Raw genomic sequence first — 72,089 nt, 5'->3', positions numbered from 1 at the left:
TGCTCTTTGAAAGTTGTTCACACTTCAACAGCTAGGACTTTCTCAAAGGCCCATGTAGTAAACATATAGGAATTTACACTCTCTGTGAGAACTGATTTAAACTCCTAGTTTTCCCAGGTAACTTGAGGTCTCTACTCTCCTGCCAGGGAAGCTTTGTAGTCCTCTGAGGAGAAAGCATTCAGGAAGTAAAATAATCCTTTCACAGTCACCTATCAACATATAAGCATATTTGACTTGTAATTATAAAGTCATGAAACTTTATGGACTATGTAGTCACAAATTTTGGTTGAAAGATAAATTTTAAAATGTTGTATATTTTAAGAGATTTCTATCCTCCAAAATCTTGGACTAGCTGAGTTTTGCTTGCCTTAAGTTGTGTTGGGTATGGGATTCTGTATATAGGCTTCTCAGCAAAATACTGCTCATGTGTGGATCAGTCCTGCCACATTCCTCGGACCTCCAGTGGCACAGATGACACTTCTCCCTGTACAGGGCTGTCAGTCAATTCAGGACTTTCCTTCCCCCTCCCTCCCATATCCCTCTCCCCTCCTTGGCTGTCCCATCTTGAGCCAGTGCATATCCACTCAGGTCCCATGTTGCTTGGTTCTTCCTTTCATGGTGGTCTTAGTTTAGGTTCCCCAGAAAGCAAGGCTGAGGCAGTGGATTTATGTGTTACTAGCGATTACAATCCCAGGAAGCAGGAATGAAAGATAAGGGAAGTGAGAACAAGGAGGAAGAGCCAGGGCAAGGCTGTGGCACAGAACTGGCTGCTATGAAATGTAAATGATTGCTTGATGTTCAGGGCTGTTCCCTGAACAACTGTGTGAACAGCTTCTCAGGACTCTCCATTGGAGGACGGAAAGGACAGAAAGGGGCACTGTTGGTGCCCCACCAGATGCTCTTTACTGGGCCTGTTCATCCATCTTTAGCTGCTGTGCTGGCTCATTGCTGCTCTCTGCTCTGCAGTGGCCAGTACCCAGAAAGTCACTGTAGCATAGAGTTATGTCTCCTGAGCCCACAGCCATTGGCTGACTGATAGGAAGTTCAAAGGACTTTCTCTCTGCCTCGATTCATGTTCCAGAGTGGCCTGCATGTTCAGACAGAAGCTAGTCATCTTCTGAGGTCAAATCTTTGATTGGCCCCTTCTCCTATCTTGATCTGATTTCCTCACTCACCTTCTCCTGAGAGCTTTCCTTTCATAAATCACTTGAACATAGATTTTTGCCTCCAATTCTGATTCCTGAGTTCAAATGGGGCTCACTTCTCCACTGGCTTCTATTTCCCTTGGTCCTGAGTCAGTATCAAAGGGCAGAGGGGCAAGAAAGGCACTTAGCTCAGGCCTGTGGTGATGTGCTTGCTGTGAGGTGCACCAGTGTGAGGTCAGTAAGAGCCCCTATGGAGTGGGCTTGCTGTGGCAGCAGCTGAAATGATGGGCAGAGAAGGCCAAGAGCGTCTGAAATGGATGTACAAGAAATCTGATACAATCCTCCCCTTGGACCACTCACATCATTTCATGATCTCGCTTCTTCCCCTGGCACAACATGGGACCTCTAGTATTGTGACAATACTATGCCCTTACTTTCTCCCTGGGGGCAGGTACAAGTTGCAGTATTTCAGAGTGGTAGCTAGCTATATTCTCTGAGGCAAGAAGGAAAGGAAAACAAATTATAGTCCCAAATTCTGCAGCTGATCCTGATGCCTTATTTATTAAATATTTTTTAATTTCTTCACCTGATATTCTTGGTTTCCCTTACTCTCTATCAACCCTTGGCTGATCTGAATTGCTTGTCTGGTACCATGATCTAGGCTCTTTTCCCAAGGAGTCTGAGTCCTTGGTTGCTTTGTCCTTACTCAGCTGTGGTTGCTGCAATTAACTGGTTACTGTAATACTGGGTATTGAAGCACTTGAGATGCCCTGGGTTCCAGGTGTGCGGCTTTCTGCCCCATTGTTTAGCAGACACATTGGCTCATCTTGGCAGTCAGGGCCAGTGATCTTGGTCAGCATGACCACTCCATTTTCTTCCTAATTCCATGAAATGGAAAATCCAAAGTGACAGGAGGTAGGATGTTGTGGCTGTTGTTCAGTTGTTAAGTCATATCCAACTCTTTGTGACCCCATGGACTGCAGCATGCCAGGGCTTCCCTGTCCTTCACTATCTCCCAGAATTTGCTCAGACTCGCACCGATTGAGTTGGTGATGCTATCTGAACATCTCTTCCTGTGATGCCCCCTTCTCCTTCTGCCCTCAGTATTTCCCAGTATCAGGGTCTTTTCCAATGAGTCAACAAGAGATAGGATGGTGAGCATGGGTGTGGCCCTTGGCAGAAACTCCCTATATTCCACCCCTACACTCACCCTCCCACACATGTGCATGTGAACACACACTCACACACACACCCAAACCTTGGCATGAAGACTTCTAACCAGTTAGTGACTATCATTGCAGGAGTAGTAAGCACATATCCTGCAAGTGGGGTCCAAAGACCTGTTGGGCCAAATATCAGATCCACTTGAGGCAAAACTTCATTGATCATTTGGTTTCCATAAGCTTCCATCTCTAAACAGAGGACCATAATTTTAGTAGCATTGAAGGATTCTTCCTTGGGGGACCTGGCTTCCTCATCAATCAGGGGTCTCTATGAACTGACTTAGATTTGGAAAGTACCCAAGGGAACCACATTTTTCTTCTCTTTGTTGTAGTTGTTGATGTCATCCTTTTACCAGCCAGTTCTCAATTTCTTGTGTGTTATGCAAGTTAAGATATATTACAGACCTGGTCTAGTGTCTATCTATTTGACCAGAAACTCCATGATATATTAACTATTGCCTGAAATAATGTATAAAAAGTATGTAACACAACTAATATCGTCCCTATATATACATTCCTAGGTTTGTCAATTACCTTGGTTGATGGTGCCATTTACTTAGGGACCATGAGAGGAGGAAACTAAAGCAATCCCATTGCTGGGCATACACACTGAGGAAACCAGAAGGGAAAGAGACACGTGTACCCCAATGTTCATCGCAGCACTGTTTATAATAGTTAGGACATGGAAGCAACCTAGATGTCCATCAGCAGATGAATGGATAAGAAAGCTGTGGTACATATACACAATGGAGTATTACTCAGCCATTAAAAAGAATACATTTGAATCAGTTCTAATGAGGTGGATGAAACTGGAGCCTATTATACAGAGTAAAGTAAGCCAGAAAGAAAAACACCAATACAGTATACTAACACATATATATGGAATTTAGAAAGATGGTAACAATAACCCTGTGTACGAGACAGCAAAAGAGACACTGATGTATAGAACAGTCTTATGGACTCTGTGGGAAAGGGAGAGGGTGGGAAGATTTGGGAGAATGGCATTGAAGCATGTATAATATCATGTATGAAACGAGTTGCCAGTCCAGGTTCGATGCACGATACTGGATGCTTGGGGCTGGTGCACTGGGACGACCCAGAGGGATGGTATGGGGAGGAGAGAGGAGGGTTTAGGATGGGGAACACATGTATACCTGTGGTGGATTCATTTCGATATTTGGCAAAACTAATACAATTTTGTAAAGTTTAAAAATAAAATAAAATTAAAAAAAAAAGAGTAGACGGTGAGTTTAGTTTTATTCATTTTGAAGACATGCAGAAGCTGACTATCTCTGGATCTGATATTAGGGAAGGGGTCTGTGCTTAAGGCAAAGATTTGAGAGCCATTTGGATATAGGAAGTAGTTGATATAATGGAGGTAAAGGCTATCATTCAGATAAACATTGAGCTCTAACAAAAGATCCTCCCCCCCAAAAAATTGCTTGTAGATAGCTCTCATTGCATTCTCAGTCACTTCACAGAACCTCTTTTTCACCTTAATTAAAAGTCAACTGTCCCCAAAGAATAGTGCTTTCCAGCAAAACCTTCAGGCCTGTGCTGTTTTTCACCATGTTTTCTCATACCACAGATTCCAGGACATTCTCTAAGAGCTCCATGACTGATTTCTTCTTTGGCTGGATCACCTTCTAGAGATCCTTATTGTTGCTACTTTCTGACCATCTTTCATGGAAGAGATTGTTCTTTTAGACCTCAACCCTGGCATCAGCACATGGTCATATGAGTCATGCCACAACATAGCCTCTATGATCAATTATATTACCATTCACTCATATTTGGTGCCGATCCTGCTGGTGATCCTCACTGGGGAAGAATTGCATGTCACTGATCTGTGGAACTGAGGCACAGACATATGGCTTGATTTGGCCAGAATAGTGTGAAAAGAATTAAGGAGTGTGGTTTTTGAGGAGAAACGTTGATAGTTAAGTCAAGACCTACCTTGCTCTTTTCGTCCTGTCATAAAGACTGGTAATGTGCCAGATGGAGGTTGCTTGGTCAGCATGGATCACAGTGTAATAGAACAGAGCTTTTTCAGATCTGAGATGCATATGTCATCTGAATAAGAAATGTAGCATTATTGTTATAAATTAGAGATTTGGGGGCATTTGTTTACAATCTACCTGTCAGTTCAGTTCAGTTCAGTCGCTCAGTCGTGTCCGACTCTTTGCGACCCCATGAACTGCAGCACGCCAGGCCTCCCTGTCCATCACCAACTCCCGGAGTTCACTCAGACTCATGTCCATCGAGTCAGTGATGCCATCCAGCCATCTCATCCTTTGTCGTCCCCTTCTCCTCCTGCCCCCAATCCCTCCCAGCATCAGAGTCTTTGCCAATGAGTCAACTCTTCGCATGAGGTGGCCAAAGTACTGGAGTTTCAGCTTTAGCATCATTCCTTCCAAAGAAATCCCAGGGCTCATCTCCTTCAGAATGGACTGGTTGGATCTCCTTGCAGTCCAAGGGACTCTCAAGAGTCTTCTCCAACACCACGGTTCAAAAGCATCAATTCTTTGGTGCTCAGCCTTCTTCACAGTCCAACTCTCACATCCATACATGACCACTGGAAAAACCATAGCCTTGACTAGACGGACCTTTGCCTTCTCAGAATTCCAGATTACCTCAATTCTAGTAATTTACTGTCAAAGCTACATCCAGATGTTTATGAATCTCTAGATAATTCTAGCGCTAAGATAGTAAATGTTGATGTAGACATCTGGAGTCACTAACCTTTCATTCTTGAAGCTCTCTTGCTTCCTTACTTTACACTTGATCTTAGGTCTTGTACCACTTTATAAACATTCACACTCACCTCTCTAGTCAACGGCTATAGTAAGATATTGGTTAGGATTTGGCAAAATTTCTGAAGGTACAACCTTCCAACATTTCATCATATGTCCTGCTTCCTTTCCTGAGACTTTTCTGAGGCTGCGGCATGGGATGCTTCAGGAAAATTTGGCAGTCACATATGTGCAAATTGGAAATGTGATGCAGTTAATGCCAATGGAATCACCTTCACCAATGATGTCTGAAAGTGCTTGGAAAATACTTTATTATTTTTTAAAATTAATTAAAAAATTGGCTGTGATACACAGCATACCTGATCTTAGGTCATTGACCAAGGATCAAGCCTTTGCCCCCTACTGTGGAAGCACAGAGTCTTAACCACTCGACTGCCAAGGAAGTCCCAATACTTTATTCTTTTGTACCCTAGGTGAACAGTTATGGACACATTTCACAGTTCTCAGAAGACCAAATGAGAGATCAAACACTAGTTACATGTATCCATGACTAACTTGATAACATATGCTTATATTGACTTCCCTTTCCTGTTTAAATCTCTCTGATCCTTATTCTGGTTCCTTAGACTTCCTCAAATTGTCCCTCAACAAACCTTTGTCTGGGGTTCTGCTTCCAGGAAACACACACTATGACAGTTTTTCTCAAGTTCCCTAGTTATGCATCCCTCAATTTTCTCCTTAGTGCACTGTCCACTCATGGCTTCATTTCTTCTAAATATTACCACAAGCTTGTTATATATTACTTCAACCATTTTCTTATGAGCACTCTTAATAGAGTTTCCCTGTGTTTCCTCTCTTAACCAGATCCATTCTGTTAACCCTGACTTGGATCAAGCCTTTTTCACTCCTGTATTTTAGGTGCTGAAAGATGCTGGATAAAATCAGAGTCGAGGGAACTGACACCAAGCTGATGGGCTCCACTGTGACTTGCCACCTCAATACTGCCCTTAATCAGCTCCTCTTCTATGTCTCCAGATCACTTTTCCTAAACATCGATCACCCTCTTCAAAATACCCACTCACTACTATTGCCCTTTTTCTCTGGAGATACTTTCTTTTCCATACAGGAAAAAAAAAAAAAAAACGTGCTTGTCGAGACAGGTGTACCCCTTGTTGAATTATATCTCCATCCATGCCAATGTATCTGTCTCTGTTCTACCACCTACTTTCCTTTAAAGCTTGAGATATCTCTTCTTATATCTCCTTGGTGGTCTTGATTTCATCAGTGCTGGTTCTTGTTCAACTGTTCTCTGTATTCTCTGTTTACCACACTTCAAAGTATAGATATGGCTGAGTGCTTCATCCAGAGAGACCCTCGTAGACCCTGTCCCTCCCTTTGTTATTATTTTCCTCACTACTAGGGTTTTCAAAGGATGTCACATAATTGATCTCTTGTTATTATAAGGACCTTTCTCTGCAGCCCATTATAATCTGGTTCCAGCCGTACTGTCCCACTGAGTCTGTTACGAATTTCTTTCTAAAAGACAAACCCCAAAGACTTTGTATTTTTATTTTTGGTTTGTTTGCTTATACTTTACCTGTCACAGTGCCTACCAATGCTAATCTCTATCTTCTTGAAAATCCTTTTTCTCAAGCCTTCAGAGATAGCACTGGCTTTCTCTCTGAGTTTCCTTCTCAGTATCTTTTCTTTCTCAAGTCCACATCATCTTTAATCCTCACCTCTTTTGGACCAGATTTCTTATTTGCTAAACCAGCTTCTGATTTTAATTTGATTTTTTAAGTATGTTTGCCTGTAGGGTAGAATTCATTGGTTGAGGGATTTCTTTCTTTCTTAAAAATTTATTTTTAATTGGAGGATGATAACTTTAGGCTTCCCTGGTGGCTCAGGTGGTAAAGAACCTGCCTGCTAAGGCGGGAGACATAACAGATGTGGGTTTGACCCCTGGTCTGGGAAGATCCCCTGGTGAAGGAAATGGTGACCTGCTGTGGTATGCTTGCCTGGGAAATCCCATGGATAGAGGAGCCTGATGAGCTACATTCCATGGAGTTGCAAAGAATCGGAAACTACTTATGTATATGCTGTGTATGTGCTTAGTCTCTCAGTTGTGTCCTGCTCTTTGTGACCCTTTGGACTGTAGCTCGCCAGGCTTCTCAGTCCATGGGATCCCTCAGGCAAGAATACTGGAATGGGTTGCCATGCCCTCCTCGAGGGGATCTTCCCACCCCAGGGATAGAACCCATGTCTCCTGTGTCTCCTGCTTTGCAGGCAGATTCTTTAGCACTAGCACCACCTGGGCAGAGAAGGCAATGGCACCCCACTCCAGTACTCTTGCCTGGAAAATCCCATGGATGGAGGAGCCTGGTGGGCTGCAGTCCATGGGGTCGCTAAGAGTTGGACATGACTGAACGACTTCACTTTCACTTTTCACTTTCATGCATTGGAGAAGGAAATGGCAACCCACTCCAGTGTTCTTGCCTGAAGAATCCCAGGGATGGGCTGCCGTCTATGGGGTCGCACAGAGTCGAATACGACTGAAGCGACTTAGCAGCAGCAGCAGCACCACCACCTGGGAAGCCCAGACTCAACTCATAATTGCTTTACAGAGTTGTGTTAGCTTCTCCTGTGCAATAACATGAAGCAAATCAGAGAAAAGCAAATATTGTATATTAACACATATATATGGAATCTAGAAAAAGGGATTTCAAGTAGAGTTTGAAGGCTTATTTTCATAATGCTTTTAATTGGCATGCTAATTTATTTATCAGTCTCTCATCTGACTCTTAAGAATGACTCATCCTCTGTGAGACTGCTAATCTCTGTGAATCTTCCTGGAAGAGAGCAGATGCTGAGATGTGGTGACTGTAGCTCCGCAGTGTCACTCCATGAAGCGCAGTTAACCAGCTAATTACTGCCTACTGTGGGGAACATGGGTACCTCATTTCTCTGTAACCAGAGTAGCCTTATGAGAGAAGTAAACGGGAAATTTTAAGGGTCCATGTGTGAGTAAAAGGACGAATTATCAAAATAAGCATCTTGTGGGGCTAAGGGGATTCTTTGAAAAAAAAAAAAAAAACACAGATATGAGTGAAGTGTAAAAATTTCTGTTTCATGGGCCCTAAGGTTACCTTCGTTAAAAGATGGGGCCTAGGATAATGCTGGTTTTAGAAGATACCTTATGAAGATTTGTTGACTGAATAATGGCAGATCTCTGTTTAGAAATTTAAACTTTTATCTGAATGTCGACTCCTTTAAAATTAAGGCTACAGTATTCACATTGGAATTCAGTGGATGGTTTAATAACTGCCAAAAAGCATATATCATATATTAATATTTAAATGCTTCCATGAGTTGCCGTTATAATACATGCAATTTTTAGTCTTTCTAACAGACTCCAAGGATCTCTTTCCCCACTCAGTTTTAGGAAGAAAGATGCTTTTGTTTCTTTGGGTTTTGATATTGGTGTCTAGGGTACTTCACAGGATTTGAAAATATCTAGCTAGACTTGTAGAGAATATTGTGTTCTTGGGATTTTGAAAAAAGAGATTACTTTGACATGTTGTAATAATAGTGAAAAGTAAAGCTATATCTATTAAAGGCTTAAATGATAAATTCTAGCTAGGGTGTCTGATTTTGCACACTACAGAATAACATATAGGCAAGTTTGAAAACAAGTACAATAATTGTCTTCTATAGATGTTATATCCACGTGTTTCTGGCAGATCCCATATTGGCTATAAAAAGAAAGTAATAGTATAGTAGCAAGGCAAGTTGAGAGTTTTCCTTTGAGAATCCTGATGACTCATCTTTTTTTATTGCTAGATTTAAGGTGATGAACACTTGTTTTGAAAAATGTGATTTTTCTCTATTGCTGTTTAATTAAATGCAAAAATCCTAGAGTGGATCAACCTTTAAGACTGCAAATTTCAACTCATAAAAGTCAAATAATGGAAAAGTGAAGGTTGTGATAGCAATGTTAACTCATCCATTGCATATAGGTTGCATTTTGCATGACTAATTAGGCGATTTAAGCAAGGGTGATGCCAGAGGTATCTTTCCTCTCTCCTCTTAAATCTGGGACTATTTTAAACTGGTCTTTCTATATGCATCATTTAGTAAGAGCCAAAAATACTTTTAGCATAATTTAGTGTTAGTATTTCTTTCTGAGAAGTTGTATTAGCTTTGAGAATAACTCCAGTGGCCTGGATCAGCACTACAGTGGCCAATTTCTTTCTAGTATATTTTTTCTGAGTAATGTTTTAAACTTTAATATATGGAATACTAAAATAATAAAGCAACTGAGAGGATTCTATAGTAACTTTACTGGAATATTTTCCAAGAGACCACAATTTACTTAATTTTTCTGATTTTGTTGGCTTAACTCTAAAAAGGGGGATAAAATTGACCATGCAGGATGGTTGTGAGGATCAAAGACATAAAAAGGTCATGAGTTATTATGTCCTTATTATTTTACTGTTATTTCACAGAGAATAGTTATAACGATGTTCCAACAACATTTGAAATATTTCTATCTTGTCAGCCAAGTAGAACTTGCTGCAAAATTAGTCTGACATGTTTCCTGATGTCATGGACATCTGATACATTTTGTAGATTTCTGGGTCCGTAATTCTCTTCCTGCTTCTCCCAAGGCCCTTCTCTGATGCATTTTCCACACTGCTGCCCTAGTGGTTTTCATGGAGCATGTGTATGATCAGTTCACTTTCTTGTTTAAAATGCTTCCAAGGACTCCACTGCCTTGTGGATAAAGTTCCACATTTGCCCCGGATGCTCCCTGTTAGTCTGTGTCTTCACTTCTCTGAATATTCAGTTGTGTTGCTTCATATGCCTTTACCCATCTCAACCACATGCTTCAAATTCTCCTTTATTTCTCATGACTTACTGTGGTGTGAATTCTTCTAGAAAAATTTCTGTGATTGTTTCAGCTACATTTAGGTGCCCTTTCTGGGGCTGGGAGGCGCTTGGTTCTCTTATTGTTTAGTCATTAAGTTGTGTCCAACTCTTTGTGGCCCCATGGACTGTAGCCCACCAGGCTCCTCTGTCAATGAGATTTCCTGGGCAAGTATACTGCAGTGGGTTGCCATTTCTTTCTCCATGGGATCTACCTGGATCAGGGATCAAACCCACCTCTTCTGCATTGGCAGGCAGATTTGTTTAGTGCTAAGCCAGCAGGGAAGCCCAGAGTTCTCTTAGCATTGTCTTATGGTTTTTATTATTTGTCTTGGAACTGCCCATCTCCTTAGTAGACATCCTTGGATTAGACATCTCTGAGGCTAGTGTCAGCATTTTATTCATCTCATCTCACTGTCTCAAGGGCTGACAAAATACCTGATAAATAGTCAATGCTCAATAACTGTTCAACTGAAATGCAGATTATGTGTAGTGAATACCTTTGGGATTTTGGCAGTCCCTTGGCAGTTGCTTCTAGTAACCTCTTGGAAGCATGTTGAACTCATCTCAAAATCCCTCCTAAACAAAACCTCCCTACCAATGTATAATAGTTTTGGAGGGGTGGGGTGAGGAATGAAAGTAAGGCAACGGTGTTTATGTATGGAGTAATTTCTACCATAATTCAACTCATTTTAACAACTATAAATGACAGCAGTATACTTAATGTGTTGCCTGTAGGTGGCCAGAACCCCAAAGTGAAGTATTTCTTTTGGGTTCTCTCCTAAGGAAGATGGATCAAGTTACATCATTCATCATTCTATGGCAATATCATAAGAGATACTATTAGTTTTCTTTTGTTTTTAACATCTGCATCTGCAAATGCATAAAAGCAGCTGTGATCTCTGCATCTAGTTGAAGAGCGGAGAAAGTCAGACATATAAGCCACCTGTCAACCTGGTGTCAGAATTTGACACAAGCAGTAGGAGAGCTAGTGAGGTGGTCTACTGACGTTAGGGTATTTCTCTTTTAGATATGGACTCCCTACCTTTAAGTTACCATATAAATGCCATGGACAAGTTTCCTTACTTTAGGTCCACTGGTGGGCTAGGGAAGCTACTAATTAATTTTGAGGGAAGTGGGGTGGGTAGGGTGGATTTTTCTTTAAACTGCTGTTCATTTTAAAAAACAAACTTGCAAGTACTAATTTCCATTAGGCACTTTAAATGAGTCCAGGACCCTTTAGGGTAAGGACCCTTGCTCATTAATTGATCAGGCTCTTATTGATGAAACTGCAAAGGTGAATTAAATGTAGGACCAAGATTTTAGGACGGTGATGGGTAGGAATGAAGGAAACTGATTTGGAATGACAGTTTCCTCTATCTAGGCAAGGAAGAAGGCTTTCATTCCTAATAATGCTTGAGCCTATGAAAAAATTTATTGATTTAAGAGTTTGCTTCTCAGTAAAGATTGAATTAATTCATTTGCACCTTCTAAGTGCACCCTTGTAAAAGAGGTAGAGTGAAAGATGTCCTTAAAGAGAGAATGTGAGCTTTCTTTATAACATATACAAATTAGTTCAAGATAAATTTTAATTTTTAGGAGAAAACTATTAATTATATATGTAAGATTTAATATCAAAAGAAGAGTTAATGAAGAGCCTAAAAACCAGCAGTTCTATTTTATCCAGAAGAAAAAAAGCTTTGTCATTTTCTAATAATTTTTGTAGCCAATATGAAATAGTTCAAGACATCCAACTTTATGGATTTTTAATAATTATGTTAAAACTTGAGTTTACAGACTGAAGTAAGACCTGAAATCATGACTCCTAGAAGAAAACATAGGTTTCATGCTCTTGGACATTGGTCTTAGCACATTCTTTCCTTCTTGGATTTGTTTTCTCAGACAAGGGAAACAAAAACAAAAACAGACATATGAGATGACATTAAACCAAGAAATTTTGCACAAATAAAGAATGCTATTAACAAAGCAAAAAGGCAGCCTACTGAATGGCAGAACATATTTGCAAATGATATATTTAATAAGGGATTAATGTCCAAAATATATAAAGAACTCACATGACACAGTATCAAAAAATAAACAATTTGATTAAAAATGGACAGATGCTCTAAATAGAAATTTTTCCAAGGAAGGCACACAGATGACCAACAGGCACATGAAAAGATGCTGAGCATCACTAATCATCAGGGAAATGCAAATCAAAACCATAATGAGATATCACTTCATATCTGGGAGAATTGGAGAATTGGTTATCATCAAAGAAGACAACAAATAACAAAACTGGTGAGAATAAATGGCAATCCACTCCAGTACTATTGCCTGGAAAATCCCATGGACAGAGGAGCTTGGTAGGCTATAGTCCATGGGGTCGCAAAGAGTCGGACATGACTGAGCGACTTCACTTCACTCACTGTGCACTGTTAGTGGGATTTATAAATTGATATAGCCACTATGGAAAACAGTATGGTCCTCAAAAAATTAAAACTAGAACTATCATACAATCCAGCAACTTCAATTTGAGGTATTTATCTAAAGAAAACAAAAACATTATTTCAGAAAGCTATATGCACCTCAGTGTTTATTTCAGCATTATTTGTGATAGCCAAGATATGGAGGTAACCTAAGTATCTGATAGATGAATGGGTAGAAATGATGTGGTATATCAATAGATTGTATTACTCAGCCATAAAATAATGAAATGTTGCCATTTATGACAACATAGATGGTCCTAGAGGGTATTATGCTAAGTAAAATAAGTCAGAGAAAGAAAAATACTATATGATTTCTCCTATATGTGGAAAAAACAGACAAAACAGAAATGGACTCATGAACAACAGACTCATAGCAAATGAGTAGTTGCCAGAGGGAAGGGGACTGAAGGTTGAGAAAAATAGGTAAAGGGAATTAAGAGATACAAACTTCTAGTTGTAAAATAAAGCGAGTCAGAGGGATGTAATATACAGCATAGGGAATATAGTCAGTAATACTGTCATAATAACAGATGGTTACTAGACTTATCATGATCAATTCCTAAAGTATATAAATGCTGAATCACTATGTTGAACACCTGAAGCTAATATTAAATTGTGTGTCAGTTATATTTCAACAAAAAATTAAAGGAAAAAACTGAGTTTTCAAGCTGCAGAGACAGAGTTGTGTATTTTTAAAAATTATCTCTTTGGAAAGCTACACGTGGAAAACACATCGAGTCCTCAGCAGGGAGGGTGGCACGAATGGAAATTTTATGTTAAATTACAGCACAAGCTGGCTGTGGCTGATAGGATAAAAAGAGTTGGTTGTGACACTGTGAAAATCTAGGATAGTTGGCCAAGGAATCACTAGAGATTGAGTAATGTCCTACTGTAACAAAATCTGATATCCTTAACGCATTTGATGTGGCTTTACACTCAACCTGCTGAAGTACAATCAGTGCAGGTTCTGAACTGAGTAAAGTCATAGATCAAATTTTAACCTAGAGCATCTATCTGAAAAATCTTTTCACACAAGCTCTCCAATTTGCTAATTATTTCAGAAACACTGACATGAAGGAGTACACACAGAGATAGTTTTTAGACAAACAAGGGACATATTTCTTATTCTTAAATATTTTAAATATGGCAAGTTTATGTGTGAATATTTAAGAAGACAATTACTGATAAAAATGAAATCCCTTGTTTAATTTTTGCACCCTGTTTTCCTGTCGAAGAGTTAAGATTCTCTTGAATTTTATGTTTACCCTACCTATGTATGATTTTATTCTATTGCTGTGTATGTACTTAGCCATAAGTTAAGTATGTATTGGGTTGGCCAAAAAATTTGTTCAGGTTTTCCGTAACATCTTTTGGAAAAACCCAAACGAACTTTTTAGTTAACTCTACTATTTTGCATGGTTTCAAGCTTTAGAACTGACACCATGCTCTGTGTCAATTCCTTCCTCCTCATCCCTTTGATAATGTATTTCTGACATCGTGTTATTAGATTACACTGTATTCATTCATTCTTCCATTGAAAAACATTTAAATCATTTTCAGTTTTTTTTAGCTGTTAAAAATTGTGTTCTCTATTTGTGCATTTATTCTTTAAACAAATGTCTATTGTATATCTAATATGCTGGGAGAATATTATTGTACTAGGTGTTGAAGATACAGTGGTGACCAAAACTGATAAAAGTCTGTTTCTTTATGGAGGTTAAGTTCTTTCATTTCTTCTTTCATATCTTTAAATATTATTTTATATTTTCTTATAAAAATGTTTTCCATCTTTTGTTAAATTCATTTTAAATACCTTATGTATTGCATTGCTCTAGTGAACAGGATGTATTTTCTTCCATTATATTTTCTACTTAGTTGTTACTGACATATGGGAATGCTAGCAGTTTTGAGGAGTTGATCTTGTATTCAAAACCTTGCTAGTCTGATTGAAATATATACATTACCATGTGTAAAATAGCTCATGCATAGCTAATGCATAATGTATAGTGCAGGGAGCTCAGCCTGGTGCTCTGTGACCACCTAGAGCAACTAGGCGGCAGGTGGGAGGGAGGTTCAAGAAGGAGGGGACATCTGTATACCTATGGCTGATTTATGTTGATGTATGGCAGAAACCAACACAGCATTGTAAAGCACTTATCCTTCAATTTAAAAAAAAGGAAAAAGCTTTCTAGTCTGTATCAAAACTTATAATACTATGCCCATAGTATTTCTTGAATTTCTGTTACTATAAAATTGTCTTCACATAGAGTCAGTGTTCCTCATTTTTGCTGACAAAGAGTGATAGAGATATATACGTTCCAAGACTGGTGAGACTATTACTAAAATGTTCTTTATTAAGCATACTGTTTGCTCTTAGTGTGTTAAATACTCTTTATGAGGATGAGGTTAATGAAGTTTCCTTCTATTTCTTGTTGCTAAGAGTATTTTCATGAATAGATAGAAAATATTAGTAAATGGTTTTCTGTATCCACTGAAATGCTACTATTTCCCCTGATAGTCTACTTCCTGTTGGGTATGAGGTGCATGGCTTTGGTGATGCTGAATCATCCTTGAATCCTTGAGATGATGCCTCATGAGCAAACAGTGTTATCACAAAAACACACTAAATTTGATATACTTAAGTTTATTTAGGATTTTTTTTTCTGTAATCATAACTGAGAATGATCTAAACCTTCTTTTTTCTTGTACTTACCTAATCTGATTTGGGTAGTCTATGCTACTTTCATGAAACACGCTGAGTTGGTCTTCCTTCTTATTATATTACCTTAAAAAAGTACATAATAAATAGTTATTTCTTTAAGGCTTGGAAAACTTATAAGACTATTCATCTTACACCTGCTAGTCTTTTAACTTCCCAGATTACTTATTAGATATTTATATAGTTTGATAGTTTTAGTTATTAAAAGATAGTTTAGTTATTAATAGTTATTGATACATTTTTCTAATTTCTCTTGAGTAAATTTTTAAGAAAAAGATCTGCATCATATACATTTTCAAGTTTACTGGTGTATGTTTGTTCATGCATAGATTTCACCTGTGATTTCCACATCTAAACTGTATTTCTAATTACATTGCTTTTACTTCTGTTCCCAATATTTCACTTGTGTTTTCTGTCTCTCATTTTCTACCTTCCTCCCTCCTTCCCTCTTTCTATTTAGATCTGTTTTCATTAGAATCTTTTTTTCAAAGTATCAGCTTTTGATTTGCTGCTCTTTGTTGCTGTCTTTTCTATATCATTAATTTCTGTTAACCTCCAATTTTCTCTCAGCTTTTTATTTTGCAGTTTATTTTGGGTTTAGTTTGTTACTCTCTTTTAGTTTAGTTCAGTTTAGTCGCTCAGTTGTGTCCGACTCTTTGCGACCCCATGAATCGCGGCACGCCAGGCCTCCCTGTCCATCACCAACTCCCGGAGTTCATTCAAACCCACGTCCATCGAGTCAGTGATGCCATCCAGCCATCTCATCCTCTGTCGTCCCCTTCTCCTCCTGCCCCCAATCCTTCCCAGCATCAGAGTCTTTTCCAGTGAGTCAACTCTTCGCATCAGGTGGCCAAAGTACTGGAGTTTCACCTTTAGCATCATTCCTTCCAAAGAACACCCAGGGCTGATCTGCTTCAGAATGGACTGGTTGGATCTCCTTGCAGTCCAAGGGACTCTCAGGAGTCTTCTCCAACACCATAGTTCAAAAGCATCAATTCTTCGGTGCTCAGCCTTCTTCACAGTCCAACTCTCACATCCATACATGACCACAGGAAAAACCATAGCCTTGACTAGACGGACCTTTGTTGGCAAAGTAATGTCTCTGTTTTTCAATATGCTATCTAGGTTGGTCATAATCTTCCTTCCAAGGAGTAAGCGTCTTTTAATTTCATGGCTGCAGGCCCCATCTGCAGTGATTTTGGAGCCCCCCAAAATAAAGTCTGACACTGTTTCTACTGTTTCCCCATCTATTTCCCATGAAGTGATGGGAACAGATGCCATGATCTTCGTTTTCTGAATATTGAGCTTCAAGCCAACTATTTCACTCTCCTCTTTCACTTTGATCAAGAGGCTTTTTAGTTCCTCTTCACTTTCTGTCATAAGGGTGATGTCATCTGCATATCTGAGGTTATTGATATTTCTCCCAGCAATCTGGATTCCAGCTAGTGCTTCTTCCAGCCCAGCGTTTCTCATGATGTACTCTGCATAGAAGTGAAATAAGCAGGGTGACAATATACAGCCTTGACGTACTCCTTTTCCTATTTGGAACCAGGGTGTTGTTCCATGTCCAGTTCTAACTGTTGCTTCCTGACCTGCATATAAGTTTCTCAAGAGGCAGGTCAGGTGGTCTGGTATTCCCATCTCTTTCAGAATTTTCCACAGTTTATTGTGATCCACACAGTCAAAGGCTTTGGCATAGTCAATAAAGCAGAAATAGATGTTTTTCTGGAACTCTCTTGCTTTTTCGATGATCCAGTGGATGTTGGCAATTTGATCTCTGGTTCCTCTGCCTTCTCTTTACAGTTCCTTAATTTAAAACTTAACTAATTTTCCTAATCTTCTCTTTATAAATAAATTCATTTAAAGCTGTGCAGTTTCCTCTAGCTGTTCCTTTAACTATATACCATTACTTACATATAGCACTTTCATTATTATTCACTTCTAAATGTTTCATAATTTTATTGCTATTTCCTCTTTAATATTAGGGCTTCTCTGGTGGCTCAGCTGGTAAAGTATCCGCCTGCAATGAGGGAGACCTGGGTTCTATTCCTGGTCTGGAAAGATCCCTTGGAGGAGGGAATGGCTACCCACTCCAGTATTCTGGCCTGGAGAATTCTATGGACTGTACTTTTAAAATTTATAAGTCTATGCTTTTATTACCTTATTTTCACTTTTAAATGTTACTTTAGATATTGTCATAAAATATGCATACTACTGATTGAAATTTTGTTTAGTCTGCCTTTGTAGGTTTATTCCATGGTCAGTTTTTATAAATGTTCTCAATTTTCCATATGTGAAGTGAATATATAATTTTATTCTCTGTGGGATGTTATATCTGTTAGATAAGCTTGTTCATTTTGTGGTCAAATCTTTTGACTTATATCCATTTTGCTGTTTGAATCATTGGTTTCTAATGTTATTATTGTTCAGTCACCCAGTCATGTCTGACTCTTTGTGACCCCATAGACTGCAGCATGCCAGGTCTCTCTGTCCCTCACCATCTCTTGGAGCTTGCCTAAGTTCATGTTCATTGCATCTCTATGGGTTCTAATAGAGATATGTTAAAAATCTCCCATTATACTGTGGCTCTTTCAGTTTCTCCACATAATTCTATCATATTTTTCTTTGCATATTTTGAGATTGGACCGTTAACTATACACACTTACAATTGTTATATAGTCAGTGAATTTTTCCTATTTATATAACATACTGTCTATTTGTGCTGCTATTAATGAATTCTGTGTCATATACCTTTTTGCCTGGTGAAGCAATTTTCATTCCTTATAGTGGTTTAACTCCCAGTCACTAATGCCTGCCTCTGGATTGGGAGCTAGTGAGCCCTGGGTTTTACTTTATGCTCACTGCTTTGCTCCACAGAGATTCAGTTTCTATTGAGGTAGTTATATTGCTTTGGAGCTTGGCTATTTTAAACTCATTATATTTTATTAATCATTACCATGGGTTTAGAGCAGAGGTGTGTCAAAATGTGTATATCTGATCCTGTGATTGGCATTTTTATTTTTTGCATCTAGAAGACTAGTTTTTGAAGTGGAATCTGAAAAATACTTGTATTGCAATCACTTGAGGTACTTTTTTGCATTCCAGTCCCCTATAATGATAAGGTCTTATAGGTCTTCATAGAACCTAGAGAGCATGTTCAAAAGCAGAGACATTACTTTGCCAACAAAGGTCCATCTAGTCAAGGCTATGGTTTTCCAGTGGTCATGTATGGATGTGAAAGTTGGACTGTGAAGAAAGTTGAGCACTGAAGAACTGATGCTTTTGAACTGTGGTGTTGGAGAAGACTCTTGAGAGTCCCTTGGACTGCAAGGAGATCCAACCAGTCCATTCTGAAGATCAGCCCTGGGATTTCTTTGGAAGGAATGATGCTAAAGCTGAAACTCCAGTACTTTGGCCACCTCATGCGAAGAGTTGACTCATTGGAAAAGACTCTGATGCTGGGAGGGATTGGAGGCAGGAGGAGAAGGGGACGACAGAGGATGAGATGGCTGGATGGCATCACCACCTCGATGGACATGGGTTTGAGCGAACTCCGGGAGTTGGTGATGGACAGGGAGGCCTGGCAAGCTGCAATTCATGGGGTCGCCAAGAGTCGGACACGACTGAGCAACTGAACTGAACTGAGGTACTTTTTATAAATATAGGTCCTCTGGCCTTACCCAGAACTAGATTAGATTCTTGGGGTATAGTGATGGTATCTAGGAGTGTTTAAACAAGATTTTAAACAAAATTCGCGTAGGATTTTCATGTACACTAAAGTTTTGTGAACTACAAACATGATGGAAACTTGTCATTTTCTAATCTGTTACAACATTTATCCAAATATTCAGACAGATGATTCTGTTTTTACATGTCTTCATGGTTTTTAGATGGATGGATAAACACTGTAGGTGGCTTTGGGTACTTTATTTGTATTTTTAAGTCTCAATTTCTCAATCTGTAACATGGTTAAATAGATATGTTTGGTTAAACAAGAGAGACTCTAAATACCAGTCTGGCACTAAATAAATACTCAATAAATAGTAGTAGACTATGTTGTTACAAAGAGAAACCTGAGGCATAAAGCTTGAAATTTGCAAAATAGTAGTCTGAACAATTTTATTGTGGTTTCAGTTTTTTAAACTATGCCCAAAATCTGAGAATAGAAATCAGTCTGTTTGAAAGGAAGAATGAGAGAATGCTTCTGAAGAGCTTAAATAATGAAAAATAGCTAGATAAAAGATGACTTGCATCTGACTCCAGTTACAGGTTATAACTCATGTTTTGATAATCCCTTGTTTAATCTTTATGGCTATTTGAAATTGAGTTACATTCTACAACAAAATTAAGTAGAATTGGTTTTAAGTTTCTTTAAAATCAATGGGTGTAACTGCATGGATTGATATTTTCAATAAAAAGTGAACTGACATTCCATTCATCTCAAATATTAGAAATGTTTTTAATATTGAAAAACTACATGACTATGATTGATCACTGGTTTATCGCTTCTTACTAGTTCAAACATTTAGAAAAAATTGTTTTAGGTGCATAGAAACAGGTTAATATTTGGCACAGAGTAGCAAAACATGAGTTTACTTTAAAGAAAAGATCAGAAGAACCAAGAAGACAAATGGAAGAAAAAATTTCAGAACCGTTCTTCATCTGTATTTCCTTGGAAATCAGGTACATGCAGAAGCAAGGTGTTTAAATCTCTGTTTCTGGTCAAAATAGGTCTTTGACTTCCAGTTCTGCTGTTGTCTGACTGTAAGCAATTCTCACTGACTTTTGTTTTTGATGGTCATGTATATACTTATATAATAACATCTCCCAATATTATTACATTTTAGTCCATAAGTTATAAATATCAAGATGGAATTGTGAATAGAGTTGTCCCCACTTATCCACTGGAATAGGTTCAAAGACCACCAGTGGATGCTTGAAACTGAAGATGGTACCTGACTCTATATAAACTGTTTTTTTCATCTACCTACAGACATAGCAATGATAAAGTTTAATATATAAATTAGGCTCATTATTCTCATTGACTTTTAAAGTCTCTGTTCCTTCTCTGTAACAATGGGGAAAATGATAGGTATCTATATCATAAGACTGTTGTGAGGATTCAATGAAGCAATGCATTTTAAGCTTTTAGGACTGTGTCTAAACTTTGAAAGACCTAATAAGTAGGAGTTAACTTTCTTTGGCTCTCTAACACTGCTTCAAAATTATTTAGGGCTTCTTTAGTCTATAATGTAATATAAGTAACCTGTATGAAGTACTGAGTTAAATACTTTGCAAATCTATGAGCAAGTTCTAATGATATTATTATTATAATATTACTCATATTATGAGTTCACATTTAAGGAAATTGAAGAACAGGAAGTGAAACAATGAATGAGAGGTCATAAGAGCCAAGATATGAACTCAGAGATTGTGTTTTGATATCTCATGGTTTTGTTTTGCTTTTTTCTGCCACAATACTTAGGAGTTGGTGGAGGAAGCATTTACTATCACCCTATAGGGTGATAGCCCAGTACAGGTATTATAATTCCTTAAACCTCATTCAGGGTTGGAGATTGGCTAGTTAAAGGAAAGATGTCCTCAGGTTATTCTTAGAGGCTAAAATGATGTTGGTTCACTATTCTTTCAATTATATCTCTTGCCTATTCCCTCTCTCATCCTCTCTCCTACTCTCCTTTGGCCACACACCTACCCTCAACTACTTACCTATCCATCTGTAACAGTGACACCTTAGTGGTCTTTATTTAAAGTGAAGAATGTCTATAATGGGACATAGACCAAGCTTTATTGTGCATTGTTTCATTTATTTCTATCAAGATATTCTTTAAATATATCTTCTATCTTAAGTAAAATTTCACACTGGAGAATATATAAATTCTTAAAGAATGATCTGCTATCTTTCATCAAGAAAAATTGATTTTCAGAATATAACTTTAAGCAAGTTTTTGGGTGCATTCATTTTTTTCCCCTACAAAGATTAACTTACCATCACATCAATAAGAGGGAATGATTATAACAAACTCCTGAGTTGAAGATAGTCATTATAAAAAAAAAGTAACAAGAGATATTTCATAGGTCAAGTATTTTGTCTGTGAGCCTTTCTGCTGCTGCTGCTGGTAAGTCACTACAGTCGTGTCCGACTGTGATCCCATAGATGGCAGCCCACCAGGCTCCGCCGTCCCTGGGATTCTCCAGGCAAGAACATTGGAGTGGGTTGCCATTTCCTTCTCCAATGCATGAAAGTGAAAAGTGAAAGTGAAGTCGCTCAGTCGTGTCCAACTCTTTGCGACCCCATGGACTGCAGCCTACCAGGCTCCTCCGTCCATGGGATTTTCCAGGCAAGAGTAGTGGAGTGGGGGTGCCATTGCCTTCTCCGCTGTGAGCCTTACCCTGGCTCTATTAGCTAAAAGTGTTGCCTCTTCAAGGCTGAGTAAATTCTTGCAAATATATCTTCTCTTTTGCAAGGTTTTCTTAGAGATTGGGTGAAGTGGTGGGGTGGAGGAAAGTGATTGACATTAACTCTTTTCTGGATGGAGTCTAAATTTGTAACCTCATGACTCAGAGTTATGTATTTTGCCAAGTCTTCAGAGTCCTCTTGAACATCATTTTACATTTATTGTGTAGTGCTATACTACTGACTTGGTCTGAAATACTCAAAGTGGTGTTTCTGTAAGAGATTTTAAAAAAATATAATTATCTTTTTATAGATCGTAACTATTTACTTTTGGCTACAGAGTAAGCATTAGCTAATAATTCCAGGTGACTATAGAAAACTTGGTCTTCTAGGTGTGAGGTCAGTATCATGGTCGCAGAAGATATTCTTCCTTTCTGTGCCCCCTTTTCACAATTATGGTTTGGCATCCATCTCTGAACAGCAGTGTCTCTGTGGAAGGTGTGGGACCCACCATCATTTGCCAAGAGGCCCAGAAGTCTCGTGGACCTGTGCATCAGGCACTGGGCAGACAGACCTGGGTCTGAGCTGTAAACCACCTCCAACCCCTCTCAGCCTCTATCAGTGAAATCCTGGAGAGTGTTGTTTTGGAGAGGCACCCATGGATGAGAGAGCATTTGCAGGAGTTCCGGTTTATACTTCCTGGATAGCGCAGTGGTGAAGAAGCCAATGCAGGAGACACAGGTTCCATCTCTGGGTCAAAAAGATGCTCTGGAATAGGAAATGGCAACCCACTCCCGTGTTCTTGCATGGAAAATTCCATCAACTGAGGAACCTGGTGGGCCATTGTCCTTGGGGTCGCAAAGAATAGGACACAACTGAGCACGTACCAGTTTTTAGATTTCCTGAGGAGAGATTCTAGCACTCTGTTGGAACCAAAACAACAACAAAAAAAATGAGTTTGGATTCATTGAAGAGGGCGAGAGGAACTTTCCATTGCTGCTTCTCTCCCTAGGTGGCACTATACTTTCACTGCTGCTGCTGCTGCTGCTGCTGCTAAGTTGCTTCAGTCGTGTCCGACTCTGTGCGACCCCATAGATGGCAGCCCACCAGGCTCCCCCGTCCCTGGGATTCTCCAGGCAAGAACACTGAAGTGGGTTGCCAGTTCCTTCTCCAATGCATGAAAGTGAAAAGTGAAAGTGAAGTCGCTCAGTCGTGTCTGACTCCTAGGGACCCCATGGACAGCAGCCTACCAGGCTCCTCCATCCATGGGATTTTCCAGGCAAGAGTACTGGAGTGGGGTGCCATCGCCTTCTCTGCTATACTTTCACACTATACTGCTAAGTCGCTTCAGTCGTGTCCGACTCTGTGTGACCCCATAGATGGCAGCCCACCAGGCTCCCCCGTCCCTGGGATTCTCCAGGCAAGAACACTGAAGTGGGTTGCCATTTCCTTCTCCAATGCGTGAAAGTGAAAAGTGAAAGTGAAGTCGCTCAGTCGTGTCCGACTCTTAGTGACCCCATGAACTGCAGCCCACCAGGCTCCTCCGCCCATGGGATTCTCCAGGCAAGAGTACTGGAGTGGGGTGCCATCCTACAAAACTATAGTAATTAAAACAGTATGTTATTGTCATGAAAATGGGCACATAGGCCAATGGAACAGAATTGAGAGCCCCCAAATAAATCCCCACATATGCAGTCAACTAATATTTGACAAGGGGGCCAACAACATTCAGTGGGTGAAGTCAGTCAATGGTTTTGGGAAAGTTGGATAACCACCTGCAGAAAAATTGGACTGCTATCTTACACTACTCGCAAAAATTATCTTGAAATGGATTAAAGACTTAAAGATAAGATCTGAAACATTCAAAGTTTTAGAAGAAAACAGAGAAAAGTCTCCTTGACAGGGATCTTGGCAACAATTTTTAGATATGGCACCATAAATCAATCATCAAAAGCAAGAATCAATAAAGGGGACTATATCAAACTAAAGTCTATGCACAATAAAGGAAAATAAACAGTCAACAAAATGAAGAGGTAAATTAGGGAATAGGAGGAAATATTTGAAAATCCTATGTTGGAAATTTGGTTAATATCCGAAATATGTAAAGAATGCATACAACCCAATAATATTTTTTATTAAAAATGGGCAGAGGAATTGAATAGATATTTTAAAGATAAATCTGAATAGACATTTTCCCAACTAGTAACAAGTGGGAGGGATTCTGGGCAGTGAAAACAGCATGTACTGAATGAAGTTCAAGGTCCTTAGCTGTTCAAGGCTACCTATTTATATTCAGTTTGTGTTTCTGCTGCTGGCCGTGTTTATCATCCTTTTTCTTTCCAGTTTTTTTGTATATGACTTGGGAGCTGACACTCTACATTGACTGTTTTCTTTTTTCCTTCCTATTCATTATGGCTAGTCTTTTAAACATTTATGTAACTCTTTTATTAAGTTATTTATGTTATTAGGAGATTTTTGGTGTTTTAAACCTGCTATGCTACTATATTTTATATAGTAGAAGTTCTATTTACTTATTTTGAATTGGTTAATTCTTGGAATTTGTTTGGATATTATATATATATTAAATATATATATGTATATAATTTTTAGTTTTTATTGCAATATAGTTCATTTACAATGTTGTGTTCATTTTAGGTGTACAGCAAAGTGATTCAGTTATATATATTCTTTTCTGGATTCTTTTCCATTATAGGTTGTTATAGTGAATATTGTTATATTTTCTTTCCTATATAGTAGGTCTTTATTGGTTATCTAGTTTATGTATAGTAGTATTTTATATATGATAAGTATATATTTAATCTCATACTTCTAATTTATCCTTCCCCTCCTCCTTTCATCTTTCATAATCATAAATTTGCTCTCTATGTCTGTGAGTCTATTTTGTAAATAAGTCCATATCATATTTTGAATTCCACATATAAGTGATATCATGATATTTGTCTTTCTCTCTCTGACTTAATTCACTTGGAATAATAATCTCTAGATCCATCCATATTGCTGCAAATGGCATTATTTCATTCTTTTCTTGTGGCTGAGTAACATTCCATTGTGTATAAGTACCACGTCTTTGTTCATTCATCTGTCAGTGGTCACTTAGGTTACTTCCATGTTTTGGCCATATATAAATATTTCAAAATTGTTAAAATGACTCAAATAGTAATTTGGGTGTAGAGCTCATTGTGTTTTTTCAGATTAGTAAGAAGGTCTTGTTTCTGGAAAGTGAGATATTTTGCTATGTATCTGAAATACAACTTGTATCTAGGACAAATCCTCTACTCCATCTTGGAAAACTATATTTCACCTTAAGATTTTGGATAATTCAGACTTCTCAAAGATTAAGGCAGCATGGCCATGTGGAGAGAGTCAGTCAGACTTGGGTAGAAATATTGGATCCTTTACTAACTGTTACTTTGGATGCAGTATTTAACCTCTCCGAGCCTTTTTTTTCTCATCTGTAAAATGGAACAATGTGTATTCATCAATATTTTTTGATCACTTCCTATGTTCTAGGCATGCTTCTTGAGGTGCTATTTTAAGTATTAAAAGGTTAAAGGAGATGCTGCATGGCACAAAAGTTGTGTTCAGTAACTGGTGATTGATTGTCTCCATCATCATCCCCTTAATTCACTTGAAAATTCAGTTTTACTTTATCAGCATCATCTGCTAGAGAAGAACTGGTTTATATTGGGTTTTTCTTGATCCTTTTGTAAACTCTGGGCTCCAGACAGTGGAGTTGTTTGTCCTAGTCAGTGTTTAAAAAACAAAAGGTTCAATGCAGGATACAGGAAGTTTGGGGCTGGTGCACTGGGATGACCCAGAGGGATGGTATGGGGAGCGAGGTGGGAGCGGGGTTCAGGATGGGGAAGATGTGTACACATGTGGCGGATGCATGCTGATGTATGGAAAAACCAATACAGTATTGTAAAGTAAAAAAAAATAAATAAAAATAAATAAAAAATTTAAACATTAAAAAAAAAATTATAAAAAACAAAAGAATTTGAGTACTTTAAGCATGACTTGTATCCCTAAGTTAGTCACATGCCCAATATTCTTATTATGTTGATATTATCCTACGTCTACAACTGTAGCTCTTAACTGCCCATCAGAATCATCACTTTTAAATATCTATATGTCTAGGCTGCATTTCAGACCAACCATGTAAGAATCCTTCAGGGTTGGAGCCAGGCATCAGGATTATTTAAAGCTCTTCAAGTTCCAGTGCATAGTAGAGGCTGAGAACCATTTGGGGTCTGTTCCATTTATTTATGTGAACTGTGTAGCCCCTGAAGGCAATGGATACCATTTGGGAAAGGTGGTCCTATGATCCTGACTTCTAGAAAAACCTCTTTGCTTCATGTGACCTTCTGGCTCATATCCTGTTCCTGTTTAGTAATGAAGTCCTCACTGTCTGATGGAGGCTGGACATCACCAGGTCCTTGTCTGCTTCTGAATATACACTCTGAATTGACAGAGCTTCACTGTGGATAAACATGAAATATTATCCCTGAAGCCTGTTTTCTTGGATCTTGGAATTTTTCCCATGAACTGTACAACCATCTCCTATTTAACCCATCCCCTGGAGGTTGGAGCTGTAGGTTTCTCTCTGCTCGCCGTGGCTGTTCTGCCTTAGCTTATGTAGCTGGCTTCAGGTTCAGGTAGGAGCTGCCCAGATTTCTGGTTAGCTGTTTAACCAGTTTCCCCATAAAAACTATTTTGCTTGTCTTCCTGTTGCGAGAAGTGCTGACCCCAAATGTAGAAACATTAATATGAGGAAAATGACAACAGATGTGTCCTGGGCTAGAAATAGGAAGGGGTGGGAGGCAGCCAAGACAGACAGTGATGGTTTTTAGAAGGTTTAAAAGTAAACCTAAATAATTCCCGTCTGTGTCTGACCTCATTTTTCTATCTCCAAATAAGTATTTAAACAAACATATTTTGGAACCCTCAGCTGTATGATTTTAGTTGTTTAATGGGCTCAATCAAGCCCTTGTGTGTATGTTTATAATAACCTATTTGATCTGTGAAATTGAATGCCCAAGTATATCATCTCAGGGAAATGTTGGCTGAAAACACTTGCCTGTCTTTATTGTTTCCCATGAATGGTTGTGATTAGACTTTGGGAGAGTGACTAATACAAACTACATCTGAAATCACAATCACCAGTTGAACTCTTGCCATGCATTTAGGGTTCTATAAATGGCTTGGTGGGCTTCATGGAAGGCAGATTTTAAGCCACTTGCATGAAATGGTGATGTAAAATCCCTGGACAAACATCAGTATTAATAATCCTTTAACAGTTTTATGATAGTAGTAATAAAAATCAAGGCAGGTTCCTGGAATAATTTCTCTCCCACTCTGTGATGAATGCATTCTTTATTATGAGATTTCATTGTTCGGGGTCTTTGGTAACCATGGAGTCAATGGCCATGGTGGCTCTTTTGAATCTCACTATTGGTGCATTTGATTTAATTCAGCTTTTCAATTTCTCCTTTTAGCCTGGAGTCACAAATTAATTACTCCCATGCTTGTCATAGAGCCATTGACCTAACTTGATATAGAGTATTTTAAATTTAGCAAATTCTTATGTAGCCTAGATTAATCTAATCTGTGCAACCCTCACCATTCCACAAGTAACTCTAGCCTAAATCTCTATTTTTGTTGCAGTCTGAGTTCATTAGTCTTACTCTGGGTAACTATTTCCTCTCACCTCACTTACACCTTTAACAGCCTTTTAATTTTCTTTGTTGAAGATATTGCTTCCCTTCAGAGCTGACCTCTTACCAAATACACTTGACAAGTGCTCAGGAAAATTGAATCCCTCCCCTGCTGCCCTCCTCCAAAGAGGAACTGATCTATATCCCTGTTGACCCATGAAGAATGTTTGCTAAAACGTGCCCTTGACTAGGTCACTTATGTTCACAAAACTCTAGTGACTCATTTGCTTTTCTAGATTAAGCCCATTAATTCTGGCTAGGCTAGCATCTAGCCTGAGTTTCCAAATCTTACTTCCTCTGTGAAGCCTTCCTGCCCTTCCTTAATACAGGCAATACCCTCTCATCTAGAAATTTAAAGTACTGTTTTCCACACCGCTTAGAATTTACTGTCCTATTTTGTAGTTATTTTTTCTGCTGTCTGTGTCTCATTCCTCTAATAGATGATAAACTCCCAGAGGGTTCCTCCCACAGAAAGTGCACTCAGTAAATATTTGTCATTGATGAGAACAGATGATAGATCATATTTTGTTGGAGGAGTGGAGGCAAAGTCTCAGAAGTAAAGCTGTAATTTTAGGTTTATCCCCTCCCTCATAATAAAAAAAAGGGAGCATTTGTTGCAGGCTTAGACTTGGTAGTTGATATGAATTTTCTCTTTTAATCTTCCAAACCCTATATGGTTAGTGCTATTATTATTTATGGATGGTGAAACAGAGGCACAAAAAGTTTAAATCACCCATCTAAGATCATCCTGCCAATAAATGGGTAGCTTAGATTTGAAACCAAGGGAGTCTAATTCTGAAACCTGTGCCTTAATGTTTGCACATGCTCCCTTGCCCCATCTCATCTGGACTAGTTAGGAATGGATATGCAGGTGCAAGTTTCAAGAATCTATCTCAATGAAATATTAGGTCCCTTAGAAGAGTTTCAGGGATTGCCAAACATGATTCCAATGATCAAGTTTGCAATCAGGCCTCGATGCTGCTAATCTCTGCCTTTGGAGGAGGAAGAGAGGAACTATACCCCTTCAGGAATTATTTTTATTGAAGCTCAGTGTGGAGGAGGTAGAACTTAGAATTCCATCTCTTTTGATCAAGTCCAAAGTGTTGCGTTTATACATGTCACCCTTAACTCACACTGTGAATCACCAGATGTACCATCTTCATTATATCAGTGAGAAAGAGAAAACCACTGAAATGACCATGGCACAATGTTTTTGGTCACTTGAATTTTTAAATTTTATACTTGATGGAAGAGCTCTTTTAGTCTTATTCATACACATAAACAATATTAGCTGCTTAAAGTATGCTAGAACTTCTTTGTATCTAGAGTCTGAATCACCAATGTTTATGTTTTCCAGACAGCATCATCCTCTCTGCCATCAAGAGTATTGGTCAGGCAGGATTTCCTGAAAGTATGCTCCACTACCACCTCTGGAATTTTCTTGCAAGCTGCTGATACCAATTTTGCAAGACTGGGTGCACGTGTGCAGTCAACCAGATTTCATCTCTGCTGCTTCATGGCCAACAGCAATTGTAAGTCACTTTATGTTCTCATTTTAAGAGAAGTTAAAATATGAAAAAGCATTCATCAGAATTGGTGAAATAGAACAAATATAATTTTACTCGAAAAATTGGTTCCGCTGTTTGAAAGTATTTGAAAACCTCTAGTGTTGTCAGAGGAACCTCAGTCTTGAGGAAATCAGAGGACCTGGGTTGAGTACTGCTTCTCCTGACTAGTTTTAGCAAGCAATATGGTCTCTCTGAATCTCAGTTTTCTAACCTATAACCAGGGAATAAGCACACTTACCTCATGGTATGGTTGCAAAAATTAAAAGAAAATGTATATGCTACCAAAGCAGGAATATTTCCAGCTTGCTTGTCCCTATCTTTCTGTTGTCCAGAGCAGTAATAGGGAGCTAATAGTGGTTTCTAACAGTTGTATATTGAATGAATGGACCTTTCATGTGGCAGACTAAATACGAACTCTCTATTGTCTTGGGGAAAGGCAGTATATTCTAATTGAAGGAGAAAGCTAAGCAGGGAATGTTTAAGCAGGTGTGTAATGTTCTTTAGTCTCTCTCCATTTTGCATTAGTGATTTTGTGGTTTTGGATTCTATGTACTTCCCAAATAGTGGCCATTTTTTCCAGTCTAAAATTGCTTGGTTGTTTTCTTATATGGCAAAGAAAATTGACATAACTGTAGGTCATAACTGTTTTATTACTCTTGAATTCTTAAAAATGTCATTTATTTTAGTTTTCTTATATATGTTTATTGTTGAAATATTAAAATATACAGAAATGTGGAAAAGAAAAAATCATTTTATAATTTCACTGCCTAAAGAGAATAATTACTGATATTTTTCTTATATAATTGGCAATGCAGTATACATATCTTATAGTCTGATTCTTCACTTGATATATTTGAGCACTTCTCCATATATTTAAATGTTCTTCACAAACATTATTTATAATGGTGCTATATGATAATCTGAGTAATCTGCACTTGCTGAAAATTTAGATTGTTTCCAATATATTGTTATTTTAGATATTACGGTAATGACTATCCTTGAATATTTATACTTATGTGCCTCTCTCATTTTTTGTCAAAATAAATTCTTAAAAGTCTATTTATAAGGTCCAAGGGTTGAAATTTTACTCTAATTTAGTTAAGAATATTTGAATTTAGCTAAAACAGTGTTTCCAGAAAGTGACAAAATGAGGAGGATTGTGGAGGTGTGCCTGCCAGACTTGCCAGGTGGGCTTTGCCAGATTCACGCTTCCGTTTCCTCAGGGGCTGTCATGATGTGCTTTCTGAGTGACATTAGGGCTCATGAGTTGCTAGGACTGTCAGATGTTAAGACTGATAAGCCTCTTATTTATCTTTCTTTTTCCATCCAAAAAACCCGAACGTGATGTCCTCACTAAATGATGGGTAACTATGAGGAACAGTTCCCATTATTCCCTCATTTCATTCACATGATGAATGAGTTAGAAAATGAATGCAATGTCTGAGCACCAGGGGATCTGATTGTCACAGTATGAAAAGCCTTTTAGTGATAACTGCATACATGCTCCCATATTACTGCCAACAGAGTCGGCACAATCGAGTTCGAATGGTAGATGTACTAACTCCCGTGTAGGACCATTGACATTTTTACAACCCACTTGCAGCATCATGTAACTGTTTTGCCAAGTCGAATCCTCCCAGTGAAGTCCAAATTGAATGAGGAGGAGGTTTGGTTTTCAGTGCAGTGGGAAGTCTACAAGGTAAGAAAAAAGTCTCCAAAATTATAATGCAAACCTGCCCCAGAAATGTGTATTATTTTTCGGAATGTGTACCAGCTGAACTGTAGGAAAAATAACAACCAAAGGCCATAATGGCTCTTTGGTGGATATTGTGTCCCATCTGTTGGTGGTAGCAGAGAAGACTCCAGGCTGTTATATTTGTAAAGCTTCTCATTGGTAACAAACCAAAATCCCTCCTGGCATTCTTCTTATGTTGAACTTGCTTTGTAGCTCATTTATTAGAAAGAAAAGATATGAAAATGGTTGGATGATGTCTGAAGGGCAGTAAAAATTTCAAGTATTCCTTGTTGCTTTCTAATGAAGAGGATAAGATGAATGATTTCATAACAAGCAACCAGAAAGAGTTTGAGAGCCAAAACTTTTGGCCAGGATTCCTACAAAGTGTTATATTCTTTAACTCGTAAGAATGTAATACTTGTGACAGGGCGTTTTATGTATCAACTTGAGACAGGTGCTCAGATTAAACACTATTTCTGGGTGTGTCTGCGAGGGTTTTTCCAGATGAAATTAGCAGTTGAATTAGTGGACTCAGAGCAAATTGCCATCCTCTATGTGAATGACTATTATTCAATCCGTTGAGAACCTAAACAGAACAAAAGGCAGAGTCATGAGGATTTTTCCTTCCTCCTCACTTTTTTCTGTTAGCTTCTTGAGCTAGAACATCTCATCTCATCTTTTCCTGCCCTTAGACTGAAATTCGCACCATCTACTCTCCTGGTTTCCATGCCTTTGGGTTTGGTTTGAATTACACCGCTGGCTTTTCTGGGTCTCCAGCTTGTAGATAGCAGATAATGGGACTCCTCAACTTCCATATTTACATGAACCAATTCCTTTTAATCAATCCATCTCTCCCCTACCCCTGAAGGTTTTGTTTCTCTGGAGAGCCCTACTACAATAATTCACTCTGATTTTCCTCAAAGAGAAATAGATACTTAATTGTATTTATGGCCCAGTGTGTGGATCACTGATTTTCACTCTTGCAGATTCAAGATTCTGGCTTAGATTGGACTTAGTTTATAGATGCTGGTCTCAGTTGGTCAGCCACTGACATGAGAACTCAGGTGCCTCTGGGATAATGTGTCTCAAGCACTCAGTTTGAAAACCTTAGTCATTCCAGAACAGAGGCAGTTGTGAGTACAGAATTGTGCTTGTCCTTTGTCTGGATCCTGTCAAGGCATAAGTACTGTGAGTGAAACTAAGAAAGCTATTTTAATCCTTAAAGAGATACTTTTAAACCTTTAGAGCTTCAGTGGAAGCTCAGATTGGGAATCCCACATTAAAGTGTAACCCCAGAATGTGGGCAGAGCACTGGGGCGACATCATTGTGGTGTCTTGAGGCAAGTGGCAGTGGAGGTCTGCGGGGAGCTGGCGTGAGGACCTCCACCCGTGGCAAAGGTCACGAGGAAGGAGGCTCGACATATGCAAAGGCGGGATCGAGCCTCAGGAGTCCCCCTGGAAATTCTCAAGCATCTACCCCCAAAACCAGAGTCTGCCTACTTTACTACTTTGTGCTCTCACCTACACCTCTGACTTTACGGGGGACTGTCCCCCACCACCTCTTTCGGAGAAGGAGTTAACTTAGAGCTCCAGTTAATGAAAACTCCTGGGCGTGACAAGAGTGTTTTAACCTACAAACTCCTCTGAAGGTTCTCTGGCCTGCCTGATAGGCTTGTCCGGCCACATGTGATTGCTCACAGCCTCCTAATCGTGAGAGGCACAAGATGCTTTAAACCTTCTAAAAACAGGAGGGTTCAGGATGGGGAACACATGTATACCTGTGGCGGATTCATTTTGATATTTGGCAAAACTAATACAATTATGTAAAGTTTAAAAATAAAATAAAATTAAAAAAAAAATTTTTTAAGTCACCCAATTAAAAAAAAAAAAAAAAGAAAAGTTAGAAAACCATTAGTCTAAGTATAGTGGGCTGATTAGAAACTGTATTGGTGAAGGGTTTTTCATTTGTTGAGCCAATGTTTGTTGCTAAGTCTCCACATCTCCTGCCCTTATACACATTAATGAATATATAGAAGAAATAAGTATTAACCTTTGATATTAATCACATTAGACCTTAGGCTAAGTAAGTTCTTTCCTTAACTAAAACCCACTACACCCTCACCCTATAGGAATGTAACTTTATCTGGTACCTTCGGAAGGTGGAGTCTTTTTTTAAGAATAATCACCCCTGGAGAAATAAGTGTCCTGGTTGACTGACTGCTGTCACAAGGAGAGGGTCATAAATTGTCAGCAGGCCCCCTGACCAGAAGATGATGTAACACCCCTAAGACTTCTGTATGAAGTCTTTTGTATGAAGCATTTGTATGAAGCAAAAGATGTATGAAGCATCTTTTCTATGAAGACATTTGTATGAAGCACCTGACTTTGATAAAAGTCAGGACTGCTGACCCCACGTGACTTTTGCATAACATCTCAGTGTATAAAAGTAGACCATGGAAAATAAAGAATTGGGATCAGTTTCTTGAAATACTGGTCTCCCCATGTCGTTCTCTCTCTCAAACTCTGGCTGAGTTTCCATCTGGAGCGCGGAGCCCGCCATGCTTACTAATTATGCTTGGGCTTCTAAGATCCGACCGGGGAGGCCTCAGTGTCTCCTCTCCTTCGGGAGAACGGAAGGACGCCTGCGGCCTATGTAAGTGGTGCAAACTTCGTGTCTTGAAGTTTTATTGGTCTCCTGTGTAAACCAAGCTACTCAGTCTCTTTTCTCCACTGAATTTTCCTCCTGAGCTATCCTCATTCTATTACTCTTTACATCTCTAATTAATATCTAATTGAAGCTATTGTATCCTGATCCTCGCCGACGCCATCCCCGCTTCGAACTCCCTGGATCAGCCAGGGCTGGACCTCGGCAGAGGTCCCATGCTCAAAAAGGCCAGGTTTACTGTGAATAAGTGTGACTTTGCCCCTCCCTACAGTCTCCTGGAATACTTGGTGGTAAGAGTGGGTAGGGGTGCAAGTGTTGAGGACAAGCAGAATCATGAGCCAGTGAAATTCATGCCACTTCTGTTAATATGACCTCATTCACGCACTAGGAAATTGAATCCTCAAATCAGTGTTCACAAGGTATTCATGAGAATCATTTAGTTAAAGAGTATTAATCTTGCAAAGGCCTAATGCTGCAGAGACCTAAAATTAACCATACTGAGACCTAACTGTGTAAGAAAGTTAGGGGAACTAGTCAAACATAATTGTGCTGAAAAGCAGAAAATGTGTGAACTTGGTTCTTTCTCTTCAATGTATATGCACAGGAAATATGACATTTCTGCCCTAAGTTGAATGGCAATTTGCCTATGTAATGTGGTTTTCTGGTGATGGTGGGGGTGCCTACATTTTTAACTAGCTGACATAGGGATACAGAAGACCAGCCTGCTTGACTCAAGCTGGAATACTCTAGGGTACAAGTCATGGCCTTGAACTTGCCATAGGATCAGGCCAAAGCTGAAACACATAGACTTATTAAGTTCCAGGCATTGTTGTAACTACTTTATTAACAGCTCGTTTAATTTTCACTCTAACCTTGTGTATCAGACATTAGTTTCACTCCATTTTAATGATGAGGAAACTGAGACACAGGGAGCTTAAATAACTTGCCCAAGATCTCTTGGCTGATAAGTGCAGAACTGAATATAAATCTAGGCATCTAGCTCCAGAAGTCTTTCTTTTAAGCAAGATTCTGCCCAGATGCTTAGTGGTAACATTCACCTTTTGGTAGGGGTATTTCAATAGCATAGAATCTATAAACAGGGTGTGTGTGTGTGTGTGTGTGTGTGTGTGTGTGTGTGTGTGTCTTGGCAAGTGTTGAGAAATGTGTGAAGACAGTAAATACAGATACTAGTCAATGATATTTTATAATTTTTGAAGGAATTTTACATTTTTGAAGAAAGTTAAAAAGTTAAAATAGAATATGAGTATCTACAAATGGGTGTTATAAATTCTTCAATCCGAGTCTTTACATCTCTTCTCTTTAAGGTAAAAGCCCAATGTACTACTAATCCCTTATGAAGAATAGCAGCCTGATTTAGTTTCATACCCTTTGACAGAGTCACCCATCACTGTGTACAACCTGCTTAGTATGGGAGGGATTAACTTTGATCTGATGAGCTGTATTTTATAAATGGAATTAATCACAGGCTTCAGGGAGATGAGGTCATCAGATTTACACTGAAGTTCTAGTGCAGTACAGGCATCAAGGCTGTATCTGCTCAGCTCCTGTCCAAAGGGTGAGCCTTCTCTTCTCCATGGAGGTATTTGGCCTTGGCTCCTCAAATAAGAGCATCCTCTCTGCTCTGCAGTCCCGCTGCTCTGTGCTTTCACACTGGAATGGAGAGGGAAGCTGTCAGAGTCAACAGTGTGTCTTCTTTCCATTATCGGTGTCGCCTCACATTTCTCTTCGATGCCTTTGACACTTCCAGTCTTCAGCCACTGCCATGTGTTCTGCATAAATTTGTCCATTACTATTGCTTTCCTCATTGGTCAGAGGAGAGAAATAAATTTTTCCTTTCTATATTTTGTACTGTCTCTGGGCTCCTGTATGTGAACCTGGTGCGAAACTGATGAGCTGTCCCAAGGCAGAGAATCCCAATTTCTGAGGCTTCAAGAAGCAACTCAGTAGCTATGCATCTTCTGCTTGCTGGGAATGGAATAGTTCCCAATTCAGAGGCATAGGCCTCTATGTTCCAAATCTCTTTGGGATCTGAGATTTCCTGCCAAAGACAGACACACACAGACATGCACATGGTGTGGAACCTCTATATTGATAGAAGTGGCTGTAGCCACTCCTGCATCTCCTGTGTTCTTCAGCCTCCCTGTGTTCAACCCTTGAAGCAGGCTTGGTTTACAGCTAAGCAATCACGTGCCTGTAAGACCTAGTTTGTTCCTAAAACCTGTTGGGCTAAAGAGTGCTGTTCAAAGCTGTATTGATTGAAGGCACTTAGGGTTTCAGTGCCTCTAAGGCAGAACTCTCAGAGGTTGTTTGATCTGTGGTCTCTTCGAGCACTCTCCAACCTGCTTTAGGGTCTCTTAAACGTGGATGAGCTTTAGAGGAAACCTAGCATTTTGTGGCAGAGGAGGACTGGAGGGGTTGGGACAAGTCCTTCTGGAACAGTTTAGAACTGGAATAGGCTACTCAGATCCACAGCACTCAGGACCAGCTGGTGGGCTATGTTGGACCATGGGAAAGAAAGTCGGGTGGCAGCCTTGCAGACAGTTATGTGCTCTAAGGCTTGACAAGGCCTTTGGGGAAATTCTGGAACCAAGATTTCCTGGGAGAGAGGTCCTGTGTCTCCCAGAAGTGGGTTTACCTTAATACCTGCGAAGAGCCCACGAGAAGTGGTTTTGCTGTAGGCATAGTGGTGGATCTTAAAGTGTAGCAGCTGGGACTCTGGCCTAATTATGTTCCCTATTGGTAGCAGTTTGAGAGAAGCATTCTCTCTGTCACTGCCATAAAGGACTCCATGAAGGTCATGCATGAGGCTGCCTGGGAACATAAACAGAGTTATCCCTGCCCAAGTGGAGAAGAGAGAGCGTGGGTCTGAGCGCAGTGAAAGGAGGACCTATTCCCTCCAGTGAAAGAGAAGGCAGGCTCATCTCCTGAAGTTTCTGCATTGAGAGTAGGAGATAAGAAGAAGCAGATGGTGACCTCCAGGAAACGGAAAAGAGCTGAGGAGATCTCTGTAGGAGGAGGAGCTTTCTCGCAGTGCCTAACAGAGAGAGACCACACAGTCAGCATGGGGCCAGCTTGCAGCAATGGGATCACGGTGGAGGAGATGGTGGCTGAAAGAGCTGACTTTTGTGGTGACGGTGAGATATTGTGATTCTGTAGTGACCAGAAATGTGGGGAAACAGCCTTGATCCAAGGTCGAGTCAAGGAGAGTCATAAGTGGTGTTGATGAGAGCTGTTATCTATGGATGTGAGTCAGGGAACAGAGTGATTGGGAGCTCAGGGTTCCAACAGTCACACAGAGGCCATTGGCGTTCCTCATGTTATGGCGGGGCACCTGTCATGTGTATGCCAACTAAGGAAGTGCTTTCTCTCTCTTTTCTCTTTAAGTGCATGTCAAGGATGATGAAACCAAATGGTGACTAAAGAGGATATGGAGCAATTATATAAAGAGAAATAGTTTGACTTGCGTGGTTGAAAACTCTAAGTGAATACAGGCAGTAGGTCAATCATTTTCCTATCCTGGTTTGACAAGGACATGGACTGTGTGGAGAAAGGACAAGCTTTTCAGGATAAAATGCTCCTAGTTATTGGCTCACAGTATTTTATTTATTTATTTTGATGTAAGCCACACTGAGCCCAATAAAGGAGAACTAGCCAAATTAGCAGGATCTGGGTTCTCATTCCTGGAACTTGCTAACAGGAGGGTATCAGTCAGGCTTATAAAATTAACATTTTACTGATAGCAATGCACAAAGCCTTTTAATGATGGCTTTGGTCTCTGAGCTTAGGCTCTTGACTGCCTGTTCCTTAGCAACGGAGGGATTGGCAGAGAATGTGTTTTGATGTATCATTAAATAAAGGCTGCACAATGCTGAAAACTGGGGGCAGAAATTGGGATAATTGTATTTATTTTTTGGTGTATTATGTTAAAAATAAACAGAAATCCTTTATGCCCTAGAAAATATGCTCTCACTTGAGCATGCTGTCTCTGACTCTTTCTCTTGTGCTTTTTGAGCACTACCGTTTCTTTTTCTCATTCCCCACCCACCTCTGCAATTTAAGCACGCATTTATCTTTTCTTATGAATAGCATTTCAAGGTTTTTTCCCAGCTCTGTTCTGTCATAAAAAAATTGGATCACACACTATCACAGCCAAAAGAGTTTGTAGGGATCCTTTAGCAACCTGCTTTGCTTTATTCTTATTGAAACCATGGTTCAGAGAGGGGAAGGGACTGCCTGGATCTGACTTGTTCTTTACCTCTCAGATTAATTGTCACCTCCTCTGTGAAGCCTCTCCTGATGCCACAGGGCTACTAGGCACCTTGTTTGAAAGGATTCACCAGATTATAGTTCTTGTTTACTTGTTTGTCTCATCAGTTCCACAATGACTCTTGTTCGTTGTCCCAAACCCAGAGCTTCATAGGGTGTCTGACTTGCATTTGATATATAAGAAATATGATTTAAAATTGTCCAAGGCCATGGCACCAGTTAGTGAAAAACTAGGGCTAAGACCCAGGTTTCCTAGTTTCAAGTTTACTGTTATTCCATGACCTACTTTACAACTGTTACCAAATGCAAGTTTCAGTGATGTCAAGTCATACTGAAACATCTGAGTTTTGAGCAGAGAAAGGTTTAGTGCAGGGCCAAGCCAGAAGAGCGGATGGCTCATGCCCCTAAACCCTGAACTCCCCAGATGGTTTCAGCAAAGCATTTTTAAAGGCCAGGTGAGGGAAGGGGAGGCCACAGGGTATGTGATCAGCTTGTGCACAGTTCTCTGACTGGTTGATGTCGAGGTAACACAGTGGGTAACATTACCAGTCCTCAGGTGCCAGAAGATCTGGGGGCTATGTGCTCATGTTTATCAGGTAGTTAATTTCTTCCATTTGGTGGTGGTTTTAGCATCTGAAAAATGCTGGAAATATGCACAAGATACAATTATCTAGGTATTGATACTGCAAAGAAGAGCTACAGCAGAGGACATGGGGGAGAGGTCTATCCCAGAAAGGCCCCACAGGGTCTTGTGTGGTGACACAGCTCTTATAGTGATGTAGAGAAAATGAACACATTTAGAGGACCGAGCTATGCTAAGTCTTCCTGCTGCTTTTGGTCAAGGAGAGTGGACCATGAAGATGACCAAATCCAAGTGGCTGGGGCTGCCTGGGCTTCAGCTCCATTTCTGCCGTGGGTGGATCCAGTTCATGGAATGAGCTGGACTCTACTTCAGATCATCCCACCTCCCTCCCTGACATTTAGCAAAAGAACAAAGTGCCTGTTCTACAGGTGCTGTGTTAGTCTCTGCTGATGCAATAGTTAACTAAAACAGTCAGGGTTCTAACTCACACGGAGACAACAGCAACATCTAAGCATAACCACTATTGGCCCCTCACATTTTTTACTCCATGTCACATTTCAATTTTCCAGTTCTCTAATTATCAAGGTCTCCAAGGTTTATGAGGGCGATATCTCTAGTAAGATACTTCTGTTCTCCACATTTTCTTTTCTCATTAATCAGACTCTGATGAAACCCTCTGTGCCCGGAAATGACAGCCAAGTTACTCCTCTCCATATTCTGACAGTTTGATAGGATATATTACATTCTCCACCTGACATCAGCACCTCTCATTCATTTCATAACCATCTGCATTCTGGCTTCTGCTCCTCATCTCCCCAGCCCACCTTCCATTGGCCTTCACTCCAATATTTCATGAAATTCCTCTGTCAGAGTCTCCAGTGATTTCTAATTGCCAAATACAGTGAATGGAGCCTTAATATTCATTGTACTTGCTACCTCTGTGGTGTAGTAAACCCTTGACACTTGGGTGAAATATGTCCCAAGAACATTATGTACTCTAGATTCTTGAGTATCATTCTTGCCTATAACATCATCATAACTTGCACTAGATTGCAACTAAAGAATTTTGCTGATTTCGATTCTTAATGAGAGTTAATGTGTCCTTGACAATAAGTAGAAGAAAATACAGCTGCTTAGAGAGGTGGATATTTCCTGCTAAGTGATGTGCTGTCCTTAGTAGCTGAGAACTCATGTGGGTGCCCTCACTAAGATTTCAGACTGCTACTTGTCATGAAAATTGGGATTGCTCAGACAACTGAAACTAAGAAAGTTAAAACTACGAAGGCCTGAGGCTACCTTACCATTGCTCACTCTCTCTTTAACACCCTTTCTCCCCTTGGGCTTTGGATTCCTTGATCTCTGTTGCTTCCAACTCTTCAGGATAGATTCCTTTCCTTTCGCCCATCCCATAAGTATTAGTATTATGGAGAGCACTGATCTCAGATAATTTCCTTTTTATTGAATAAACTCTCTTGTGCCTGAGAGTTTGATCATTCCATATTTACTGTATGTTCCAGTACTGGATGGTTCAAAACATAAATGTGCTGGGAAAAATTGTCCGTCCAGCGTGATTTCTGTGTTGTGCTGACACCATTCCGCATGTACTTGTAGTATGTGCACTCGTGTTGGTTACTTTCCATTTGATCTAGGTCTATTCTCCACTGTTCCTTGCTCCATGCTCCGGAAGGCTGACTTCTGTGGTATGTATCACCTAGTTCTTTGGCCAGTCAGAGGTATTGATTAGAGCTCGGGGGACAGGAGAAGAGAGGTGGGGGCCTCTCTTGCCCTCATTCTCTCCCTGCCTGGCAGTAGGACTGGTAGTGGCTATACTCCTTCGTGGCCAGAAGTTATACTAGGTGGGCCTTCTCCCATGACTTCAGTTTTCAGTGGGCTATAATAACATAGTTTATTCCTTCTTGCTGTTGCTAGCCCCTGGATGTTTCAGCATTCTCTTGTTTGTTTCCCTAAACATGCCCATGACTCTGTAAATAGTGCCTCCATTGGAAATTCCTTCAGTTAAGCCATTCTGAATGAACCATCTGTTTTCCACAGGTCCTTGAGAATACAGAGCTCATTTACCTTACAGAAATAGGCACTAAATCATCTCCTACCCTTCCTCAACTACCTTAGCTATTTTTCATTTTAACTATTGCAATCTCAATTGTACAAACTCTCAGAAGCAGTGAAAGTCATCTGCCAGAAAAGAGCTCTGAGACCGGAGTCCTACATAAGGTGAAGATATAAGGGCTGGGCAAAAGAAAATGCATTAGCGAGTAAGGCTTTAAAGAAACAGTGAAGTAGATTACTAAGTCTCCCTTCGTTTCTCTTCATTCTATTTCCCTTAGTGGCACCAAATGAAATTTTTGAAATTCAAGTTGGATCAGGCTATTCTCCTTAAAAACCTATGGTGGGGTTCAATGCACGATGCTGGATGCTTGGGGCTGGTGCACTGGGACGACCCAGAGGGATGGTGTGGGGAGGGAGGAGGGAGGAGGGTTCAGGATGGGGAACACATGTATACTAATTAAATAATTTTCTATTAAAGAAAAAAAAAAGAAAAAAAAAAAAAACCTCTGGTGGCTCACTGGTATTCATGATCTAAAATTTAAACTCCTTTATGTGTGTTCATAATTCCTTATTGTTTTGGCTTTTCCTTACCTTTCTCTGGCATCCTTCCTGCCAAACACTGAATGCCCACTGGTCCCTTATGTACCATATCAAGTATTTAGTTCAATATTTTTCTCTCCCCAGCTTCTCCTGCTTTGTTTTCTGTCTTAATGACATCATTAGTCATTCAAATTCTAAAAGTCACAAGAGGCTTTTAATTTTATCTCCTTCAACATCAGCATCTAGTAACTTGAAACGCTACCTAGAAGAGAGAGACCCAGCTTCGTCCTTTACCGGAAGAGTCACTCCATGTGAATTTTTAGTTTTGTACATGCAGAAGGGTTTGGTACACAGTAGGGAGGTGATGTATAAATTAGTCCAGGATCCTGAAGGCATGTCAGTGAAAGCACTCTCTTGCTCTCTTTAGTTGCTAAGTCGTGTCCAACTCTTGCAACCCCATGGACTGTAGCCTGCCAGGCTCCTCTGTCCATGGGATTCTCCAGGCAAGAATCCTGGAGTGGGTTGCCATTTCCTTCTCCATGATCGCACTGGAAGTTTCCAAATAACTTGTTTTCTCTAGCTTTTCCTTAGCTCTTTTTACTGTGTCTTTGTTTCTTTTAGAAATAGATTTTTCCTTCACAGTATATACTCCAAAAATGCTGTAATAGAGATGGAAAAAGTTTCCATGAATATGAGAGTTTCCATAGCACAGCCACCACCTAGTGGCCTTGGAAGAGTATAGGAATAATTAAGAATTCAAAGGCAGTTCACCATCAAATTACAAATTTGGCAGCTTTAATTTTGGAATTAAAACAGCCAGATTGTGTTCATTTAAAATGTTTTATATTGGCATAACAGATGTCTTCCCTGGGGAACACTCTCAGCAATTAAAATATATAGATACATAAAATATATATGTATATATTTTAAGATCCATTATTCTGTGGCATTGTTGTTTTTATGTTACCAGCCAGAGGAAATTATAAAATGGTAATAATAGTAGACATTTTAACAAACTCTTCTTGTACAGACTCTGATTCAAGGAAAAAAATACCCTGAGATACCAAAACAAATAGATGATTCCCTTAATCTAAAGAAATCTAGAGGAGAGAGAGTCCACAGATGGATTTGTCAACTCATACTAGGATCCACAAAGAGCAACTGAAATTTCTAAAGAGAGAGATGTCTTACATAAACATTTTTTATGCAGGTGAGATGAAGGGGAAAGGTTAGTGCTTTGATAAGTAGGTTGTGCACTTATTATATTTCATTTGCTTTTGACTTAGAAGTTTGAAATTGACCTAGGTACTTGTATTAGCCAGTGTTCAGCCAGGAAAATGGAAGCAATTCATGTCTTCCAAGTATGGAAACTTTTATCCAGGGAATTGCAGGCTTACGGAAGTTGGAAAGTCTGGAGAGACAAAATTCTGGGAAGCCACCAACAATGATATAGTTATTGGCTTGGCCAAAAAGTTTGTTCAGGTTTTTGTACCATTTTATGGAAAAACTGAAGTTTGACCATCAAAAAGGCTGAGCTCCAAAGAATTCATGCTTTCTAATTGTGATGCTGGAGAAGACTCTTGAGAGTCCCTTGGACTGTAGGGAGATCAAACCAGTCAATCCTAAAGGAAATCAACCCTAAATATTCATTGGAAGGGCTAAAACTGAAGCTAAAGCTTCAATACTTTGGCCACCTAATGTGAAGAGCAGAATCATTGGAAAAGACCCTGATGCTGGAAAGATTGAGGGCAGGGAGTGAAGGGGGTGACAGAGAATGAGATGGTTGGATGGTATCACCGAATCAATGGAGATGAGTTTGAGCCAATTCTGGAGTTAGTGAAGGAAGAGGAGCCTGGTAGGCTGCAGTCCATGAGGCTGTCCGTGTTCAGTCCATTAGTGACTGAACAACAACAATGAGAAAACCCAAAAGAATTTTTGGCCAACCCAATAGTAATGGCTTTCAAGATGTCCCCTGGAAATTTATGTGAATCTCAAGGATTCTAGACAGCTATTGCTACCTTCTCAGCCTTTAGCACTAAGGCAAGTAGTCTCCAGGGACCTAGGCCCATGACCTTAGCTAGCTTCCATAGCCTGGAAGCTGCCTGTATGTCCACATATGTCTGCCTGTACCTGCCTCCAGGCAACAATGGCTTCCTTCCATCTCCCACCCCCTAGCTCTCACACCAAGGGTTCCACATTGGCAGCTGTAGCCCAAAATCAGAGGAGAAAGGGAATTTGAGGAATGCTGTTTCTGGCTTTCCGTTTCCAATGCAGAGCAAGCCAGAGGAGGAACACTAAAGTGAAAAGTAGAGTATATAATTTCAGTGACAAAAGTTTAATATTCAGCAGCAAATTTCAAATAGCATTGGAAAATTTCTCATTAATTTTTACTGGCAGGAAGGAAACATGTATAGTGGAAAGAAAGTGGTCTTTGGAGTTGACACACCTGGGTTTGACTCCTGATCTCCCTCATCTTAGCTTTGTGGTCTTGAATGCTTCATACCACCCTTCAGAGCCTTTGTATTTTCATCCAGAAAAATGTAGATAATGATGTCCTTTGTGAAGCATTGCTTTGGAAAGTAAATGAAATAATCTATGTAAAGCATTTATTTTGCACCACAGGGCTTGGCATGTACTAAGCAGTCAGAAAATATTAACTCTGTAAGAAATTGAAACTGGGGCCGGGCATTCAAGGCTATAGCAGGTTGTCTATTTCTATGCCTTGAGCAAATTACAGTGTTGTTGCTACATTTGTAATGGCTTGCCTTTTCCCTTGTAGTTACAGTACTTACAACTTTAAGTATCAATAAGCTTTTCTCTCTCGGTATTTCTTTTACAATTTTCTCATCCAGAAATAGCAGCACAAGGAAGGCAGCATAGTTTGGAAACTTTGCCAGTAATTGGTTGTGTCTCCCTGAACAATTAAGTTACTTTCTCAAAGCTGCAATCTCCTTATGTGTAAAGTGACAAGCTTAAAGTATGCAGGAAGGAGGAAGGCATGACTTTGATTGTTTGATTTCCTTTATTTCATTTGTCCAACATTTTCCTGCCTCGTCTCTTATGTTTAAATCACTGGTAGCTACTATGTGGGTGACTAAAAAAGATGTATATTAAAACCACTCACCTAGAGCCAGGCATCCTGGAGTATAAAGTCAAGTGGGCCTTAGGAAGCATTACAACAAACAAAGCTGGTGGAGGTGATGTAATTTCATTTGAGTTATTTCAAATCCTAAAAGATGATTCTGTTAAAGTGCTGCAGCCAATATGCCAGCAAATTTGGAAAATTCAGCAGTGGCCAGAGGACTGGAAAAGATAAATTTTCATTCCAATCTCAAAGAATGGCAATGCCAAGGAATGTTCAAACTACTGAACATTTGCACTAATTTTGGATGCTAGTAAGGTTATGCTTAAAATTCTTCAAGCCAGGCTTCAGCATTATGTGTACAGACACCATCCAAATGTACAAGCTGGGTTTAGAAAAAGCAGGGGAACCAGAGATCAAATTATCAGCATTCATTGGATCATAGAGAAAGCAAGGGGATTCCAGAAAAACATCTATTTGTGCTTCATTGACTACAGGAAAGGCTTTGACTGTGTAGATCAACACCAAACTGTGGAAAATTCTTAAAGGGATGGGAATACCAGACCACCTCACCTGTCTCCTGAGCAACCTGTATGCGGGTCAAGAAGCAACAATTAGAACCTTACATGGAACAACTGTCTGGTTCAAAATTGGAAAAGGAGTACATCAAGGCTATATATTGTCACTCTGTTTATTAACTTAGATGCAGAGTACATCATGTGAAATGACAGGCTGGATGACTCACAAGCTGGAATCAAGATTGGCAGGAGAAATATCAACAACCTCAGTTATACAGATGATAACACTGTCATGGCAGAAAGTGAAGAGGAACTAAAAAACCTCTTGATGAGAGTGAAAGGAAAGTGAAAAAGTTGGCTTAAAGCTCAACATTCAAAAAACTAAGATCATGGCATCCAGTCCCATCACTTCATGGCAAATAGATGGGGAATCAATGGAAACAGTGAAAGGTTTTATTTTTGGGGGGCTCCAAAATCACTGTGGATGGTGACTGCAGCCATGAAATTAAAAGATGCTTGCTCCCTGGAAGGAAAGCTATGACCAACCTAGACAGCATATTAAAAAGCAGAGACATTATTTTGCCAACAAGGGTCAATCTAGTCAAAGTTATCATTTTTCCAGTTGTCATGTATGGTGAGTTGGACTATAAAGAAGGCTGGATGCTGAAGAATGATGCTTTTGAATTGTTATATTGGAGAAGACTCTTGAGAGTCCCTTGGACAGTAGGAGATCAAACCAGTCAATCCTAAAGGAAATCAACTCTGAATATTCATTGAAAAGACTGATGCTGAAGAAACTCCAATATGTTGGCCATTTCATGCAAAGAGCCAACTCATTGCAAAAGACCCTGATGCTGGGAAAGATTGAGGGTAGGAGGAAAAGGCGGAGACAGAGGATGAGATAGTTAGATAGCATCACCGACTCAATGGACATGAATTTGAGCAAACTCCAGGAGACAGTGAAGGACAGGGAAGCCTGGTGAGCTGCCATCCATGGGGTCGCAGAGTCAGATATGACTTAGTGACTGAACAACAACAATATAAAAACATGGCCCCTGCCAGTAAGACAGTATAATCCAGTAAGACAAAGATATCAATACATAAATTGTAGTAGATTTGGAGTTTCTGGCGTGAACTTACAAGGTTTTATCATGGTGGGTAATAAATCCAGTAAATATATGAGAAACTTCATGGAGAGGGAGGTAAGTGATACTCACTTTAAAAAATATTCCAAAACAAGGACTATATTCAGTATCTTTTCATGACCTATAATAGAAAAGAATCTGAAAAAGAAAAAAATATTTATATCCAAGTCACTTTACTGTATAGCTGAAACTAACAAAATATTATACATCAACACTTCAGTTAGAAGAAATATTCCAGTGATTCCTCTAGGCTTTGCTTTCCATTGAGAAAAGACACTGCCAAATGTAAATAATTGGTTGGTTCTTCAGTCAACATCTTAATCGACAACTTGGCACCCATTTTCTGTACTGTTGTAGGCTCTGTGCTAGGATGTGGATATACTGACAACTATTTTATCTGCCCTCAAAGATTTTTCATTTTAGTTGTTTGAATGTACCTTTTACATAGTTGATGTATCTTTGGTTAATCCCATGGACAGAGGAGTCTGGCAGGCTACAGTCCAAGGGGTTGCAAAGAGCTGGACACGATCCCATGGACAGAGGAGTCTGGCAGGCTACAGTCCAAGGGGGTTGCAAAGAGCTGGACACGACTGAGTGACAGAGCAGACACACAAAATCACTAAGAAAGGCTCGCAGGGTTGGAAACCTGTCAGTCTCTGTCTTTGCCATAATGTTAAAATTTAACTCACTTTTCTTTTCTAAAGTTTTCTAAAGTTTGCCTGGGATTACTCATTTCATCCTTTTATTGGTTTCTGACTTAGGAATATGGGTGGTATTACCTTTTCTAATATTCCACCGAGTTATATTTATAGAGTATAATTTTGTGTATTGAATACACTACTTATCATCCATAAAATTGATTAAAGAAGCAATTTAGAAAACAGTACTGGTCTCAATTTAAATATTCTTTTAACTGTGAGGATTTATGACCTACATATATAATTGAAATTAAGTTGTACTAAGAATGACAGGTACATTCAATGTTGAAATGAGTTAGAGAAGTTGCTGTTAGATCACTATTTCAGAATATTTATTAAAAAGTTTTTAAAAAATTCCTCGGAGAATCATTGTAGTGATTAGTGCAATTGGCATTTTTTTTTTTCAAATAGGAACATGTCTCACATTCAGACAGAAGTCCTCCTTTCAAAGATATATAGCCACACAGACACTAATGGATGAGCCATCAGTCATGCATTGGGAGAACTAGTTTAAGTTTTAAGGCGTACTAATCCTTGATGTCTCATGCCTCAAAAAGTTAATCCTGGCTTTGCAAATTGTGTTGCAGAACAGTATTTTATGAATGGTATAGCATCTTGTTATCCATTACTGTGCTGTGCAAGCTTTGTTGGTACCACTTCATTTTCAAAAGCACCAGGCTAGTGCTGTTGACAATGATGTGTAACACTGGTGTATATCGCTCAGGCCATGTTTTATAATGAGGACAGGAGTTTTCAATTTGGGTGTCTGATATTAACATGGGTTTTCTTTACTACATTAAGCTGTCTTGGTAATAGATTGTCATAGAATGTACCATTAACCATTCCACTTGCATTAACTCCAAATGAATATGAAGTTTCTTTGTGTTGAGATCTACAGAGATTTGTTACGGGTAAAGGAAATTTTGGAACTAGAAAGGACAAATCCCTTCAATATCTAATATCTAAAACATCTAACTGGGTTATTTGACTGGGAGTGTAGTAGTGAGACCAGTGGAAAGTGAGGCTAATAGATCTTAAACCACAATGTGATCACCTTAGTTCCCTGTTTAAAATCCTATATAGGCTTTTCATTTTGTCAAGCTAAATCCCCAATATCTTGGCACAGCCTCTGTTACCTAAGGGTGGTTTGCTTGCCCATCTTTGTTTTCCACTCTTCCTCCTACCTCTCCCCCACAAGATTCCTTAAAATCTTTCTCTTCTTTCCCTGGAATGCTCCTATCTTTTCTTTATCTACCTAATTTATAGACAGAGCTGAAGTGATAACTCCTTTGGGCAGCATTCCTTCACCAGCCCAGAAGAATTAACTGAAGAATGCAAAATTTTAACCAGAGATACTTTTCTAATGTCTTATCAAATTAATCAGTTAAACCCAGTATGTGATATGATATACTAGAGTTTATCCAGATTAGTTAAAGTGATACTGACCAGGGCTCTTGGCCTTCCCCAGTCAAAAGAAATTGATGAGGAGCTAGAAAGGAAATTTAGGCAAGGTTTTATTGGGGGCCCTGTTGTAGCAGTGGGGAGTAAAAACAAGTAACAGTTTCCCATGCTTGCTCCCAAAGGAGGGGCAAGCTGATTCCTTCTATGGGATGAAGGTAGGGATGTGTCCAAGGGTTGGGGTGGAGGGATGGCTGAGGTGATTTGCCCTCCCCTTTGGTGGTGTTGAATGGAGGGGGCACACACAGTACCCTGCTTCTGCTCCCAAGTTCCTGCTTTTGCTCCTGGCTCTTCAGAACTGGCAGTTACGCTTTCTGTTTGGTTTTTTTTTTGTATCTTCTCCATAATTTGCCCCAACTGTGCATGCACATGGTTGTTTTTAGTCTCTTAACAGTTTGTGTGTGTTTTATTGCTTGAGGAGATGTTTGTTCAGGTGCAAGCATTGTTTATTGCAGCAAAGGGTACCAGGTCCCAGCCTATCTCAAAAGGACTGTCACAGCATCCTATACATGCCTGTAATGTTATATTGATCAATCTCTAGTGAAATTTCTAAGTACTGGTTTGTCCACCCTTATATTTGTTTTTAACATGTGTATCTCCAGTGCCTAGCACCATCTTTGGCATAGAATAATATATAAGAACTAACATTTGGCTGAATGTTACTATATGCCAGCCACCTTATCAAGTCTTTTGCATTGTATTAACTCATTTAATTCTCAGTATTAACCTGTGATTCAAGGGCTAGCATGATCAGCATTGTACAGATGAAGAGTCAGAATGATAAGAACTGTGACCCATTTCCCAAGGTCACTTAGTAGGTGACAGAATCAGGGTCTAAATGGTATGGTCCCAAGACCCATGTTTTTAACCATGAAATGTTCTTTCTCTTTTGTAGATGGTAGATTCTCAAAAATATTTGGGGAATGAACAGCAATATAATTAGTGTGATGTATTCATTAGTATTAAAGTTTACACAGGCCCCTGAATATCTGCATTCTCAGTCCAATGAAGCTTTCTTAAAGACTGTCCTACTTTATAAGTCAGAGGAACAATGTAGTAAGCATGCTAGCCTGAGAGAACTGCATTCTAGTTAAGTCCTACCATGAACATACTATGTGACCTTAGGTAAGTAAGTTTACCTATCTGGGCCTCAGTTTCCACATATGTGAAATAAACTAAAAGGACTCAATGAATACCAAGGAAACTACCAACTCTATAGTTTTATCCTTTCTGAGTATAATGCCATTTGCCTCCAACTTGTAACTAAAATTGCCATTTTAGGTATTGTTAGCAAATATTTCAAAAATTAGTGTATATATACTTTATGCTGGTTGTGGTGGTGGTTTAGTCAATAATTCGTGTTCGACTCCCCCAGGGACTGTAACAACCCACCAGGCTTCTCTGTTCATGGGATTATCCTGGCAAGAATACTGGAGTGGGCGATTTCCTTGTCCAGGGTATCTTTCCAACTCAGGCATCAAATCTGTGTCTCCTCCATTGCAGGTGCATTCTTTGCTGCTGAGCCAACGGGGAAACCTGTGTATAATTTATAAATAGTCCTAATTCATGAACTAATTTACTTAGTTCATGAATGAGTCTACACCACCATTCCCTGTGTATCATTGGAGAATGTATTTGACCTCATTAATTTACTATGTCCCTCTCTATGAAATGAGGATAAAAATAGTGTGTGCCTCTGAGGGTTATTGTGAAGATAAAAAGAGACAATGCATGTTTTATGGGCTGACATGGGGCCCTCCCTAGCCCCCCCCCCCCCAAAATACCTCTGAATATGACCTTATCTGAAGATAGACTACAGAGATAATGAAGCTAAAATGAGGTCATTAGTGTGGGCTATAATCCAGTATGACTGGTATCTATATAAAAAGGGAAATTAAGACATGAGACCTAGACTGAGGGAGACTATGTAAAGAGAGATAGGGGAAGAATATGGTTTTCTACAAGCCAAGGGGAGGGACTTAGAAAAGATCCTTCCCTCACATACCTAAAAAAAGAAGCAACTCGGCCAAAATCTTGATGTTGGTTTTCTAACCTTCAGAATTGTAGGACAATAAACTTCTGTTGTTTATACCATGTAATCTGTGATACTTAGTTATGGCAGCCCTAGTAAATAATACAGCAATAAGTTCTTTGCCACATGTAGTTCAGTTCAGTTCACTTCAGTTGCTCAGTCATGTCTGACTCTTTGCAGCCCCATGGACTGCAGCATACCAGGCTTCTTTGTCCATCACCAACTCCCGGAGCTTGCTCAAACTTATGTCCATCGAGTCAGTGTTGCCATCCAACCATATTATCCTCTGTCATCCCAGTCTCCTCCTGCCTTCAACCTTTCCCATCATTACAGTTTTTTCCAATGAGTCAGTTATTTGCATCAGGTGGCCAAAGTATTGGAGTTTCAGGTTCAGCCTTAGTCCTTCAAATGAATATTCATGACTGATTTCTTTTGGGACTGACTGGTTTGATTTCCTTGCAGTCCAAGAGACTCTTACGAGTCTTCTCCAACACCACAGTTCAAAAGCATCAATTCTTTGGCACTCAGCTTTCTTTGTAGTCCAACTCTCACTTCCATAAATGACTACTGGAAAAACCACAATTTTGACTAGATGGACCTTTGTTGGCAAAGTAATGTCTTTGCTTTTTAATATATTGTCTAGGTTGGTCATAGCTTTTCTTCCAAGGAGCAAGTGTCTTTTAATTTCATGGTTGCAGTCACCACCTGCAGTGATTTTGGAGCCCCAAAAAAGAAAGTATGTCACTGTTTTCATTGTTTCCCCACCTATTTACTATGAAGTGATGGGACTGGATGCCATGATCTTAGTTTTCTGAATGTTGAGCTTTAAACCAACTTTTTCACTCTCCTCTTTCACTTTCATCCAAGGCTCTTTAGTTCTTCTTCACTTTCTGCCATAAGGGTGGTGTCATTTGCATATCTGAGGTTATTGGTATTTTTCCCAGCAATCTTGAATCCAGCTTGTGCTCCAGCCTGGCATTTTGGATGATGTACTCTTTATATAAGTTAAATAAGTAGGGTGACAATATACAACCCTGATGTACTCCTTTCTTGATTTGGAACCAGTCTGTTGTTCCATGTCCAGTTCTAACTGTTGCTTCTTGACCTGCATACAGATTTCTCAGGAGGCTTGTAAGGTGGTCTGGTATTCCCATCTCTTGAAGAATTTTCCACAGTTTGCTGTGATCCACACAGTCAAAGACTTTGGTGTAATGAATAAAACAGAAACATTAATGCACCATATTTATGGAGCACTTACATATGGCATACTGAACCCCATGAGTAGTAGGCCACATGTGAGTGCTCCATAAATACTGGTGTATTAAGCATATGATGACAATTTCTTTTTGTTTATAAAATGGTGGTTTAGATATTTGTCATGTATCTTTATGCTTTGTTTTCTCATGTATCCTAACAATGACTAGATTTAAATATATACTTTTCCAAAGAATTTTATGGAGTGAAGAGGTATGTTGACTAAAAAAGACTGCACAGTCTAAAAGTTGAGAATTATGTTTTATTTGGCAGACTTACTAAGGACTGTAGCCTGGGATACACTATCTCAGAAAGCTCTGAGGGACTGTTGCAAAGAGGTAAAGGAGGGTCAAGATATATAGGTGTTTTTGCTGAAAGGAAAAACACATGTAGTCAAATATCAAAAGATTTACTGCTAATCACAAAAATAGACATCTCAAGTTAATGATTTTAGTGCTTTTATATATATGATAAGGTAAAAGAGTTTTGGCCTCTTGAAACCCTTCTTTGGTAGGCAACTTAACTATCTAGGGCCAGTATCCTATTTTTACCTGTCCTGAATTTCCTCAGGGTTCACCATTAAGGGCAGTTGCAGTGGCTGATGGCTTTGTGGCTGCAACATTCTTTGTTTACTGAAATGGCAGGTGACACTCTTTGTTTACAGGTATTATCTCTACTTTACAGATAGGAAAACTGAGGCAAAGGGAAATGAAAAGCCTTTGCTCAAGCTGCTTATGTAATTGTTTTAATTGTGGTTTTCCTATGTGAGCTTTAGAATTTAGTTCTACACATTCAGTAGTCAGCATTATTCTATGCACTTTGGCCAGAAGGTGAAATGATATGGCTTTTGCTTTCAAACCAATCATCTTTCACTGGAGAGAAAGACATAGGGACCAATGTGTTGGTTAGTTATTCTATAGTCACTCTCCCTTCTTCAGTTTATAGAATCCCAATTTTGTTTAATTTGCTAGTCCCAGGTGATGAATCATGACTGGTTTAAGACAGTAATGACAGTCTGGTTTTTGTAGTTTAAAGGATTGCAACTCACATAAACCAATAAAAGTATAAAAAAGTTGGAATTAAGGAGAATGTGGAAATAAGCTAAATCTACAGGGCCTGTATCAAGAAGACAGTGGTTTACCTTCTTTCAGAAGATAAATACTTTTGGAAGAGTTGTCACTGAACTTTGTTTTGAACAATGAAAGGAATTTTCCAGATGGATGAAGGGCAGGAAGCCATTCTAAGCAGTCAGGACATTATGTGTAAGAACAGAGATGAGCATGGGCCTTGAGTGGTTGAGAAAGTGACAGTAAAGCCATTTGTTGGTCTTGAAGTGTAAAGGGCAGGGTGAAAAGTACTAAAGGTGAGACTGAATGCATCTCAAGGTTAGGTTATATAAAGCTTTACGTAATACGTTTATGAAACTAAACTTTATTCTGTTTAAACAAACAATTTTATTTAATTCTGGGAACAGACAATGAGGTGCATTTAATTTTAGGCTGGAGAGAAATTGTGGTCACAATGGTCATATCTGATGTTTAAAAAGATCAATTCTTCAAAGCATTGTGTGTGTGTGTGTGTGTGTGTGTGTGTGTGTTTATCAAAGCTAAGAAGAAATTTAGGCCATTCATGTGGGAGACAATGGAAGCTTGAACTAAGTTAACAGTGAGGAGTAGTTCATCTACTCATTCATTCACTCAACAATTTTATACTGAACACCTCCGTATTAGTGTTCCCCAGAGAAACAGAACTGATAGGATATATATTTATGTATAAAGAGATTTATTACAGAGAACTGGCTAATGTGATTATAGAAGCTGAGAAGTCCCAAGACTTGCAGCTGGCAAGCAGGAGACTTGGACTTAGATTGGAACCTATATTTTCAGCTCTCTCTCTGGCTTCTCAGCCCTGCAGTCCAAGTCCAAAGGCAGGAGAAGAGCAATGCCTAGCTTGAAGCCAGGCAGAAAGAGTCAGTCACCTCACATTACTGTACGCCTAGAAATTGCACTGAGGTAGAAGATCCCTGAGCTTTTGTTGGATTTCCTACCCTCTAGCACACATATGTCTTATCAATAAGTCTGGAGCAGTTGCTGCTTATTGCTCACTGGGTCAAATTAGCATAGCATCATCAATGTAATGAACCAGTGAGATATTGTGTGGAAGGAAAATGCAATAGATTCCCTGTAAACTAAATTATGACATGGGCTGGAGAGTTGACATACCCTTATGTTGGACACTGAAGGACTGGTCTTGCTAGCTAAGAGCAAACAGCTTTTGGTGGCCTTTATTAACAGGTACAGAGAAAAAAGTATTTGCTAGATCAGTAGTTGCATACCAGGGTCAGTTCAGTTCAGTCACTCAGTTGTGTCCAACTCTTTGTGACTGCAGCTCCATGGACTGCAGCACGCCAGGCTTCCCTGTCCATCACCAACTCCTGGTGCTTTCTCAAACTCATGTCCATCGAGTCAGTGATGCCATCCAACCATATCATCCTCTGTTATCCCCTTCTCCTCCTGCCTTCAATCTTTCCTAGCATCAGGGTCTTTTCCAGTGAGTCAGTTTTTTGCATCAGTTGGCCAAAGTATTGGAGTTTCAAGTTCAGCATTAGTCCTTCAAATGAATATTCAGGACTGATTTCTTTTTGGATTGACTGATTTGATTTCCTTGCAGTCCAAGGGAATCTTAAGAGTCTTCTCCAACACCACAGTTCCAAAGCATAAACTCAACATTCTATTCTTCTGGAATCGCTCTGATTACCAAAATGTGCATTAGGATTTTCCAGGGAAACATAGCCAAAAGGTTGTGTATATATATTACACATATATAATGAGGTTTACTATAAGGAACTAGCTCACCTGATTATAGAGACTGAGAAGTCTCAAGATCGGAAGTTAGGAAGCTGGAGACCCAGGAGAGCCAATGATGTAGTTCCAGTCTGAGTCTGAAGGCCTGAGAACCAGGAGAGCTGATGGTATGAGTTACTAGTTCAAGTCAGAGTATAAAAGCAGGAGAAGGCTACTGGTCAGCTTGGAGACACGTATATAGAACATGTCAATCCTTAGTCAGCCTTTTTATTCTGTTCAGGACACTCACATTGGGGCGGTGAGTGGTCTTTAGTCAATCTACTCATTCAAAAGCTAATATAATCCAGAAATACTCTCAGACAACATCAGAACAATGTTCCAGCAAATATCTGGACACCCATGGCCCAGCCATATTGACACATAAAATTATCCATGTCACGTTTGTTGTGCTACACACTTCTCCAGACAATGGGGGATTACATCAGTGAATAAAACAAAATTCACTGCCTTCCTTCACCTTACATAGTAGAGGGAGACAAACAATAAAGAAAACGAGAGTGAAGAACAGGAGTCTCCTCGACTTTGGCAAATATGTTGTGTGGTGACACAGCCTGGACCACGTGAGGGGAATGTGAGTCTGGAAGGAGCCCTCCTGCCTCCCACCTCCTCTTGCTCCCTTATCCCTCCTCAATTACCATATTCCTATGTGCTTTTAGTGCCCCGTTCCCTGCTATACTCTGTTGTATCATGCAAGTTTATTTATTGGGAGATGAGAGTCACATTTTGTTTTCAGTCCTTCTCCAGTATTCAGTGGCAAATTAAGTTTGAACAACCTGTTATTTAAATAGAAAAAGAGATACCTAGTATGTGTAAACACCTGTGTGGTACCTGCTATGTTGCATATTACAAAGAAAAAGCCCTGAGAAATAGGTGTTAGTGAGTTGTAAGGAAGAGATTCCAACCACAGGATGGGATGATCAGGGGCCGCTCATGGGGCACTAGATCTCTGTGTTGAAGAATGGGTAGGATTTCAGAATATGAATTGGGGAGGACGGGAGATTTTCTAGGCCAGTGGTTCACAACCTTGGTTGTATTTTGGAATCACTCTGGGAAATTCTAAAAATAATATGTGGGCTCTGGGCTGCACCTCCAGCAATTTTGTTTAACTCAGTCTGGGGTGAAGCCTGACTATTGGGATTTTTAAATCCTTCCCAAGGGTTTCTAATGGACAGTTAAAATTGAGAAGCATTGTTTGAGGTAGAGGTGATCTAATGAGCAAATATGCCCAGTAAAAGTGAGTGCAAAGAGCAGCTGGGGATGGTGATGCCAGGTTCCTGAGGGATGTTCGTGTGTGTTTGACATGAAAAGTGTCGTGTCAAAAGAAAAGCAGGAGATAGACTGTGGAATGCCACGAGGACCAAAGTGAGAATGTTGGGAAACTACTGAAGGATTTTTAGCAAGGAATAGCATGATCAAAGTGTGTGTGTGTGTTTAAGGGATATTATTTATAATTTGGAAATTAATTGCTTTGAAATAGAGCTTTGGCAGAATTAAAGATGATGGCAGACAGCACTAAATCAGCACTTCTCAGACTTCACTGTGCCTACAAAGAACCTGGGGATCTTGTTAACGTATAGATTTGATTCAGTAAGTCTAGGGTGGGGCTTTAGACTGCATTTCTAAGAAATTTCTCAGTGATTCTGATGTTGCCGATCCTTGAATATTAAGGTGCTTCTACTCACAGAGTTACTCTTATGGGAAACTGAGCTCAAACACAAGAACCACAATTTAAGAAAAGCCTTGGCTGTTCTTCATGATTATTTTCTGTTTTCCATAGGCTTAGTACGGGGAGTGTGTCTTATTCATCCTTGAGTTCTTATAGTGAATTGACAGTGCTTTGTATGGATAGAGACTCTGTACATTGACTAAATGAATGAATTATTCCTTACAATTAATCCTGTAATGCTACTGAAAAAAAACTTAGCTCCCTCATGGCAACCATGCTTGTACTTTCCAGTTCTTTCTATTCCTTTTGGGAGAGAATTCACACTAATTTCCTCTGTATTATTGCTGCTTGTGATGGTTTCTGGTTAATTTTAAATATCTTTCACCAGGGAGTTTCTACAGCAGTTGTAGAATTCTGGCAACTTTAGTATTTCTTTTCCTGTATTTTGTATAACTTCATTACTTTTTATTGAATTTTATAAACAGCTATTCTTTTATAAAAGAACTAATCAAGTATTTGGGTCATACACACTTTCTCTCTCTCTCTCTCATTTAGATAAATATATACTCTGTCCAAATTGCATAGATTTCAGTTTTCAAGAAGGATGAAATATTTCTCAGTTTAATATGTCTAGATGAAACACATTTTCAAATATTTTGTACTAACCTCTATACTTTAATATCTAGCAATCTAGCCTTCATTATGTTTAATGCATTCTAAAAAAGTATCCTGTGCAAAATCCACAGACAACTCTCTGGCATACAAAATGGGTTCATCCCCATAAAAATGCAAATTAACTGTGTGCAAATGTAGGCCTTGAGTATTTGTATAGAAAATAAGAAAAGCTTCTAACTGAGCCCCAAGGAACTCTATCCACAATGAACTGATCTGCAGCTACAGTAGTGGCACTGGATACATTTCAGAGTCCTTCTCTGAAGATACCTGCTGAGTATTTAACTGGAGATTCAAGTTTTTAATCAGAAAATGGTCTGCTTGAAAAGAATTAAAGACTATGCAGAGCATAGTCATCCTACCTCCTGTCAGTCTGAGATTATATGGGTGTTGTAAATTTCCTGAATGAGAACAGAAATTGTGCAGTAAGTGGATCAAACTCTGAAATGATCAATGAACAAAGAGAAGTAATTATTAACTGGTGGCAAGCAAGAGCCTCTCAGCCTTTGATTGGTCTTTTATCAGGCCTATCTGGAACTGTGTGTGTGTGTGTGCAGGTGTTAGAATACCTGGTTTTATGACAATCACGTGCGTGCGTGCTCAGTCACTTCAGTCATGTCCAACTCTCTGCGACCTTCTGGACCATGGCCCGCCAGGCTCCTCTGTCCATGGGATTCTCCAGGCAAGAGTACTGCAGTGGGTTGCAATTTCCTTCTCCAGTCATAAAGTATGAAGTGAGTGAAGTGAAGTCATTCAGTCATGTCCGACTGAATGCAACCCCAAGGACTGTAGCCTACCAGGCTCCTCTGTCCATGGAATTTTCCAGGCAACAGTACTGGAGTGGGTGCCATTTCCTTCTCCCATGGCAGTCACACACTGTGGCAAATAGTTGGCAGGAAAAATGTTGCTGACACTTTGTTACCAAGTTTATGTGTGTATATTCATGTCTTAGAAGTCTGATAAGTAGGATGTATGTATTACTGTATAATTCCCTTCATGGTTTTCAGTGAGTGAAGGCACCAGGAATATTCTATTGAAACTATCAAATACAAATCACCTTTCTCACTGTGTTTCCAAAAACATTATATCAGTTAGCAAATTACTCTTTCTGATAAGTTTAATCCCTGTGGCTTTTCATTTTGCCTGTCTCTAAGGCTGTGAAAGCAGAAGGAAACACATACAAGTCCTGGGACTCAGCAATCCAGAGGATCAATCCTCTGTGCATGATTCTAGCCAATTTGTCCTCCCTGGGGAGGGGGGCATTTCCCCTGATGAGATTCTTGGGGGTCCTGCTTCTCTCTCTCTCTCCCTCCACTTTTATTTTCTTTCCACAGCTGTGCCCTTAATGAGTTCCTGTTTCTCGCACTTGTTATTTCCAAGCGTTAGACCAACCTATGTTGTTTTCAAGTGATTCTTGAGTATATAATTATAAAGCCAACTGATCAATATAAAATTTTACTTTGGATAGCAGTTGTTGTTCAGCTGTTCAATCCTGTCCAACTCTTTGCAATTCCAGGGACTGCAGCACGCCAGGCTTCCCTGTCCTTCATCATCTCCTAGAGATCACTCAAACTCATGTCCATTGAGTTGATGATGCCTTCTAACCATTTCATCCTCTGTTATCCCCTTCTCCTCCTGTCTTCAATCTTTCCCAGCATTAGGGTCTTTTCTAATCAGTCAGTTCTTCACATCAGGTGGCCAAAGTATTGGAGCTTCAGCTTCAGCATCAGTCCTTCCAATGAATATTTAGGGTTGATTTCCTCTAGAATTGACTGTTTTGATCTTTGCAGTCTGAGGGACTGTCTAGAGTCTTGTCCAACACTACAGTTCAAAGCATCAATTCTCTGGTGCCCAACCTGTTTTATGGTCCAACTCTCACATCAAGACTTGACTACTGGAAAAACAATAGCTTTGAATAGATGGACCTTGTAGGCAAAGTAATGTCTCTGCTTTTTAATATGCTGTCTACGTTGGTCATAGCTTTTCTTCCATGGAGCAAACGTCTTTTAATTTCATGGCTGCAGTTACCATCTGCAGTGATTTTGGAACCCCCTAGAAAATAAAGTCTGTCACTGTTTCCATTATTTCCCCATCTGTTTGCCATGAAGTGATGGAACTGGATGCCATGATCTTTGTTTTTTGAATGTTGAGTTTTAAGCAAATATTTCCACTCTCCTCTTTCACTTTTATCAAGAGGCTTTATAGTTCTTCTTCACTTTCTGCCATAAGGGTGGTGTCATCTGCCTATCTGAGGTTGTTATTTCTCCTGGCAATCTTGATTCCAGCTTGTGCTTTATCCAGCCTGACATTTATCGTGATGTACTCTGCATATAAGTTAAATAAGCAGAGTGACAATATACAGCCTTGACGTACTCCTGTCCCGATTTGGAACTGGTCTGTTGTTCCATGTCCAGTTCTGTATCACTTTTTTTTTCTTTCTTTCTTTTTTTCTTTAATAGAAAATTATTTAATTAGTATACATGTGTTCCCCATCCTGAACCCTCCTCCCTGTCCAGTTCTAACTGTTGCTTCTTGACGTGCATACAGGTTTCTTAGGAGGCAGGTTTGGTGGTCTGGTATTCCCATCTCTTTAAGAATTTTCCAGTTTGTTGTGATCCACACAGTCAAAGGCTTTGGTATAGTCAGTGAAGCAGAAGTAGATGTTTTTATGGAATTCTTTGCTTTTTCTGTGATCCAACGGTAGTTGACAATTTGATCTCTGCTTCCTCGGCCTTTTCTAAATTCAGCTTGAACATTTGTGAGTTCTTGGTTCATGTACTGTTGAAGCCTAGCTTAGAGAATTTTGAGCATTACTTTGCTAGCATGTGAAATGAGTGCGATCGTGCAGTAGTTTGAACATTTTTCTGGATAGCAGAAAGTTTTTCTTAAGCCTTTCTTATGTAGTGCAGTTTGTAAATGAGACATTTTCTAAGTTAGCATATGTTCTGGAGTCTGGCTCACTATGACAGTAAGAACTGAAAGCTGTTCAGGTTTTTCTCCTTTAATAGTATCTGTCTGTCTCCCTCCTCCTCTTTGGCAATGTCTGCCTTAAGCAGAGTGGTAGAACAGATGAGGAGTGCCAAAGAAGTCATGGCTCAGAGAGCAGAGGTGTCCTGTGTGCTTCTTATGTGGGGGGATTCTGGGTAGGACAAATTCCCTGGAAGAGAATGTTTTCTCACAGGCATGACCTCCAGCCTGACTGGGAAGCAGAAGAGTTATTTGTGCCCCATGGTGGCTCACATTTAGTAAAGGAAGCCATAGGACTGTTAGGATGAAGTGAAGAACCACTGAAAGATGGGCAAGACCTGAATTGGAGGCCTCAACAGATACTCCCTGGACAAGACCCAGATTGACTCAAGAATAAGGTGGGTATTCATCCTCAGTGTCTGAATACCCTGAATACATCTGAAAACCTCGGAGGAGAGTGTGGGACCTCATGTTGATGAAGATTATCTTTGTCTTATTCTTGGAAAAAGAAATTCCCTTAAATTACTTAAACATGGAGTAATCTCTCTTGCATACTTGCACTTGTAGGCTTAGATTCATACTGACTTCATTACTGGGCTAATAAAAGTATATTTTTCCAGGTGGCCTACCATCTTCTTTTTAAGGTCATTTGTGTTGGAAGTCTTTTTTAAACATTTTCTCTCTCTTGCCTCCTTTTAGTTCTCTCAATTTTTTTTTTTTTTGATGGTGTAATTGGAAGACTTGATGCCCATTTTTAAGTGGGGAGGGAGATGAATCATCAAGAAATAAAGCCAGTGACAAGAAGTTATGTGAGACAGAAGGGCCAAAGAATCACACTGATGGGTACTGAGACAGGGTGAATTCTGCATTGCTGTGGGGGCCAGGCCATTGCACACATTGGTGCAAAGAACTCTGAAAAAGACCTGAAGCCTTTTAATCCATTTGAGAACGAACAAAGAAGGACTTCCCGAGTGGTCTAGTGGTTAAGACTTCACCTTCCAATGCATGGGATGCAAGCTCGATCCTTTACTGGGGAGCTAAGATCCCACATACCTTGTGGCCAAAAAACAAAACAAAACAAACCATAAAGTAGAAGCAATATTGTAACAAATTCAATACAGACTTTAAAAATGGTCCACATAAAAAGTCTTAAAAAAAAACCACATAAGCATTTATTTATGAGAGGTAAACTTAATTTTGTAGAATAGACAACAGCTAAGAGTTGTTACTGAGCTTACAAAATAATAGCCTGTTCCAGTTAGGACATCTTGTGTGTGGTCCCAGGCTGATCTGAGGTACAGGTTGAGGATTGCTGGGTGAAAGTTCTTCTCAGGAAGCTTCTATTATTGCCAAAGCCTATCTCTAGCATTGGAAAACTTGTCATCGGCTAAGATTTTTCCTGAAAAATCTCACCGCCATAATCCCTACAGATGCCATTTTGCCTCTCACTGAAGGTGGTCAATAAGGAAATTTCTTTATGAAAACAAAAATTGAGGGAAAGGAAGGATAAAAATGGAGAAGGGCATGGCAGCCCATCCAGCATTCTGCCTGGCGAATCCATGGGGTTGCAAAGGATTGGACTTGACTGAGCATCTGTGCATAAGGATAACATTAGCACAAGGCTGTGAATATTTAATTTTTCAATACTGGTGGTTGATAAATGTAAGAGTAGATTTCTCTGGTAAACTGCGATGACCCAGAGGGAGGGTATGGGGAGGGAGGAGGGAGGAGGGTTCAAGATGGGGAGCACGGGTATACCTGTGGTGGATTCATTTAGATAAAACTAATACAATATTGTAAAGTTTAAAAATAAAATAAAATTAAAAAAAAAACAGTTATGGCAAACTCAGTTAAGGCCCCCAAACTATGATTTTTAAAAATGCTTGGAAAATATAGAGCCTAGAATATTGGGGGAGGCAGGCCCTGCTGAGGACACACTAGTGCTGAGGAACTACTCCCTGGTGGGGGAGGCAGAGGTGTGATCAATCATGGCAGAGCATCAGCACCTGTGTGGAAAAGCCCCAGCACCTGTGTGGAAAAGCCCCTTTGCTGTGGGGGAGCTATGATTTAGACAGGTTATGTGCAAGGTCGGAGAAATCAAAAAGAATCCAGAAAGTTGTACAGAGGTTTGGAGTCAGGAAGAACATTGAGGAAACAGCCCACTGGAGACAAAGAATAAGGAAAATAGAGGCAATGACTGGAGAAGTCTTGAAATTCCAAATGGCAAGTCAGAGCTGGTAAGGACTTATCAGATGCATCTGGGGTCTCACCCTCCTGGATATAATGGAAGCTGAATGGAATCAGGTATGTATGTTGGCCCTGACAAAGGAGACTCCAACTTAACACGGGGTAGCAGCTTTTTGATAAGCAGTCCTCTCCTTTCTTGGCACTTCCTTGTGTGTGTGTTAGTCATTCAGTTGTGTCCGACTCTACGACCCAATGGATTGTAACCCACCAGGCTTTTCTGTGCATGGGATTCTCCAGGCAAGAATACTGGGGTGGGTTGCCATTTCCTTCTCCAGGGAATCTTTCTGATCCAGGGATCGAACCCAGGTCTCCTGCATTGCAGGAGAATGCTTTATCGTCTGTGCTACCAGGGAAGCCCTGGCACTTTCCTACTCTCATCCTACTCAGAAGACCTCTAATTTCTCTCCCACATGTCAGGGAGAAATCCACCTCCTTATGTGGACCCTTTACCCAACACGGTAAGCTCCACGTCTTTTTCTGGACTGGTTCCCTCTTCTCATGACATAGGTGACTGCTGTTTTTGTCCTCCTCTTGACTGAGTCGCCTTAATGGAATCAGGCAAATGGTGCTTGACGGTGATATTTTTAATTGAAGCGGCTCTTTCATCGATATATAAATATAGAACAGTGCCAATTGTGAACCTCCATTATAATTCAAGTTTTTACATTTAATTTTTATGTCTTGGGTGGGCTGTGGGCTGCAGGGGGCAGGGTGGTCCAGGTGGCAGACTGGGTCGGACTGGGAGGTGGGGAGGGAACTGAGCCTGCACTGGGCATCACAGGTAAGAAGCTGCCACCACCGCCATCTTCTCTTCTGCCCCAGTGTCTCCGTCTCACTGGCTCCTCTCCTTCCCGAATGGCCAAGTTTTTAATATTAGCAACTGTTTTACTTTCTACCACTCATGAGTGTTTTGCATTTGGCACTCAGTGCCAATTGTGAACCTCCATTATAATTCAAGTTTTCCTGGGGGTAGGGAACCCCTGTTAAACCTTGCATGATGATTCTTGTTCTGTATCCAGTATACTTTCAGATCCAGTGGTCTTTCCTGACACTGCTTTCTTATGCATGTCTCATCTTTTTAACTCTCATGGGAACACCATTTACTTTAATAAAATTCACAGATCTTAAGGTGTGGTTTGATGAATTTTGAAAATTCTCTATATGTAGGTAACATCCACTCAAATTAAGCTATAGAACAATCCATCATCCCATAAAGTTGCTCTGTAACTCTTTCCAGTCAGTTCCCCTACCCCCAGGAAAACTAGTGCCTTATTTCAATCCCCATGGGTTAGTTTTGCCTGTTCTTGTACTGGGTATGAATAAAATAATTTATCATGTGCTCATTTGGGTCCAGTTTGTTTTATCTAATACTGTTTAAGGTTTTAAGGTATTCATTTTGCATGTATTGATGGTTTGCTACTTTTCACTGCTGAATAGTAATACATTGTGTGACTATATCACAATTAGTTAACGCATGCTACTGTCCGTAAACTGTTGAGCTGTTTCTAGTGTGGAGGTATTATGAATGCGATATTTATCATCCTTCTTTCACAGGTCTTTATTTGTTTTGTGGGCATTTAAACATGGTGGGTAAATATCTAGAATTGATATTGCTGGGTCATATGGTATTTCCAAAGTAGCTGTGCTATTTCACATTCCCATCTAATCGCCTCACGTCCTTGTCAGCATTTAATGTTGCCTACTAGTCTTTCTAGCAGATGAATATGGTATCTAGTAACTAGTAACTAGTTACATCTGCTAGATACATCTAGCAGATGAATATGGTATCTAGTAACTAGTCCAGTCTTTCTAGCAGATGAATATGGTATCTCATTGTGGCCTTAAATTGCATCTTCTTGATGATTAATGCTGTTGAATGCCTTTACATATGTTTTGTGGTTATTCCTTTATCATTTTTCATGAAGTGTTTGTTCAAATATTTTACCCATTTTAATTATGTGGTTGGTCTTTTTTATTATTGAATCATAGGGTTTAAAAATATATTTCATCATATTTATGACAAAAATAATATATATAATATGTAACATATATGTACTATATTCTCCTGTCTGTAATTTGCTTGTCTTATTAATAGTTTTTTTTTTTTTGAAAAGCAGAATATCTTAGTTTTTATGAAGTCTGATTATTAAACTTAAAATTTTATGATTAGTAGTTTTTATATTATTCTGCCTATGATATATTTGCCTTTACCAAGGTCACAGAAATAATTCTTATTTTCTTGTAGAAAACTGTGACTTATATTTTCATGATCCATTTAGTTTTGACAAGAAGTCTTTTATATCTCTTGATAGATTTTTTACATAGATATTTGACATTTTATGGTAATATTTTAAACTTGTTTTAAGATTTTAATTTTTGTATTATTTATTGTTAGTGGAAATACAAATGACTTTCAAAAACATGTTAAATTCATTATGTTAGTACCTTTAAAAAGACTTCTTAGGATTTTCTAAGTGTACAATCATGTCAACTATGAATACAATTTTTTTTTTTGCTTTACACTTTCCTGTCTCATAGTTTCTACTTCCTTCTCTTGTGTCATCTACTGGCAGGAACTTCTACTATAGTGTCGAATACAAGTGATGAGAGTGACTATTTTGTCTTGTTTCTGATCTTAGGGGAAAATCATTTAGTCTTACAGCATTGAGGATAATATTATTTCTCAGTTCAGTTCAGTCACTCAGTTGTGTCTGACTCTTTTCGACCCCGTGGACTGCAGCACGCCAGGCTTCCCTGTTCATCACCAACTCCCGGAGCTTACTCAAACTCATGTCCATTGAGTCGGTGATGGCATCCAACCATCTCATCCTCTGTCATCCCTTTCTCCTCCTGCCTTCAATCTTTGCCAGCAGCAGGGTCTTTTCCAATGAGTCAGTTCTTTGCATCAGGTGGCCAAAGTACTAGAGTTTCAGCTTCAGCATCAGTCCCTCCAATGAATATTCAGGACTGATTTCCTTTAGAACTGATGGGATCTTGCAGTCCAAGAGACTCTCAAGAGTCTTCTCCAACACCACAGTTCAAAAGCATCAATTCTTTGGTGCTCAGCTTTCTTTATAACTCTCAAATTCATACAGGCAGTTCAGTTGCTCATTTGTGTCCTACCCTTTGCCACCCCATGGACTGCAGCACGCCAGGCTTCCCTGTCCATCACCAACTTCTGAAATTTACTCAAACTCATGTCCAGTGAGTCAGAGATGCCATCCAACCATCTCATCATCTGTTGTCATCTTCTGCTCCCCCCTTCAATCTTTCCCAGCATCAGGGTCTTTTCAAATGAGTCAGTTCCTCTCATCAGGTGGGCAAAGTATTAGAGTTTCAGCTTCAACATCAGTCCTTCCAGTGAATATTCAAGACTGATTTCCTTTAGGGTGAACTGGTTGGATTTCCTTGCAGTCCAAGGGACTCTCATGAATCTTCTCCAACACCACAGTTTAAAAGGATCAATTCTGTGGTGCTCAGCTTTCTTTATAGTCCGACTCTCACATCCATACATGACTACTTAAGAAACCATAGCCTTGACTAGGTGGACCTTCGTTGACAAAGTAATGCATCTACTTTTTGATATGCTATCTGCTACTGCTACTGCTGCTAAGCTGCTTCATCATGTCCGACTCTGTGCGACCCCTGAGATGGCAGCTCACCAGGCTCCCCCATCCCTGGGATTCTCCAGGCAAGAATACTGGAGTGGGTTGCCATTTCCTTCTCTAATGCATGAAAGTGAAAAATGAAAGTAAAGTCGCTCAGTCGTGTCCGACTCTGAGCAACCACATAGACTGCAGCCTACCAGGCTCTTCCGTCCATGGGATTTTCCAGGCAAGTGTACTGGAGTGGGGTGCCATTGCCTTCTCTGGATATGCTGTCTAGGTTGGTCATAATTTTTCTTCCAAGGAGTAAGCGTCTTTTAATTTCATGGCTGTAGTCATCATCTGCAGTGATTTGGGAGCCCAAAAATATAAAGTCTGTCACTGTTTCCACTGTTTCCCCATATATTTCCCATGAAGTGATGGGATCAGATGCCATGATCTTAGTTTTCTGAATGTTGAGCTTTAAGCCAACTTTTTCACTCTCCTCTTTCACTTTCATCAAGAGGCTCTTTAGTACTTCTTCACTTTCTGCCATAAGGGTGGTGTCATCTGCATATCTGAGGTTATTGATATTTCTCCCAGCAATCTTGATTCCAGCTTGTGCTTCATCCAGCTCAGTGTTTCTCATGATGTACTCTGCATATAAGTTAAATAAACAGGGTGATAATATACAGTCTTGACATACTCCTTTCCTGATTTGGAACCAGTCTGCTGTTCCATGTCCAGTTCTAACTGTTGCTTCCTGACCTGCATACACATTTCTCAAGAGGCAGGTCAGGTGGTCTGGTGTTCCCATCTCTTGAAGAATTTTCCACAGTTTATGGTGATCCACACAGTCACAGTAGATGTTTTTCTGAAACTGTCTTGCTTTTTCAATAATCCAGCAGATGTTGGCAATTTGATCTCTGGTTCCTCTGCCTTTTCTAAAGCCAGCTTGAACATCTGGGAGTTCATGGTTCACATACTGTTGAAGCCTGGCTTGGAGAATTTTGAGTATTACTTTATTAGCGTGTGAGATGAGTGCAATTGTGCGGTAGTTTGAACATTCTTTGGCATTCCCTTTCTTTGGGATTGGAATGAAAACTGACCTTTTCCAGTCTTGTGGCCACTGCTGAGTTTTCCAAATTTGCTGACATATTGAGTGCAGCACTTTCACAGCATCATCTTTTAGGATATGAAATAGCTCAACTGGAATTCCATCACCTCCACTAGCTTTGCTCATAGTGACGCTTCCTAAGGCCCACTTGACTTTGCATTCCAGATGTTTGGCTCTATGTGAGTGATCATACCGTTATGATTATCTGGGTCATGATGATATTTTTTGTATAGTTCTTCTGTGTCTTCTTGCCACCTCGTCTTAAGACCTTCTGCTTCTGTTAGGTCCATACCATTTCTGTCCTTTTTTGAGCCCATCTTTGCATGAAATGTTCCCTTGGTATCTCTACTTTTCTTGAAGAGATCTCTAGTCTTTCCCCTTCTATTTTTTTCCTCTATTTCTTTGCATTGATCACTGAGGAAGGCTTTCTTATCTCTCCTTGCTATTCTTTGGAACTCTGCATTCTTGCTTTTCTCCTTTTCCTTTTGCTTCTTTTCTTTTCACAGCTATTTTTAAGGTCTCATCAGACAACCATTTTGCCTTTTTGCATTTCTTTTTCTTGGGTACAGTCTTAGTACCCGCCTCCTGTACAATGTCACGAACCTCCATCCATAGTTCTTCAGGAACTCTGTCTATCAGATCTAATCCCTTGAATCTATTTATCACTTCCACTGTATAATCATAAAGGATTTGATATTATTTCCAGGTGCCCTTTTTTATATTTAAGGAGGTTTCAATTCCTACTTTGCTGAGAGTGTTAATTTTTTTTAAAGTTAGCAGATGGTTGTTTAATTTTGTCAAATGTTTTTAATGCCTCTATTAAGATGGTCACATGTTTAAAAATTTTTTTCTGTTTGTTTTCCATTTTCTTATTTCTCTTATGGGTCATTGAGTTTGATTTGCTAATATTTTTAAAGAACTTATAGAAATATTACTCTATTATTTTATTTCTTATAATATCTTTACCAAGTTTTGGTATCAGAATTATGCTGGCTTTGTAAAATAAATTGGGAATTGTTTCCTCTTCTATTTATGAAAGAGTTTGTGTAAGATTGCTTTTATTCTTTTTTAGTGACTCCAATTACATATTAGTTATGCATGATTTGATAGTATCCTACCAGTATCAGAAGCTTTGTACAGTTTTTTCCTATTCTTTATCTTTGTACTATTTTCTGAATGCATTTTAATTCACTGACCCTTTATTAACTCTTAAACTTATCTAATGATTTATTTATTTCTAAGATCACATTTTTTAGTTCTAGAATTTCTTTTGGATTATCCTTAGAGTTTCTGTTTTCCTGCTAAGATTTTCTATCTGTTCACACATGTTGTTTATTTTACCCACATTAACATATTTAACACATTCATAATACTTATCTTAAACATTGTCTGCTAATTTCAGTATCTGGGTTTTCTCTTGGTATGCTTCTGTTGATTGTTTTCCCTCTTATTTGGAGTCATGTTTTCATGCCTTCATATTTCTGATAAACTTCTATTATTAATATTATGTGTTAAAAAATCTGATAGAAACTGAAGTAGATATCATTTGCCCCAAGAAAAGGCTCAAGTTCATCTGGAGTTACTATGATTCCCCTATAAAATGTTAAGTTATTTATTTGCCCACTCTATACTGGTATTTTGTCTGCTTTACCCTTGAAAATTTGATTTTTTCCGGTCTAGTATATGGCATACTCAAATAAGATATTTGAATTTTATATTTCCAGGGCAAACAAAATAAAACAAAAAAATCTTTTACATTGTGGGTAGAAACCAAAGGTAGCACCTCAAAGGGTAACAAACATATTGTTTGTTCATTCCTTCTAAATATTTATTTTAGTAATTGTAAACAAAATAAATGAGTGTGTAATTATTACTGAGATTCAATATTAATCACAAATCTTGGAAAAATAACACACACACACAAATTCCCTTTCTCACTGGATCACATTTGCAGCTTAATTTTTTTATTTACGAATCTGTCCTCTTGTCAGGTAGAATAAAAACTCCATAAGTTTAGGCACTTTATTATATCCACCTATGAACTTTTTCTGTTTCAAGTAGGAAGACCCAACAACCAAACTCCACACGTGTTGGCTCTCTGCTTATGTCAGGTGTAGGGCAAACTTGTGTTCAGCGGTACATTCAAGTCAGTGCCAGGATTTATGTATCCCATGATTTTTTGGTGACCAGATAAAATCTTACATTTAGTTAATGCAGATGAAACTCATATCTTGAAAATTCTGATTGAAGGTAACTGACTGCAGTTGAAGGTAACTGTGAAATTGTCCCTTTGTATAAATGGGGGAGGGAGGGGAAGAAATAAACTTTTTTTTTTTTTTTTTTGAGGAGTTTGACATTTCATAGTTGTATTGAATGATTTGGGCTTCCCTGGTGGCTCAGTGGTAAAGAATACCTGCCAATGCAGGAGATGTGGGTTTGATCCCTGGGCTGGGAAGATCCCCTAGAGAAGGAAATGGCAACCCACTCCAGTATTCTTGCCTGGGAAAACCCATCCACAGAAAAGCCTGGTGGGCTACAGTCCATGGAGTCACAAAAGAGTTGGATGTGACTTAACTACTAAACAGCAACAGCAACAACAATTGAATGATTGGCTTGAAAGGTCGGAATCCTATAGCACTCCTCCCCATCATGAGATGTCTTAAGCTCTTCTCCATTCTTGAATACTCTCAGTACAAAATTAGGAACTGTGCTATTTTGTTTTTCTTACATTGAACAATTTGGCTTTTTGTGTGTGTGTGTTTGTGTTTTATTGTTCAACATTAATGTAGACCTTAGCAATGTTCTATGTTGCTGATGCTGGGTATAGATTTCAAAACTCTTAAGGAGGATACTCTAAGGTATTTGTGTCACCAGGCTGCCAAAAAATTACCTGGGAAAAACCTTCTTAAAAATTACAGTGATTAGAACTAAAGGAATTACAAATATGAAAAAAGCTCACATGTTGTCCCCAGAGGCAGATGTGAAATGAGATTCATTTTCTAAATTATCAGAGGAAAAAATATTTTAACAGAACTAATTTGAAACATTTGTCTGTATTATTATAGGAGGAGATAGGTAACTAGATATTTTTGGGAATGAACTCTGTTTCAGAATTTAACGAAGAAAAATATCCTTGCCTTCATGAAGCCTTCTCAAGTGAAAATCTGAGGGATAGATAAATGTTTGTGATGAGTACCCTAGCCATGATTTTGGTCCAGATGTTTTATTTCCTATGATGTCCCTATTTAATTAGCAGCAGATTCAATATAGTCACAGATGTGAACCAGTGAAATGATGATGATGAAACCATTACACGGTATAATTGTTTTAGCTGTTCCAGTTGTTTTTTCTTTCTTCTCTAATGGCCTATCATGTACTCTCATCACAAATAAAATGTTGTGTTTGGTAATGGCTCCCTTTGAAATTATTTTTCTTAAATGATTTTGGATTTTCTAGATGTTTTGTGTAAACTTGCAGTTTATAACATGGTAAGACAAGGAAACAAGCCAATAACACAGTGGATTAGAAGATTGTTCCACTTAGAACATTGAATTGTTGGATGCAAATTTGTTGGACTTTTACATATGCATATATATATACATATATGCATTTGCATCTCTATGTTAAAGAAGAAAGACATGTTGGTTTTGGATTAGAAATCTAATTAGGGACTCTAGCTACTAGTATAATGATTCTTAGCTGTTTCTGAACAATTTATCCTAATTTGCTGAAACATGCTTTTATTTCTTTTACCCCTGTGCACCCTTTCCTTTAATACATTCTGTACCAATCAGGGTATCAGAGTGCAGTTCATGTATGTCCAAGGGAGCTACTGAGTGTTTCAGAAATTTAAGTTTATTAGTGTGGCTGTAATTTTATTCTACTACTTAATGCAATACAAGCAAAACAATGCAAGTACATTCTCACTGTCCATAATGGTTTACAGGGAAACATTCTGGAATTCTATAAAACTGTAGTCATTATTTCCTGTGTTCAGGTACGCCAAAGCTGAATCATTGCCTTGCTGTAGAATTTGAGGTATGTCTTAAATAAAGATTTTTATTTTTGAAAAAACATGAAGATATTAGCATGACATTGCTTCACTAATTCTCTAATAATGACTCAATAGATAGTGTCAGAGTGATGCTTTAGTATAGTATTTATAAATCTAGTAAGTTGGTGTTGTTCAGTCACCAAGTCCTGTCTGACTCTTTGCAACCCCATGGACTATAGGATACCAGGCTTGCCTGTGCTTCACTATCTCCCAGAGTTTGCTCAAATTTATGTCCAATGAATCACTGATGCTCTCTGACCATCTCACCCTCTGCTGCCGCTTCTCTGTTTGCCTTCAGTCTTTCTCAGCATCAGGGTCTTTTCCAATGAGTCAGCTCTTCGCATGAGGTGGCCAAAGTATTGGAGCTTCAGCATCAATAAATAAACTGACGTAAAAATGTAAATATCCCAAATAATATCTTTCCTTCTATAAACAGGCTATGCCTATTTATATAAATTCACTATATTATTACAATAAATTTGTCTATGGTTAAGCAAGTGTATGTATTTGAATTTGATTTTTTTCTATGGAGACTTTCTGTTGGATATTTTAGGGTTTCTTGATTTTGGCAATGCAATTTTGTTCTTTCCCTTATTGTTGATGATGGGCATTAAGCAAAATGGTAAATAATAAATTTGTCTTTTCGTGGCTTTCCACCTCTCCTCTGTATGTGTGTTCTTCCTGATATATAATAGAAACAAGAAGAAAAATATTTGTAATAATGGCTGTGTATTTTTGTGCTTCCATGCCCAGTAATAGCTGTAAATGGACAGTTAGAACAATCATAGTCTGACAGGACAAGGCAGCTGAAGGCTCAGATCCCTTAGTATTAGAAGTCTAGATTATCTCACTAGATAAATAATCCAGGCCAGCTAACATGTTGGCTGAAGATAAGGGAACTATAGAATGGCAATTGGAGAAGAGAAGTAATGAGTTTCAATTATAACATGATGACCAGCTTTACCAATAGAGACTAGAACTTAGTTTTTCTTTTTCTTCTTCTTCTTTTTTCTTTTGACTGCATTGCATGGCTTGAGGAATCTTAGTTTCCTGACCAGAAATTGAACCCATGCAGTGAAAGCACAGAATTCTAACCACTGGACCACCAGAGAATTCCCTAGAACTTAGTTTCCTAACCATCTATAAGTCATTTTTGGTGACTGAAATTAGCCAGCCTTTGGAAGGAGTCACTTCTCCTTGAGGGGAGAATTTAGATCCTTTTTTTCTCAGAAGAGGACAAAAGAGAATCTCCATGTCCCAGGGTGTTCACTGTGTTGGGCTAGTTTAAGCACATCCCTGGGTTTGCTTAGCCAAGATTTTTTGCTTGATATTGTAGAAGAGTCTCTAGGAATGTTGCCTGATGTCCCAGGGTGTTCACTGTGTTGGGCTAGTTTAAGCACATCCCTGGGTTTGCTTAGCCAAGATTTTTTGCTTGATATTGTAGAAGAGTCTCTAGGAATGTTGCCTGAAACTAAGTGTATCCTTGCAGACCTTAAAGGAGTGGTTTCAGTATTCAGGAGAGGGAGGTCCCGTGAATGCTGTTTTTGTCTTCTATTGGGGCAGCTGTTCTCAGGCCCCCACATTGCTCGTGGTCATGATCTTGCATTGTCTTTCCTCAAGCACCTTAAGAGCTTCTCACCTCTCTCCCAGAGACTTCACCATCACTGTTGAGGCACAAGATTCCATTGGGTCTGCTGGTGGGAAGGTGGAGGGAGGGCAGTGCCTGAGTGTGCACCTGCCCCTGACTTTCCTCTACGAACTTGCAGGTGCTGCCAGTGCCATCTTGGGATCTGGCTTTCTAAGCTTTGCCAGATTGGCTGGTGTGGTACAACCTGAAAGTGCCAAGGACTTCATGTTCCATGGGGCAAACAAGTCCTTAGG

The sequence above is a fragment of the Bos indicus x Bos taurus genome, chromosome 10 (genome assembly GCF_003369695.1).
Source record: "Bos indicus x Bos taurus breed Angus x Brahman F1 hybrid chromosome 10, Bos_hybrid_MaternalHap_v2.0, whole genome shotgun sequence".
NCBI classification, from domain to species: domain Eukaryota; kingdom Metazoa; phylum Chordata; class Mammalia; order Artiodactyla; family Bovidae; genus Bos; species Bos indicus x Bos taurus.
Note: the sequence above shows the minus strand (reverse complement) of the source record.